Here is a 72,089-nt window from a genome sequence, read left to right on the forward strand (position 1 = left end):
ACATAAAGAAAAAAATGCAATCTATTATGAATTACAATAGTTACTCACAATATTTTTTTCTCTCTTTTATTTTTTTAATTTTTTTTGTCCTTTTATTTTTTTATTTTGAATTTAATCTTTTCATATTAAATGATTTAGAATTGACTTTGATGTTTTATTTTGGTTAGCTTTATAAGAGGTTATGCGATGTTAAAAATAAATTTTGATATTGAATTAATGCTTAATTTAAAAAAAAATTATTTTATTGATCCAAACCAATTAAAACTTTTGGAATCAAATTTAAAATGAAAATAAATATTTAATCTTTTTTTTTCTAAAAAATAACATTTTTATTTCAATTCTACGACTTAATTTTTAGTTATAATTAAAAAATTTAACTAACGCATATAATTCTTGATTTATTTTATTAAATGTATGTATAAATTTTTTAATTTGCAGTTAACATTATTTTATGATAAAAAAAACATTAACAACACCCATATTTTTTTTAATTGAGAAACAAATTGATACATTTTACAGCATATTGATATAAGATGTATTACAGTTTATTTAATAAATTTATTGATTGTACTATTAATGAGGATTAAGATCATGCAATATAATATCAAAACAAAATACGTCCTACGAATATTTTTCGCATAGCAATTAAAGGATCAGCATGCTAATTGCAACGTCAAGAAACATACGAATGATCCACTTATCACTATGTTATTTCCACTGATGTGATATGATGGTCAAAAAAAGAAATTTCACTCAGTCCAAGCTCGAATGGTCTCAACCAGCCTAAGTGTATATTGAGTTTTTAATTATTTTTTATTGCGTTTTAAAAATATGTTTATTTTAAGAAAAAATATTAAATTAATGTTTTTTTAGTATTTTTTTGATAATTTTGATATGTTAATATTAAAAATAATAAAAATTAATACATTTCCAAATAAAAACTATTTTTGAAAAGCATCTGCATAATAATCTCAAATAGACAATAAATGATTTGGTATCTTGGTTTTCAAACAGCAACATTTCATGGATTTTCTCGAACTTTATACATAGCCTAAAACTTTATCCTTAATTTTCATGATTTTAATGGCAAACTTACCTCCTAATTCAGTACAAAGATACATGTTAAAAAGAGCATTATTAAGCTCTTCTCCATAAATAATGAGAAAATAAGAACACTACCCCTTTTGCACAATTTAGCCCTTTTATGCTTAAATTAGCACCAAATTGCATGTTTTTTTTCCAAGAAGAATGATGAAATTGCAAGATACAGGATTGAAATGAAAAATATAGATAACATAGGTGATGACTTTGCAAGTTGTTTGAAAAGTATATTTTAGTCCCCCATCTTCATTTGCTATTAAGAGAATAGTTTCCTTTAATTTTAGAAAATTACATTTCAGTACAATTTCATTGTCGTCATTTTTCAAATTTTTTTCATCAAAGGACCCTTTAAATAAGAAAAAAAAAAAAGAGCCTAGACAGGCGGGTTTAAACTTTTCCTTTCTTGTTACTTTTTTTTTTCCGATTAATACCTTTTTTGTCTTTTTTTAATATTTTTTTAATGAATACCCCTCTTATGTTATTTTTTCTGGGATTATATAGCCTTTTTAAATAGCAATTATTTCTTAATTATAATGAATGTCTTTAATTTTTTATGAGGCTAATATGATTCATCTGTTATTTTTTTATATATACTTTTCATATAGATCAAATTTATTTTTAAAAACTAAAAATATTTATTTTTTATGATATTTTTAATTACATAATATTGCTTTTCTTTTATTTTATTCAATAAATTTTATGTGTCTGTCGATTTTTATTACAAATTAATTATAATAAATAAATTCATTAAACATTGTCGGTTAAATGACTTATGTTGCGCTTTTAAATATCTTGATATATATTTGTCTTTTAATTTTTTTTCAGTTTTGTTTTTATTTATTGTGAATTTTTTTTTATCAAGTTATTCTAACTTCATGATCTAGAACACACAATAGATACGTAATCTTGACATATCTCATGTCCAAGTCATGAATTTAATATGTTAACCCAACTTTGCCTAGAGTAATTTTTTTTTTTTGTTTTTATGGCCTTATTTTTTTATTTTATTGTCAAATTAATCAAAAAGTTCTTACTTATTTAAAAACTTAATTGTCTCCTAATTTTTTTATTTTGGTTAAGAAAAATTGATTCGGCCTGCTAGGTGGTGCAAGCCCCCAATCTAGTATAATCTTGTAATATAATTCAATAGGGAAAAAACTATATATTCATTTAGTTGTTACGAATTTGGGTTGTCTTTCCCATTCACGTTCTTTACCCTATTGTTTTTTCTTAAAATATATCATCCAGTTCTGTCTCTTTTTTTCCGTCCTTTTTAATCCTTTGCTTTTGCATTTATTACATACGTGACTTTTACAATGTTTTACGAGTCTATAATAAAAATTAATTTAAATTACTTGAGGATGCCGATGACTACACGCTAGTTGTATTCTCTTTTTTTTTTTTTTTTTTTCATTTAACACTTGTAGTTTTGTTTCTAAAATGTTTGAATTATAAATAGTGAATCATCTTAATTTTTTTTCATTTATATCCTTTTTTTATTGTGTTATTTTTTCATTCACGTCCTTCTTCTTTTTATTTTTATTAAGTCTTTTTATTTTTTATTTAGTAATTGTAATTTAGTTTTGTAAAATTAACACTCGATAAATTATGAAATGATATTTAAAATTATAAACACGCGGCACAATGCAAGATGAAAGAAAATTAAAAAAACATGATGAAAATGCATTATGAAAGAAAAACACAATTCAATGTGAGCTGCAATAGTTATCCATAATGTTAATGTTTTCTTTTTCATTAATTTCTCATTGTTACTTGACCTTTTTATTTTCAATTTAATTCTTTCATATTAAGTTGATCTAGGATTGGATTTGATATTTTATCTCGGTTGATTTTAAATAGACTCTTGCGATGTTAAAAAGAAGTTTTGAGATTTAGTTAATACTCTATTTGAAAAATAAAAAATTATTGATTCAAACCAATTAAAACTTTAAGAATCCAATCTCAAACTGAAACAAATATTCAACTTTTATTTTTATAAGAAATAATATATTTACCTCAACTTCTCAACTCAATTTTTGAACAAAATCAACATATTTATTACCATTTATTAATACATATAATTCTCAATTAAGCGCACTTAATTATGTATAAACTTTTTATTTTTGGGTTAAAACTTTTCTTGATTCACAAATAGCAGAAATTGAGCCACAAACGTATATACGATATCGCAAGGTCGGCTGCTTATCCTTGTTCTACTAGTACCATTTGCATGCCCACGTTCAAAATTAGAGGTATCTGCACAAAACTTTATTTCCCCGTTCACATCTCTTGTTCAACAAAACAAATTCTTTACTTTGCCATAAAAAGCCAGCTGAAATTCCAATACATAAACGTCGGTTGATCCCCTCAATTATTCCTTGGTGCCAATTCCACAACTTGACGTCAATTTCAGCTGGTATTCTTCACCTGTTCATAAGCTATCTTGCAAATTCTGCACATATAATGCCGGTGGGCTATTCTCTTCCCTTCTGGCTGTCGCTTTTTGTCTCTTCTTTTTCTCCTTTTATCGAATAACTTCGATTCACCACTCTTTTGGCAAGACACACGGTCTTGACGATGGCTTGCATCCTAGTTACAAATTAAGGGCATTGAACACTGATTTGCCCCATAAATTATTTTCATCAGTTTATGTTTTATGCTATGTTTGAGGATTGGAACCAGGGTTGATCAGTTATAACAATGAATTCCCTCATCTTTTAAGTTTAGTTGATAAAAAAAATATTGCATGTATCCAAGCATATATATTGAATATATATAGTCTGGGAGGATTAGTCTGATTGATATATGAATTTACTTTGTATAGTATTGTTTAGGATGCAAACATTAAAAGAATAAAAGAACATAATTTACGAGCTACCTTTTGTTTAAAAACATGATTCTGGGCATATTTGAGGTGAAATTAAATATAGAGAGTTGACTCACATTTTGGGTGAAGACTGTTATAAAGTGTTCATCAACACTTTAACATGGAATATTAATATATTGAAAACTAATTATGAATAATAAGAAATTAATCTCTAAAAACTTTAGATGAATAAAAAGTTTTCAAATTCATAAAGTATCAATTCCACGCTGAAAGTTTACAAGTTTTTTATTTGTTTTATATATAGCTCGGTTTGTTTTTGCGTTTAAAAAGTGTTTTTGAAAAATTTAAATTTTTATTTTATTTTTTTTAGTGTTTTATATTATTTAATGCACTGATATTAAAATTAATTTTTTAAAAATAAAAAAAAATATCTTTTTAATATATTTTTAAATAAAAAACACTTTAAAAAATAATCGTAACCACATTCCTAAATAAACTCATAATAGTAGCTTGAGAAGTTAAAATTAAACTTGTAAAAAACCAAATTTTTTGAGGATGGAGGCCCTAGACTATGTGCATTTTGTGCTTAAGCCACACATGCTTAGATAAGCTTGGGTATAAGTTTGAGTTAATTATAAAATAAAGTTTTAGTCTAAAAAATTATTTTTTGCCAGCAATGATTCCCCGTGTAAAGAGAGATTAGGGGAGGGGGGCTGTCCAAAACACAACAAAACAAGTATTTTCGCATTCTTCTCTAGTATTTTGCATTCTTGTGATGTCTTTCTCACTATTCTTACTTCCTATATGTAGAGCTATAGGTTCTTGTGTCGTAAAGGAAAATTCGAGCTCGTTTTTCTGGTTTGTAGACTTTGAAAGGTAGTCCAATATTTAAAAATGGAGTTTCGAATAAGATTGTTAAAAATATTTGTTTTAACATGACATTGAAAATACTATGTAAATTTAGATTGTAAAATTAGATTATAAAATTATAAAATTATAAGTAAATTTTTTTAACTAATAATATGTTGACAATTATAGCCAAGTAGTAAATAACATTATAATACAATTAAAAAAAAAATAAACAATATAAAAGTTCAAGCATTTTAAAATACATAGTTCAAATAAAAACTCATATATAATTTAAATAACTTAAAAATACAATATAATTATGTCCATAGAATTTTATTAACTAAAATTTAACCAACCTAAAACAAATAATTTTTGTTGTCTCATTTAAACTAAAATCAACATCATTATATTCATCTTTCTTGTTCTTTTTAAAATATTCATCAAGATCATTTTCATCTATAAAATTATTAATGCTAATACTAGTATCAATATCAATATTATAAATATTAGTAATACTACTAATTTCTGCAATAGAATACATCAACCCAGCTCTCATTAGATTATTAGCATTTTTTTTAATACTTGTCCAGAAATTCACGAAGTTTAAACTCATGTCAAGCTTTGTGTACATCAGTATAACTCACACTACAGTATTGGTTTTTTTTTCTTTTTCTGGTGGGGGGGGGGTTGATAAAGCTTAAATAAAACAGGATCCAGAATCTTTTTAATTATATTAGTAAGAAACAAATTAAAAATCCACTTTACCTAGGGTCTGACAAGACTGAAAATCCCTAAGGACACAAATTTACAAAAAAAATTCAAAACAAAATCAAATTCAAGAGAGTGAGTATCAAACTTATTTTAAAAAAATTATGGAAATCAAAATCAAAATATGTTGGAGATAACTCTGATACCATGAAGAATCTCAAACTTAGATTAATACAGAGAGAGATGCAGATGAATGAAAGATATTCCTTTTGTTTTCATTAATAGGTGGTATGTACGTTGTGTATATTTAAACACAAACGTATATAACTGCAACCTATACTTTAGCTATTCAAAACTTAAAAACATTATCACAATTGTAACAGAGTTGTTGCTGTAGTGTGAAGCTCGGATTCAACATCACAATCAAACCTTCTCTATTCCCATGGCTTAAGCCAAAATTGCCAGTCGCCAACAATATTATTCTGGAGGCAAGAATCGAAACAAATTCTCCGCTCCTCAATTTAGGGGGCGTCCTCAATTTATTGCTACTCGTGGAGGTTACCGTGGTAATAATAATATTTGCTGTCAATTATGTGATACACCTGGTCATATAGCTTCTCGTTGCTGGAAATGTTTTGATCCAAACTTTCAACCTCCACCACCACGTTCACGTCCTCAAGCAAACCTTGCCTCTCACAGGTCTCAGCAGCAATTCAATGAACAAGAGTGGCATCCTGACACTGGCACAACTCATCATCTGACTAACAATATGAGCAATTTGAATATCCAGAGTAATGATTTTTCTGGAAATGATCAAATTTGCATTGGAGACGGTTCAAGTTTGAAAATCACTCATACTGGAATTGCATCTCTATCTACCTCTTTTTCTTCTTTTGTTCTTAATAACATTCTTGTCGTCCCACAAATTACCAAAAATCTTTTATCTGTTCAAAAATTTATAATGTTTATTTTGAGTTTCATAGTTTGTTTGTTTTTTTTTTTATTAAGGATTACTCGGGGAACATCCTACATAAAGGTTTTATGTTTGATGGTCTCTATTCGTTCTCTCCAACACTTCAACACTGCCTTCCATCTGCATTTCTTGGTGTTCGAATCTCTATCAAAAATTGGCATCGCCGTCTTGGTCATGCCTCCTATAGTACTATCAAACATATTCTGCACAATAATAATTTACCTGTTAGCTCTACTATGAGACATAATATTTTTCCTGAGTGTGCAATGGCTAAAAGCCATAATTTACCCTTTTCTACTTCTATTTCATCTGTTTTTCAACCTTTTAAATTAATTTATTCTGATGTCTGGGGGCCTAGCTCGGTCGTTTCTACTTATGGATCTCGTTATTATGTTTGTTTTTTGGATGCTTTCACCAAATTTATTTTGATATTTCCTTTAAAATTAAAATCAGATGTTAAACCTATTTTTATTCAATTTCAAAAATATGTTGAACGACATTTTGATTTAAAAATTAAAGCAATTCAAACGGATTGGGGGGAGAGTATCGTAGTTTAAATAATTATTTCAAAACATGTGGGATTCAACATCGTATATCATGTCCTTATACACATGAACAAATGGGTTCTGTTGAACGTCGACATTGTCAAATTGTTGAGATGGGCTTAGCCTTACTAGCTCACTCAAATTTACCTCAACCTTATTGGGAAGATGCCTTTTTAACTGCCACGTATTTAATCAATCATCTTCCCTCTAAACTCATTAACAACAAATCACCTTTTGAAATGGCTTATAATAAAAAAAAAAAACCCAACTATTTGTTTCTACGTGTTTTTGGATGTGTCTGCTGGTCGAACTTACGTCCTTATAACAAACATAAAATTGATTTTGGTTCAAAAACTTGTATTTTTTTCTTGGCTACAATATTTCACACCAGGGCTATAAATGTCTCGATTTAGCTTCAGGTAAATTATATGTTTCCCGTCATGTTATTTTTGACGAGTCTTTGTTTTCCTATAAAAAAGGCTCCTCAATATCTACTCTTTCCACACAAACTTCTCATTTACCCTCCTCCTTAATTCAACCGAGTATTTCTAATGATCATTCAGGATCAAATTCATGTTTAAATACTTCACCAATTACTCATCTCATTCCACTGCATCAGGGTCCTTTCAATATTCAGTCTACTCTAAATTGTTCAGATGGTATTACTGTGCTGGTTAGGTAAACCTCTCCGCACTTCAATATTGTTACGGAATCTCCACTTTCCAGTGACAATCTGATGCCACACCGGATGATTACTAGATCACAGACACAATCTCTCAAGCCAAAGACCCCTTATATTGGTATAGCCCGATATCCACTCCCACAATGTTTCTTAACTAATCATGTTTCCTCTGATACAGAACCTTCTTGCTTCTCTAAAGCCAACAAACATCAACACTGGCGTGATGCCATGGACATTGAGTTCAATGCCCTTATAACCAATGGTACTTGGGATCTTGTCTCTCTTACACAAGATACAAATTTTATTGGAAGTAAATGGGTGTTTCGCGTAAAACGCAATGCAAACGACAGTCTTAAGCGTTTTAAAGCACAACTAGTGGCCAAAGGTTACCATCAACAACCAGGTTTAAACTTCACGGAAACTTTTAGTCCAGTGGTTAAAGCAAATACTATACGCTTGGTATTGTCTTTAGCAATCACACGACAGTGGACCATTCGTTAGATAGATATACAAAATGCATTCTTACATGGCCAACTTCAAGAGGAAGTTTATATGCAACAATCTCAAGGCTATGTTCATCCTGACTTTCCTCATCATGTGTGCCGCCTTAAAAAGAGCTTATATGGTCTTAAACAAGCACCGCAAGCCTGGTTTTCTTGCTTAACAGAAACATTACAACAGTTGGGATTTGTTGGTTCTAAAGTAGATACATCTTTATTCACACTTCATCAGCCCGCCTACTCTATCTTCATCCTTATATATGTTAATGATATCATCATCACTGGATCCTCTTCAACTAAAATTAATACCTTCATTCAGCGACTTGGTGATGTCTTCCCTGTCAAAGACTTAAGCATACTGTCATATTTTCTTGGTGTAGAAGCATTGTTTGAGGGGCCTGATCTCTTTCTCACTCAATGAAAGTATGTTGCCAATTTATTACAGAAAGTTAATATGCATGAAGCCAATCCATGTACAACTCCTATGAGTACAACTTGCCACTTATCTAAGTTTGAAGGTATAGATTTTTCTGATCCACAACTCTACAGAAGCACAGTTGGTGCTTTACACTACTTAGGTTTCACTCGCCCGGATATTGCTTTCGTAGTCCACCGTGTAAGCAAATTCATGCATCAATCTAAAGATCCACACTAGCAAGCTGTCAAAAAAATTCTTAGATATCTCAAACATACAGTGGATTATGGCCTTCATTTCACCAGTCTATCATATCATTCTCTCCATGCATATAGTGATGCCGACTGAGCTGTTGATAAAGATGACAGGCGTAGTATTAGGGCATATTGTATTTTCCATGGCTCTAATCTTATCAGCTGGAGTTGTAAACAGCAACAAATTGTTGCTCGCAGCAGTACTGAGTCGGAATACAAATCACTATCCAACACAACGGTTGAATTACATTGGATCCAATCCATTCTCCATGATCTACGGTTCCCTTTGCCAACCAGTCCACGGTTATGGTGTGATAATATTGGTGCAACATATTTGTCCTCTAATCCAATCTTCCATGCAAGAACTAAACATATTGAAATAGATTTTCACTATGTACGAGATCAAGTCTTGGCAAATAAACTCCAGGTCTCATTTCTCTCTACAAAGCAGCAACTTGTTGATTTATTGACCAAGTCTTTGTCCTCTGCTCGTTTTTAGCTTCTGCGCAACAACCTTCATGTTCAAGATTTGCCCATTCGGTTGAGGGGGCGTGTTGGAGATAACTCTGATCCTGTTGAAGATAAATCTAATCTTAAGATAAACTTAATCAAAACATGATGACTATCCCTAATATCCTGCAGCAACAACTCTATTACAATTGTGATAATGTTTTTAATTTTTGAATAGCTAAAGTATAGGATGCAGTTATATACGTTTGTGTTTAAATATACACAATGTACATACTACCTGTTAATGAAAATAAAAGGAATATCTTTCATTCATCTGCGTCTCTCTCTGTATTAATATAAGTTTGAGATTCTTCAAAATACACTATTTTAAAGCTCTCTTCAATTCGATGTGTTAACTTGTGACCTAGGAGACCTAGGACTTGGGTCAGACCGGGTTTCAAAAGAAATGAGAACAAAGCCTAAAAATATTTAATCGATCAATTTAATTTAACTCAAAAGCTTCTTTATAAAAAAACTAAATTGAACAAAGCCTAGAAAAAAAAAGTTTGTGGTAACCCTTGTATTTTTCAAAACAAATGGAAAAACGAGTAAGAAACAAATGAGGATAAAACCAAAAAATAAGCTAAGAAAAAAGGGAAAAACCCAAGTAAATTTGAGTGAACCTTCTAGACTCAGGTTAATCTCTAAAAGTCCCAACATGTTAAATTCCACACCTGAGCTCAACCAAAAAGCTCAATATATAAAAAAAAAAAAATTAATGTTGAAGTATGAGATAAATTAATTTATTTTTTTTTAATTCCTTTTAAAAGAGCAACACTTAACAAAGAAAAAAAATACACTAAGGTAAAACTTAGTTTACTGTCGAATGATGAGATAAATTAATTTAATTTAATTTAATTAAAAAACAACTCTTTTTAAAAGAGGTAGATCTAGTAAGAAAAAAAATTAAAAGAAAATAAAACCACTAGGGATGAAATTGAAAATATATTTTTTTTATAAATTATTTCAAATAAAAAATATAAATAAAAAGACCAGGAACCAAATCCAAAAACAAAACTAATTAAAAGGCTGCATTGAATTTTTTTTTTTAGGACAATGTGCTTTCCTAGGATGATAGAGAAGGAAAATTAAAAGAAATTATCAATGACAGCGAACCAAAGGAAAAGAAGAAACATGCACCGTCTTGTCTGGTAGGGGCCATGAGAGGATTTCATCGCCGTCTTGGAAAGCCACCATTTGACCATGTAAATTAACAACATGCACCGCCACAAATTTTCTTGAGTCCCCATCGTGCCTTCAAATTAATTATTTAAATAATATTATATAACTAGTAAAAGATGCAACAACCCCCTCTCTCAATTGGATAATTACCCAAAAAACCAAAAGAAAATATACACAAATGTTCTTGTACACCCGTCAATTTTTTCGTCTTCTAGGGGTAAGTTCATAATACCCTCAAAAGTAGTAATTTTTAATTTTGCTAAGGAGAGCATAGATGTCATAACATTATTCTAATATATAGTGTTATGAGTCTAAGGTAACAGTAAAATTCTGATTGCTTTAATTTTTTTTTTTTTTTTGTACTGATAAATAGGAAAGAAGCATAGAAAAAGTTAAGATAATTAAAAAGAAAACGAGAAAGCCAAAGTCAAAGTCAAATTATTGTATCACACCAAGTCGTACAGTGCATTTAACAAGAGCCATGTAACATGCAACAACCTCACCCTGAGCAAGTGAATTGCATCTACTACAACAGCATCACTAACTCCATGTACAGAAAGTCGACCCCAGAACAGGTGTTCAAAAACAGAGAAAAACTATAGACTCGTAAACTTGGGTGTTAAATCATGATTTTGCATGATTTAGATCAAATTTATCAATTTTACACAAATCAAGTTTGACTTTATTAATTTTTTAGTTTTTAGTTTGAATTTATACGTTAAATATATGTTAATTCATAAAATTATATGATTTTACAAATTAATTTATAATTTTGACAAAAATAATTAAAATCTTGGAGGCAATATGATAGTTTGCATCAAGTAATGGCCAATTTAGTCTTAAGAACAAAGAGTAAATCCTTTACAGGAAGGTTTATATTTCTTACTGTTCATTCAAATATTTTAAACAAGTCATATTTACTTTGTTATTATATTTATGTCATTTAGTTTAATACTTTATTGTTACTTTATATATATAGTTGATAAAGTTGAGAAAAATTGTTTTTATACATGAGTAATGGACACATTTGAGGCCTAATTAAAAATAGAATCTTTTTAGAGCTAAGACTATGTTGAAAATAAAAATTCCCCAACATGAGGACTGTAACATTGGATATTAAAATGTCTAGAATATGGGATCCTATGTATGATGAGTTGAATGAATATGCACACCATGTGTTTGTTAAAATGAACGACCAACATTAGTGAAGTAAAATAACTAAATGAGTGTTTGGATTGAATATGAGTCTTGGTCAGCTGAAATTGGCCTTATACTTGATAAAATAAATAGGTTTGGTAAGTGAGGCAAAGATGGCATAACACTTGTTTTCAATTGATGATTAGTGTCAATGAGACAAGCATGATAATTGTTTTGAATTAACAAATAATATTAATGAGCTAAGGATGACATAATACTTGTTTTTAAAATGATTAATAGTATTAATGAGCCAATGATAATAAAAAACTTTTATTGAATATATGGATGATGTTAATGAACCAAAGAAGGCATAATAATTGTTAAATGATTTTAATGAGCCAAAATTAGCATAATGAGAATGGAAAGATTTTCTAGTAGCTTATATAGTATAAAGTTGAAAAGTTAGAATTAGACTCGTAAAACATTAAAAACTTTTAAAAGAGAGGGACTCTTGGCTAAATAAGTTTTTAGCTTAAGTTACATGCTCATGCTCAGTTTAACTTAGCATAAAATAAGCTTAATTTGTTGTAAAATAATATTTTGGTTGATAAAATTTATTTTAGGCCAATCCTTAAATAACCTATCTAAATAATAATATTTCTCTAACTAAATTAATTTATTTTTAATGGGAAAACATTTGGTTTTAAGGAAAAACTATTAGGTTTTTGGTTTGGTTCATGGCAAGTAATTAAGGGTTAAAGTGGTGAGAATCAAATATAATACTTAACATAATTAATTATGCATCACCTTTAATCCTAAAACTCTTGTAAATATAAGGGGTTGAAGGGGGTTGTTAAGTGCGATTTGAGTGATTGTTATCTTCTATCCATAGCCATTTTCCTCCTATTTTCCCTTTTATTTTTTTTATTTTCTTTCTAGTCCACAATCTATTATAGAGCTTCATGTTTTTGTCATAGAGTGAAGTTGAGTTTTTTTTAAAAATAACTTGTAGGCCTTAATAAATAGTGTAATCTTTCGAGGTGATGGTGTTTGTGTCCTTGAAGGTTGCTTGCATTAAGAATGTTTATAATAGAAAATGAAGAGCAATTTAACCTTAAAGTTAAAGATAAAGGGTTGAATTCTTAACAACAACATAATATGTTTTTTTTTTTTTGTTTATACATAATTCGTTAACAAGTAAGTAAATCTATTTTGTTATTTATTTTAGTGCTCACTTCATGTTGGAGGTGTTAACATTATTTTTAATGAGATGGACTATAATTGATCAAGTTTGACAATAATTGATCAAGTATTATTAAATTATAAAAATAATTAAAAAAATTAATTAATGTGATAAATGACTTGTCATTCATTGGATATTTTTGTACTCATCTTTAGTGGTTAAAAAAAAATAATCAAGGTTCGAGATTCATTTTCTAATTTATATTCACTTGAAAATATCTAAAATAATTCTAGATACCTCAATAAACCCACTTCTAACCTCAAAACACAATCTAATTACTCTAAAAAACAAATAAAAAGAATTTTTAAACCCAACCTATATATATATATATATATATATTGCAGGTGGAATGTGACAAGCCAAACACTTTCTCTCTTCTTTATGAACATCCAAGAATTGAAAACAAAAAAAAAAAAATTTAAGAATAAAATGTAAAAACCAAAATCTTTAGGGGCTAAATTAAACCTTTTTTGTACCTTTTGAGCAATGAAAATGAAATATATGCTTGATGTTTTTTGTGTTAGTTATTTTGATCATTTTTCTTTCAATTATTTTTGTTAAATGCAACCAACAATTATGTTTTATAATTCTGGTCTTTAATTTAAAGTAAAATATTCTCATGCACTTTGCATATATAAGAGGATGTAAAGCAATAGAACTCATGACACATGAAACAAATGCTATTAAAATTGGCCTAACTTGGAGGATTATCCAAGTGACCCACTCACATGATACTTGAATTGTTTCAAATTAAATTAAAAAAGAGTTAGACAAGTTAAAATTTAGTTTGTTTTTGTTTTAATAAATTTTAAATTACATCATTTTAACTATTTAAAATCTTGAAACGATATTGATTTGATTAATTCATGTCAATATTAACTTGTTCACAACCCACTCCTCTTTTTTTTTTTCTTCTTCCTTTTGCTTTAACAGATAAGTTAGTTTATTTCAATCAACGTTAAATTAATTACAAAAACAGGTTTGGTGTCTCTATAGAAACACACTACAATGGAGGACAAAACTGTGTTCCTTCTTGATGTGCATGGAACTCCACATCAATGGAGGACAAGTGAACAGGGCTTTCCAGATTTGCCGGACAATATCATGATTCATGCATGTAAATGGTTGGATAACACTCGGTCATTTCTCCGAATTGCTTGACCGAATGAAAAATATTACTCGTTTCAAAATATGTCAAAATATCATAAGAGCATTCGGAGAATATAGATCGTTCAAATTAATTAATTGCTTCGAAAATCAACAGTATCTCTCTTGAAAAATGAAAAAGTCATTTAGCGACGTGCCGGTTCTTATAAAGGGCCCCCCATGCACATGCACTGTCATATCATTCGAGGAAAAAAAATGTTTATTAAAAAATAATATAAATTTTATTTTAAAATTTAAATTATTAAATTGAAGATTGTTTTTTGATATGATACTAGAAGTTTAATGACCAAGTAATCACGAATTTAAATTTTATTTTTTTCAATTTATTTGATAAAAATCAAGACAATATTATATAGACTTATACAAATTTAAAGTTTAAAAAACTTTTACTTGAGAGGGTATGTTATAAAATATTATAAATAATATCTTAAATTTTTTAAAAATATTTTAAGTTATTAAGTTAAAATAATTTTTTTTCATGTTTTATTTTTTAAAATAAAATTTTCTACATAGCTCACATGCAAGAGAGTGATGGCTCATGCCGACATGTCTCTGTTCGAGCAAGGGATCTCTGAGTTCATGCGACTTCAGAAACTGATTCTTCATCGTACCAATGGCCACTCGGTCAAAATATCATTCTCTTCAAAAAAAAGACGTCACTGGTGATTGTCTCGACCACAGAGCATCAGGCAAGGCTCAATGGATCATAGAATGCCCCGAGAGCCAATGCCTAAATAAAAATTACACAATGTTGAGTCCAGACTGATCACCACGCTCTAGAATAATATAAAATTGTTATTTTTTATCTTAACATGGATTTATATTTTTTTAGTTAAGATAGTTATATGATTTGATTTCATCGTTTTGTCATCATGTTTTATTTTAATTAAAACTAATTAACATGAAAATCATGAGTTTGTGTAAATTTTAAATACATGAAATTTTCATTTAAAAAAAAATATGTTAGAAACTTTTATAAATTTATTTGTAGAAGGTGACCAATAACATAACTTCTTAAATTGAAATGTTATATTTATTAAACATGGTAATAAATTATGAAAATAATAAAATTCTTTCGAGAATTATATGTAGAATTAATACACCAAACAATTAATATTTGACAATCAATTTCCGTCACTGTTATATATAGAAGATAGTCAAACAATAATGGCTCAACAGAAAATAAAGCCTCGAAACCACCAAATGAACCAGTGGTTAATTCTAGAGGCGAGAAAAAAACCAAAAATCTAATTAAACTGGAAATAAAATTAATCGAAAAAAATCGAACCGTGAAAAAAAAACCAATTAAACCAGTTAAAATTTTTAAAAAAAAACGACCGGTTCGGTTTGATTTCGATTTTATAAGCTTAAAACCAAAAAAAACCAAGTCAAAATCGAAAAAAAAATGGAGCCAAAACGAGCTAAATTGGTTTGAACTGGTTTTTATCATTAAAAACCAAATCGAACCAAATTGAAACTAGTAGGTTTGAATTCGGTTTTGTTTTTTTTTTTTAAAAAAAAAAAATGATTTGGTTATTTACATATATCAAGCTTTCCAGAAACATATTATGGGTAGAAATCCCAGTTCATCTGGATCTCTAATCAGATCTATAAAATCGGGCTAAAATCCTACTTGTAACAGGAATCTCTACTTTCACAATACAAATTCAAGTAGGCATATCTAGAGCCTCAAATATTGAAATTATGTGATTCAAAAGTTTAAAATCATCTACACATCCAGGACTACAACTTTTATGAAGGATTTTAGATTAGATAATATTCACGGGGGTATTATGGCCAAGAGTTTGACATAGAAATGATGGGCTTTAAGACTAAAAAAACATGCAAATCAAACCTCTAACATGTAATGAATAAAAAATACAGCTGAGATTGTCGGATATTGCTAGAAACCAAGTTAATAACAAAATTTAAGTTGTAGCAAAATTGGAATTACAGCAAAGTTGTTAGAGCAACAAAGTTTATTTTCAGCACAAATTTTAAGAGATTTAACAAACCTTAAGGATTGTATAAACAAGGAAGGAATGAACTTACATTAAGGACTCCTAATAAAAAAAAGAATCCTAACAAAAGACAAAAGCTAAGCATCGCCAAGTGGAAAGTTTGATTATTACATGTAATGGTTATTCGATTTAACAGAAATAAAGAGGAATATATATACTATTGGAAGAAATGATCGATATATTGAATTGATGATTACAACTTGTATAATGATAGGTATTAATCTATCTGTTCAATTTGAAGCACTAAGCTATGCCTATCCGAAGCTAGATGTACACATCAACAGAGAGTTCTTAGCTTTTCGAGATACTTGAGTATATATATAGTTGGTTGCTGCCGAACTATCTCCAACTGAAGCAATGTTTTAGGGCTTCTCTGTTCTATCTCCTGGACAGAAAATATGTTCCAATATAGATAGATGTCATTGCTATATATTTACCCTCTACCTACCTGTTTTGGGCACCATGAAATCATATCTAGAATTAATAATGGTTACATCAATGGACTAATTAGTACGATTCAGTCGCTAATCTTAGGTTAAACTTCAATCTTGCCCTATAGATTCATCAGTGTCCCGCACCTACAACGGTTTCAGATTTGTTAATATTATCTTTCTAGTTTCATTGTTTCTCCAAACCTTTAAACAGCGCCAGCTTATCTAAATTTCCTAGGTTTTTTTTTTTTTTTAATGTTTTATGAGATACTAGAACATAAATGATGATATCTTTAAGTGGAAAGAATGAGAGAAAAGTAAGAGAAATAATGAAAATAAATTACACATTTCTTAGTTACTTGATGCTAAAGGGATAATTTGAAACTTTTTTTAAATTTAACAGAGTAACATTTTGAAAATATTGATGAATCTACAAGTATAAAAGTACATTTCACCTCTAATTTTAAATATCCTTTTGCATACTAAGCAATTAAGCATGCCAACTTGAGTGTCCCTTTGACATTGCTAAAAGGAAAAATGTTATCAACTTCATGAATTTGGATGGTCAATACTGCCTCAAAGTGTATTCCTATATGTCGAGCATTGCAGTGAATGTTGATAGCCATGACATGTGGACTCCATATAAACTTGTGGAAGCTGACGGAACTTGGTAGTATATAGTTGAGTCAGAATCCCATGAAGCCGAAATTGCGGTGCAAAATCTTTAGGGGGGAGGAGGAGAGGGGGGGCGCCACTTGAACGAGAGGTGGTTCGTTTGTCAAAAAAATTGAACACAATGGTATAGCAATCATTCTTTTTTGGCGGAATACGGCTCATTTTAATGGTCTCATGATAATTGCTGTGCCTACAAAAGTAGATGAAACACCTAGACAAAACTTTGATGTATGTATTACTTTGAAGTTCAAAAGGAAATTAAAGTATATAGATCGTGGATCGGTCAGTCAAACATTTTTAAGTGTATATGAACAGCAGTTCGAGCAAGGAATCGTGGATCATTTGAAATTACGATGGAGGAGCAAGAAGTCTCAACATTATTAAAGGAGTTTCAACTTACTACCAACACAATCATAATACCACATTCTAACATAAACGACAAACTTGAAACTAATGATGCATTTTTTCAGAGGTAAATTCCAGGTTTAGAGACTTTTTATTCTTGTTTAGAGGACGATTTGGTCATCGAAACCTCTTTTGCATTGTTTTTTTAGGGATTTCCCTCTTTGTTGGGCAAGTAATTGTCCATGGTCAAGGATACAACGTGTTTGTAATTGCTTTTGGGTGCTTTTTATTGAAAAAAAAATATTAAATTCATACTTTTTTAGTATTATATAATAATTTTGATATGATAATATCAAAAATAAAATAAAAAATAAAAAAATATTCTAATTAAACTACATTACTAAACACGCAAACAATTATGCGCGGTGCATGGAGATTTGTTCCAATGGTAATATGATTACACAAGGAAACACCAATCTAACCCACAAGGTGAGGTCAAAAATACTTACTTTAAATCATTGTTTTCAAAATTTCAAGAAATTTATTGGAATGCTTAACTTCCAATGAGGATTCAACAAGGTGATCTGTCAGCTTCTTACCAATAATAATAAATAAACAAGTGATCTGTTAGCTCATGATTATTTATTTACGACTGATGTGAAACTATACTTGCTAATGTTTTAATATTTCCTAAAACCCTAGAAACTAACTAACTAAAACCAGGCCACTAGTAAAAGCGGGTCAATGAGCAAGACCACACCAAAAGAAAGAACCAGCGGTATGACAATGGCGTTGGGACTGAAAATCGTTGGGGTCCAATTTTGTTTTCCCTTTAATGGTGATGTCCCTCTTTTGGAGGTAATTTCATCTATTTTACCCATCAATGGTGTCAAGCACCCTTTCCTTTCTAATATCAAGTGGCATCCTTTCTCTCTTTCAAGCCAATATCAGAAACCCTTTTATCCTACATGCTTTTACTTTATCTACTCACTCTCGTTTCATATTATCTCTTTCTTTCTCCAAGGAACCAGCAGACCCCGTTTTATAATTACTCATCCTCGTGTGAAAACTATTGAATTTTGAGGAGTTGAACAAGTTAATTCAGAACCATAAGGGAACAATAACCCAAACATATTAATTAATACAGGGATAGATGTATGAATTTATCTTAATTTTCTGACAGGCCAGGAGAATATAGAGGCTTGGTTGAGAGGCTAAGAATATATGCTCCATAGATTGCTTTAATGTCATTTTCTTGGAAAGGAAATTGCTGTCTTTCAAGTTGGAGGTGTCAGCAAAGACCTTGGACAGATTATAGACAAAAAAAAAAGCTAAGGAGGATTGTCCTCGGAAAATTACAACAACGAAACATGCAAACAAAACTTGTTTCTTCAAAGCTACATGTCTGGTCAAAAATTATAGGCTCCGAAAGTTTGCCTTCAGTTCACCTTTTTTTTGCCTTTTTTTTTGGTTTATCAGAACCACTTTTACACTCTTGTAATCTTTACGAGTTTCAAATTTTATTGCTCGTCATGAGAACTACTAAACGTTAAAATTGAGAAGCATGCATCAGCATGGCTTTGATTTTGTCAAAGGTGTCAACCCTTTTACACTTTCTGTTTGAATGAGCACCGTTTTCGTCTATGATCTTGATGTCCCTCTATTTTACTACATTCACTTTTCCCATGCCGGGTTTTAAAGGATTAGATCTGACAATATGGACATAAATTCTGGTTGACCATTACCAATTTACCATAGATATTCAAACTTGAGTGCAAAATAACGAAATATAAAGTTCCAAATCCATATGCTAGTGTAAGCTCACGACAAGTTATGAGCTGGGCCTTTCATTTCAGATTCAAAACTGGGCCTTTTATATATATATCTAACCTAATTATCTACACATACATCTTCGCTAAAGAGGGCAACCTCGAGTATGGTCGAACATTTACATCTTCTCCCATTTCATGAGAGAAATAAACCCAATGATGAAATTCATGATAAAATAGAAAGTTTATTGCCTTATGATTTTTTATGGGCAATTAAAGAATGATATAATAGAATATGTTGAAAACAATCCCTTCTCTATGTTGCCTAAAATTACAAATTAATGTACACAAACTACTAATCCATACATCCAATGAAGCATGGGAGTCTTGTAATATTCATTCTCATCTACTGAAAAATCTTGGTTCGTATTCAGCTCACAACACTTGAATCTGAACTAGAATACTCACCTGGAGATTGTATTTATCCGAAACTGTATCAGAAAATAAAGAATTTGAAATCAATCCATGGAAAATTAGAGAAAGACCTTGGACATCACTTGGAGAATGGGAGATCCCATATCAATCTTCGACGATATGGTAGGTGTTGGCCTTGGCTGCCTGTATGAAACAAGCAGCCGATGTTCTCCATTGGTACAAGTAGAACTGTAACCTATGTCCGAGTTGCTTACTGTGTAATCTTCTAAACTGTGATCCTACAACCTTCAAGTCTTCTGCTCCGAGGGAAGATGACTCTACTTCTAATTAAAATAGTTTTAAATGAGTGAATAGATGATGGATGTTGACATTTGAGCTTGGGTAGCTAGTGCTCATGTGAATAATTCCTCACCACAAAAGTCACCGAGACCAATGCGGCAGGAATTGAAAAATCCAGTGCGGCCACCATTGGTAGTGTAGGAATCAAGGGTGCCGTGAATTATGAAGAGCATCTCATAATCATAATATCTTCAAACTTAGATATCACTTGTCCCCCTTGAGTCACTGCATAAATAAGCATATAAAGACATTTCAGCTTTCTGAACGAGGTATAGCTGGAATTAAACTGCTTTTCATTGTTGCAGTAATCGTTTCAATTGTCTATTAAAGTGTTGCAGCATAATTTATTCTGCCTACCAATGCAATTACAAATTTTCAACCACATCATCCATGTCTAGTTCGAGAAACGGATTATAAAGCGCCTATATTGAGTTGAAGCGTGGGTGTGCCTAAAAGAGTGGGTACTTACTCTCCGAACTAAATCAAGGCAGAGATTTTGTTCAATGTCTCTTCCCAAATCCATACGCATGCCTTTGAGGAGAGCTTCTTCACCAACAACCCTAGTGGCCACCCACTTCTATTAATCGTATTTCCAAACATATTGGCTTAACTCTTGTGATAGTTTCCTGAGACACATCCATTTTGTTGAGTTTTCACACGAATCGCTGATGAGAAATTTCATAAACACTTTTAGATGAGATGGATTGTTATACATTTGAATGCTAGCTCTTTTCTTTTATGTTTTGGGTGTTATGGTAACTAAATTAGCTATTATGTGTTGTTTATTCAAAAAACAAGAGGCATAATATTCTATTTATAGAAAAACATGAAAATTCTATAAATAATAAAATATCAATTTGTTCCTTAAATAATATAATGTATATTATTTTAGGATAATTTTAAAAATTTATCCAATCAAGTCCTTACTTGATTTTTTCTAAGTCTAGAATTGTAATCTCATATATTAATTACATTATAATCTTCAATTTTTAAAACTTATTTACAATCAAGTTACACTTTATTAATCATTCTATTTTAATTTCTAACCAATCGTTCTTATATGTGTAACCCATTAAATTTCCTAATATGTTGGGCCAAATATAAATTATAATATTAATAAAAATAGGATTCAATCAATTAAACAATTTAATTTATTATCAATTAAATAATTTTTATACGGGTCAATTCAGTGTACATGTCATTTAAAAAGCATATATATATTAGTTTCAGGTATCCCTCATATCTCAACTTATAAGAGCAATCATTTACTTTCATAAAAAAAAAAAATAAACATAATATACATTGGTTTCAACAGCTCTAATTAATGTTCAGTTCTTAATAGAATACTGACTAGGTACATTTAGGAACAATACTTTAATAAAATAGAAATCTTATAATTATAATAATTTTATTTGCAAAGCATTTTTGTCTCACATACTTTATCTGTACTCTAGATTTATTAGTCAAATATTAGATTTATTAATAAAATATAAATGATTATTAAAGATAAAAAAAAAAAAAAAAGTTTTTATTAATAATTAACTTGTTTTATATTAATAAAATCAATGTTATATGTAATCAATCGATATTTAGCTACAGAACATACTAGATTGTTGGCGCCCACTACACTATGATTATATCAATTTTTTATGTAAAAAGAAACATTCAGGTGTAGCTAATGTTTCTCTTACAAAAAAAAAAAAAAAAAGGAGTTGACCTGATGTGACTAGATCAACTCAGTGAGTCCAAAAACAACTTGAATAAATGGTAAAAATATAGTTTGATTTAAAAAACTTTAAATGACATTATTTAAAAAAAAAAAAAACATATTGAGATAGCAACATATTGGATCGACATAGGTCAACCTAAGTTATGAAACCATAATAACACTATATTAAAAAAAATCAAAATAAATTAAAAAGCTCAATTCCAAATCAACTCAATATTAAAGGATGAAATTTAAAAAAAAAAATTTAAAAAGGTCCCAAAAAACGATCCAAGTCAATGCAAGTTAACCCACCAAACTAATGACTTGGGTCATGGGACCATAATAATCTTTTAGAAAGTAAACTAAAAAAATGACTCAAGTCAACTTGAGTTATAAAACTAAAATAACCCCATAGAAAACAAAACGAACAAATTATGCAGCTTAATTCATAATAAACTCGTTGTTGAATATATAATGAAATTAAAAAAAAAATCAATCTAAGAAAATGACATGAATCTACCCGAGTTGATTCGCAAAACCCACGACCTGAACCATGTGATCATGACAATCTCACAGAAAACAAATTGAAACAAATGACAAAGCCTAATTCCTAATCAACTCAATGTTAAAGATCTTGAAGAATGAAACTAAAAAAAAAAAAACCTTAAATCAATTATGTTAACCCGTCAAACTTGTGGCATGAATCATGAAATTGAGATAACTATATAGAAAACAAACCGCAATAAATTATGAAGCTCGGTCTCTAATAAATAAAATATTGAAAAATAAAATTAAAGAGAAATATGTGTGTACACACACAATGCAAAAAAAAAAAAAAATTACAATTAATAGTGTTTTATGAAATAATACACAGTAAAAACATTATATATTTTAGTTTTTTTATTATTATTATTCTCTAACATGTTTTTATAAACATGTTAATTGATTTTAGGTATCTCTGCAAGTGGAATCTGTATCAGTAGTGAATAACTTTGATACATAGAATAGCAGCCCAAAGATTAATTAAGCGAATTTAAAGAAGTGGTTCAAAGAATGAAACCAACTCAAAAGGACTACAAGTGTATTTTGTGGAGTTCATGTGAAAGCAGTCTTGAAAAAAACAAGAAAACGGGGGCAACCCCTTGTGCACCTTCAAGTAATATTGGTGCGCATGGGGAGAGCCCAAAGACAGTAAAAGTAATTTTTGAAGAACAATGCAGCCGTAACATTAAATTCTTAAAAATTATTTTTAATATCGGTGTATTAAATCATCCAAATATATATATATATATATATATATAAACCTAAAATGATGATGAACCGAAGAAGATTTTTAATGGTGGTCATCGTCGAACCACTAAGATGGGGGATTACAATCCAAATTAACATCTGTAACGCAGATAAAGCAACAAAACGGCCCTGAATTAACCTGTGAAATCCTTTGTCTGCCTGTTGAAATTATGACAGAGAAGAATATGCATGCATACCTGAGGAAGAGGCGAGGCAGCAGTAAGGCCAAACATCCAGAAATTCTTCTACCTTAACGCAATCTTTTTAGAATCTTTAACAAGTTCTTCTCTCCCAAAAACACGGGAGGAAGGCGCTTCGAAAACGAATGAAAATTTGAATCACGTAAAAGACATCAGCTATTGATCTGACAATTGAGGACGGCTTCAATGGCCGTTTTGCTTGCCTCAAGTAGACGAATAGAGGATCAACAAACAAAGAAACTAAGCATGCTACCAAAAAGATCTGAGTCCATCTCCGTACTGATGGTCCTCGAGGATCCAATATCTTTTTCTTCACTTTCTCATAATCCTCGGAGGAAACTCTACACGGTTTTTTAGACTTGAATGATTAGTGACGTCGGCTGTAATCTTAATTCAACATCATCTGTAAACCTGAAACATTGTTACATGCAAGTCTCAGATTTAGGAGGTGATCAACAATCCCACTTATTCAGTAAGCTAACCTTGGACAACGAAATTAGTCGTGAACATGAAACTATATAGCTACCACTCGTGGACTAATGGATGAATGAGGGAGACGAATTAGAAATCTAATGATCATAGATTATGATAAGAATTAAAGAAATAGAAAGGTGATTAAGGTATACCTTACAGATCCTGAGTTCCCAAAACCCATTTTGCTCCACTGAGAGTAAAGCTGTGGCCTAAATTAATGGATTTGATCTGCAATACAAGAAAGATAGGGGTGTGCTGCAAATATAAGGGTATAAATCATCTATTTGTGGGCACATGCAGCACGGAATCAACAGAAACTGACAAGACATTTGTTTAAAGCCACAAGAGGAAAACAAAAAGTTAGCAAACCTATGGCCTCTTCTTAAGCGATGTATCATGCGAACAAAAGACACGAAGATCTGTAGTAACTTGGACATCAAGCTGGCTAGAGAAGGACTATCCCACCTTTTTCAGGAAAAATGCAAGTTAAACACGAGAACAAATTTCTTCTAATACTACCTTAAATCTGCAAAAAGTTAAGACACAACACGATTTAAAAGGATTTTCCTCAAATTCAATATATGTTGAATCAGAAACACTTGATAACCCTAAAGAACGTTTATTATATATGTACTGAATTATGACAAATTTGAATAGAGTCTAAGATTACGGCACGCAACATAGCTTGTGCTCAGAAACCGGCAAACGCATCATCATCTATCATGTAAATAATTGAAACCAGACCCAAGAAAGCACAATTTGTTATTTCTTGCCTAATAAACAAAGCCCAGATGAATGTATTTTTAGGGTATTTCTTCGACATTAAGTATAGATGCATAGATTCAACAAAAAAACGGTATCTTATCCGGCATTAAAATGACAGAAGATTCACAAAGCACTGTATTTTATTCTGTAAACATTATTCATCTGCTTAGAAACTGGTAATCGTCACACAGAAAAAACAATATTATTAACACTCAACAAAGATAGAGGGAGAGCTCTTACATTACAAATTAGTCATTTCATTGACCCCAAATCCTTCTGCTATGCTTCATTTGCTAACTAATGGGGTCTGATGAACATTTTCCACTCTTCTAATTCAATCTCCTCGTGTGTCAACAATGGTCATGGCTATATATGAGCATGTATTAAATAGTTTATATACGTTGTAATATTGTTTGTAACAGCTTTAAAAATCTAATTCAATCTCCTTGGTCTCGCCCACGCCAGCCACGCCAGCTCCCCTTCCCTTCCTTCTTCCTGAACGAATAGATGTTTTTCCTCTGCTTCTATTAGCTTTTTAAGGGTGTATTGGATTATTAGTTGTTTTTTAATGTGTTTTTTATTTTAAAATATATTAAAATAATATTTTTTATTTTAAAAAAATTATTTTTATATTTACACACCCAAATAATCTAAGAACATAAAAAAAAATTAAAAGAAATAAATAAATTTAACAAAACAGTAGTTACACTACTACGCTAAACGGTGCCTAAGCCTATCTCAGGATGGTAGTACACCAGGATTAGTCATTGATCTCTTTGTTTTCATATTGCCTTGCAATGACTTCAGCAATGCCTTCAACTCAATTTTACTGCAGAAGATTCCTTTTGCTGTTAATGTATTTATTTTTGTTTAGATATTCTTAAAATTCATCTTGGATGGAGATTCTACTAGCATTTTAATGCTAGATCCATCATAAATAATAAAAAAGCAACCCAAATGATATTGCTAACACGAGAAAAAATGCAACAGTTACGCCATAATTACAGCAACCTTAAGATGCGACTAAAAGCAATAAATCCATCTATAAACAAAGAATATTATACAGGAATCCAACATCACTCTGCAGTCTGCTTTGTAGTGTAAGAAGCTGGCTAGAGAAATATACTGGTAGCTGCGAAAAGAAGGAAAAATGCAGAGACAGGTAAGCATTGATAAGGAAAATTGAAAGTTCTCACAAAATTGTATAAATTATGTGTTGTTTAAAGAGGGAAAGGAAGAGAGGGTAAAAACAGCTAAAAGGTGATCATCTGTATTATGCTAGCAAAATCACTACAAGGAGGTTCTTTCTAATCTTTTGAAGGTGAAGCAGCGTCTTTCAAACAGGACCTCATTATCTTTGCCAGCTTTGAGCAAGCATCCAAGCAAAGCTGCATTGCCTGTTTGTGAAAAGCAAAATCAGTCCAGCTAAACTTCACACACCTTAGATTGCTTACTGCTATGTATAGGGTATAATTTCTCCTGTAGTTTAACAAACGACGTTAGCAGTTTAGACGGCGAACCTCATTCAGATTTGCAGTTGACCATTCCCCTGTAATGGTAAGCTGCGTGACCTCATAATGAGAAGGCATGCAAGTGATCATCAGGCTTCCGTCTTGAAAACTTTCCTCTTCCAAAATTGGATCAATGATGAGGTTTCTGCCAAGACAAGACTGCAAAACAAAGAAGCTAATTTACAAAACATGGAAGAAACAAATGTGAATTAAACAAATGAGTTGAAGTCATTAAAGCAGCTGGATATATCTCGGATGAAGTATAGAACTGCACAACATTTTAAAGACATGAAAGCTTCTTGAGCCAATCATTACACTAACATGTTTCTACTGAATCACAATCAACTTACTTAGAAATGGCCTCAGAATGATTTCGACAGAGTCAGAGCGTAGCAATACCAGACAAAGGAAAAAACAGTCCAGTAAGGCAACAAATATTAACGTGACCACCTAAATTCCCGGATCCCCATCTATATTCATAAAGAGCCATGTCATAGCACAATCACACCATCAAATGAGTAGTTATTTAGCATAGTGTAATAGTTAAGATGTCTCATAAAGAGCCATGTCATAGCACAATCCCCACCTAAATATTTTTGGTGAAGGAGAACGCATATAAGCATATAAGCAAAATTAGGGGAGAAAAGGAAAGAAAGGAAGCAGGGAAGGAGGGAAGAAAGAAAGAAACAAAAATAAATTACTTGAATGAAAGACCACATTTGAATATAGAACTCAACTCATAAAGGGTGGATTTAAGATTCCCAAGCATTCTCATCCCTAAGTGACCAGCAAAAGAAGTTGGCAGGTCAAATTATTGGCAATAGAATGATGATCGATAATTACATTGAGCATAACTCTTTGTAAGCTCTGAAACTTGCAGTTGTGTCCAATGATTAGAGTTGGTTTATACACATCAACAACAATCAAGCAGACTAACTAAAATTAAAATAAATACTAGAAGATATTTAACTAATTTGCATTGGATAATTGTGTAAATGCATATAATGTATAAACTTCATGTCAGATAACAGCTAGAACAGTGTCAGGAAACCTCAAGTCTATACATGAAGCGTACCACAGAAACTCCAGCAACAAGGTCATACATCATAATCCCAGCATCTGCCAAGGCAAGGCTTGCACAAGATATTACAACAGGAAGATCACCTGCAAAAATATAATCTTGTTAATGAGTTTAAAGAAAATATTTCTGAATAGCCACTAAAATTTTATCGGAAAACCAGGCTGCAGAAACAAGAAAACTTAAGAGCATGAAAAAGCTTTACAGTTTTTTATTGTAAACAGAAAAACAGTATTCCCGGTGCAAGTTTTGCATAGTAGTCATAAAGATGGTTGTGCTATCCTGCAAACTAGACATAACATTCTTTTCCAATAGACCGAGATTTAGAGGTTAGTATGAAGCTGTAACTCACTGCCACCAGATTCTAACACCAATGCAAACACATCTACAGTTGTTTTGGGAAAAGTTTCCAGCATTACTGCCCCTTCCAATGCCTTATGAAGCATGGTGGAAAACTCTTTGTTGTCTGATCCCTGACAAAAAGGGGCATCGTATATTAGCTACAATAACTTCAAAAGGATAATAGGTGTTTGAAGACGAGTATCATAAAATATTGTAGATGCTGTTGCTTCACATACCTGTCCATGAACAGTGGTGGCGAAAGTGGTATAGCTAACATTGCAATTAAGCCTGCCCTTGTCACTATACATAATTGCTTTCTTACTCTCTCTGGGCCCAAACCTGAAAAGGGAAGTACGATGTAAAACTAGGTTTATATATGATGGTTGCTGTAATAATTACATCTCCTATCATGGTTCCATCATGCTAATATAACCTATAAATTTAAACCCAAAACAAAAAAACTAGAAATATTGCGATGAGATACAAATATAGAAAAGGCAATACTCACACAGAAACAATGACCTTTGTATTTCCAAACTCAGCATAAGCAGATCCTGCAGCAGAGTTGACAGCACCAGTCCGGAAAACTGCAAACGAAAAACATTTCAGTTCAAGTAAATTAAACAAAAAAATATCATTCCTGCATAATCCCTGGATGATAATAGATTACTTATGTGAATGGTACATGCAAACAGATAAATAAAATAGAAATATGAGCCACATGCTCTCTATTAACAATCAAAATTTAAAAAGTCGAAATAAAATTTTCATTTCAGTGGTAACGAATCACATTCATATTTAAGATGAGGGCAATCCATATAAAGTAGAAATTGGTGAGTTTTAGCATCTAGGACATAAAGACTCTGCTAATAGAATATGAGAATCAATTCCATCCATGGATGTGCTCAACCCAACACCGAAAAGTTGGTACAATGGTACCCCATAACAAAAGGAGACAGAGACTGACAGGCAGTTATAAGGAATGTCCACACCACGAGAATCCTTAGAGAGGATGTAAATATATCATTCCATGCAAAGGAAACCAGATTTCTAAACACAGAGACAGAAACCTCAAATTCCGAAATTCCATGCCCCTAGTATGAGAATTCGACATCGGGAAAATAAATGAAGAACCAGAGGGAACCAATTCATTCATTTATTTATTTTCTTAGCATAACACCATTCCACAATAAAAATGCAGCATCTTTCACAGAACATAAAGATGTAAGATAATAAAATCAACGATAATTAATGGAAATCATTTCGATGAACAACAGAAAGAAACAAAAAAAAAAACGTAAATTTACAGATTTTCATAATCATTGACACCCTAAAGCACATATTACAGTGAAACATTGAGATAGCACAGCCCTTCATGTTCTATAGAAAAGGGAAAAAGAAGAGAAAGAAGAACAAGAATGCCTAAACATGTCAGCATAAGTTAAAGAATCAGAAGTCAACACTCAAGAAGGTAAAAAGGAAAAAAAAAAAAAGTAAACCCACCTGCAAAAACTGATCATTCCTTCAGTGTAATCATAGAAGATTATTAAAGGCTAATTACTATTAAGCAAGTTTTTTTTATTAAAAAAAAAAAAAAAAAACAATGATAAACAGTAAAAAGGGAAAGATATATTACAGGCAGATCGGCACTGGTGGAAACCACGGCCATCGGAACGTGTCCAGTCGACGTCAGAGTCAGTGAAGAATGGAGGACGTTGGGCTTTGTTGGTGGGAGTGCGAGCGGGAGTGTAAGTGCTTGGCGCTGCACCACCTTTGGAGGCCATTGTGAGAGAGAAAGAAAGAGAGCGAGGTTTAGCTTATTTTGCTTTGCTGTGGTTTTTACTTGCTCTGATTATTAATAGGATAAAAAATTAACTTATATCATATGAATTTTTTATGTATAGTTTGAGATATTCTTGTACCAGCAATAATATTTTTCATGTATTATCTAATTTTTATTTATTTTTAAAAACAATAGGATATGATTATTTCTTAGACCCTGTTTGTTTGTTAAAAAATAGTTTTTTTTTTCGGAAAATAAATTATTTTTCGATGTTTAGTGGTGCAATGAAAAATAAATTGAAAAATAGTTTTCAGTGTTTGGTTATGTCATGAAAAATGATCTGGAAAATAACTTATAAATGTTTTATTTTTTTCAAATTTATTAAAATAATAAGGAACAAATCTTATAAATTAAAAAGTTGAATGAAAATGACATTGAAAAAAAAATATAATTTCATAAATTATCTCAAATAAAATAAATAATAATCAAAATAATAGAGATCAACTCTAAAAAATAAAAAAATTGAAAGATGAAGAAATTAAAATAATAATAATTAATATTTTATAAATTATTTCAAATAAAATAAGTAACAATCAAAATAATGAGGACCAAATTTGATAGATAAAAAATTTCAATTAAAAAATGATAAGGGAAAAGCAAATAACAATTATAAAAAAGATGATCAAAATTAATATAAAAATTAAATTCTAGGGAATAAAATTGAAAAAAAAAATATTTAAAACAAAATATATATAGCAATCAAAAATTTAGGGACCAAATTTAATATAATTAACAAATAATATAACATTTATATCATATTTTAAAATAGAAAAAGACCACACACACTATTTAAAATTAATGGCACCAATTCATACTTTGACTCTTGTTTTGCACGTGCCAACCTTTTTTAAAAGGCTTTCACCTCTAATTTGATAATAGCTCTTCAATTAAGCCATGAATCTCATTTAACCCGTTCAATTTAATCTCTAATTCGCTAATAATTCTCCAATTAAGAATTGATTTTCATTTGATTTAATCTTTAATTCAATAATAACTTTTTAATTAGGGCATGAATCTCATCCTCCCCGGTTGACCCCTCTTCTTTCAATCTAACCTCTTATTCTCTAATAAATCTTCAATTTAAGATTTATTTTCATCTGATCCAAGCTTACATAAGATCCAAGCTATGCTTGAATAAGAAAAGGGAAGGAAAATCGGTAGATACTCGATTGAGTTGGTCATATTTATTATCTAAGTTACATATTTGATGTTTATCTCAATTAATTTAGTGTGATTTAATGGCATCATCTTAATAATAAAATGTCGGCCTCTATTTTTTCTAATATTCTGAGTTGGTTTTGGACTTGTTAAATTAATTGGCTCAAATCATAGCAATTCCCATATATTTAATTTCACTATTGACTTAGGCGAGCAATCAAGTTAGAGTTTTCAATATTAGATCATTGGCCTTTATTTAATTTCACTGTGTCCATTTTTAACTTAGAATTTTCATAATAAATGGAGTTTCACACTTATAGTTTTTTTAATTGTACAGGGTTTTTATGAGGTGAACATTATATGTTATGGGTTTGCATTATTTATCTACAAAAAAAAAATCAGGAGTATATTTATCACACTCAGAGCGCAGGCAACAGAACTACAAGTACATACTAAGTCTTAATTAACTCCACAAATACAAATTCCCACAAATTATACCAAATACGAATCCCAGAAGCTATTTCTGGCCGGCTCGCGACTCAAAATTCAGCAGCTAAACATAGACATAGAACCACACAACACCCGGAAAAAAAAAAAAAAAAATTGGATCAACACAAAAGAAAATCTTGTTATCACAACATTTTTCGTAAAAAAATCAGAAGATAAAAGTGTCAATGAACTATGTATTCTGGTTTCTTCTGACGAACCAAAGAATTATATCTAAAGAAACGCAGCTTTAGGGAGGAGGAGGCACAGGCTCAAACAGTGGAGGGCAGCAGCATGAAAATAGGCCACAGCAGCACAGAAACCACAAACTGCAGAAGGTTAACATTATTCCCAGTCAGCAATTAATAAAATAGTATAATGTCAAGATCTAGCGACTGATGTTGCATGTTCCTCAAGAAGTAGCAAATGTACAAGTAAAAGGAACAGCTTACCATGAATCCCAGCATCCTCCACCATGGTTTTCTGGACCGAGGAGTGGAGCTGTGGGTGGTGGTGGTGGTGGTGGTGGTGGTGGTGGATCCATTGGTGACATACGATGGAGGGAGAATACTTCCGGAGGGTGATGGTACGTATCCTCTATGTGGAAGTTGGATTGTTGATATTAATTGGTAGAGCACTATTCAACATCCTCTCTTCAGGTCACACCTTCAACTACCATTCAAAAGTTGCGCAAAATATAGGATTTGCAAACTGGACGACCCAACTAATTATCACACTTGAACATGGACACCTACTTCATATGGACACCTACTTCATATGGACACCTACTTCAACTGCCGCGGCTTAGACTTGCCAAAACAAATACCAAAAGGCATATCTAAGAACCAAGTTAGAAGATTTTATATTAAAAGATTTTATCTGATGTAAGGTAGTAAAGATTTGTTAGAAAATTGTTTAAAAAACATGGTTAATTGGCACAGTTTAGAGAAAATTAAAACTAGGATTTACTTGTTTTAAGAATTAAGATTTTATTAAAAATTATTCTCCAACAAAAGCACGTTAACATGGAATGTTATCTTATTTAAAATAAATTATGAGTGAATAAAAAATTAATTTAAAAAAAATATTTGTTGATTTTTTTATTAACTAAAAAACCATCAATCCCACTTTAAAAAAATTGTGCCCATAATATCACCAATTTTCTTAAGAATTAAATTATTTGCTTATGTTGTTTTTGAGCTTTATTGTCAAATCTAGTTAAATTATCCATTTGTTTAGTTTATTTAGATTTGTGATAACATTATTTAGTGTGGCCCTCGAAGAAAACACTTTTTAACAAGTGGCAAAGATGTGAAATAAAAACTTAGGCCATGTTTGTTTCTCGGAAACTAGTTTTTGGGAAACCATTTTTAAAACTTTCCTGTGTTTGTTTGTCATTAGAAAAGTTGGTCAACGGAAAACACTTTCCGGTCAATCGGAAAATACTTTCCAGTCAACAAAAAATATTTCAGTCAAAGAAAAATTTGACTTGATTTCAGGAAAGTGTTTTCCTTTAGCTGTGTTTGTTTTCCGGAAAGTGGTTTCCGGGAAATCACTTTCCAAACTTTCTTTTGTTTGTTTACCATTAGGAAAGTTGGTCAACGAAAAACATTTTCCAGCAAAAGGAAAATTTGGCTTGGTTTTCAGGAAAGTGTTTTCCTGGAAAATTTGGGCGGAAAACACTTTCCGGAAGTTATGAAAAATTTAGAAATGTCATTATTTGTTAAATTATATCAAATTTAATCCTCAAACTTTTAATTGCTATATATATATATATATATATATATATATATATATATATATATTGTTTTGAATATTTATTTTTCAATTTCATCTCTTAAAATTTTATTTTTATATTAACTTTGGTCCTTATTTTTATAATTGCTATTTGCTTTTTCCTTGTTATTTTTTTATTGAAATTTTTTATCTATCAAATTTGGTCCTCATTCTTTTGATTGTTACTTATTTTATTTGAAATAATTTATAAAATGTTGATTATTATTATTTTAATTTCTTCATCTTTTATTTTTTTTATTTTTTTAAATTTGATCTCTATTATTTTAATTATTATTTATTTTATTTGAGATAATTTATGAAATTATATTTTATTTCAATTTCATTCTTATTTAACTTTTTAATTTGTAAGATTTGTTCCTCATTATTTTAATAAACTTGAGAAAAATAAAATATTAATAAGTCATTTTCCAGCTCATTTTCCATGACATAACCAAACACTGGAAAGTGTTTTCCAACTTATTTTTCATTACACTACCAAACATCGGAAAATACTTTCCCGGAATTCACTTTCCTCGGAATTCATTTTCCAAAAGGAAACTACTTTCCAGCAAACAAACGGGGCGTTAAAGAAAAAGATTGTTACGAAGGGGGAGGGAATTGCCAAGAAATTTCAATAATAACTGCTTTATCTTTAATAAGATTGGACATAAGCCAAGGATTATGGAAAAAGAAATCAACAAGAAAACTAAAAAAAAATAAAAATTGCTTGTGAATTCATCAGCCTTTCAAGTACTAGCATTGTGAAGCCATGCTAAATATGATTTTCAAAAAAAAAAAAAATCATCCTCAACAATATACCTCATGTTGCTGATATTAAAAAAGACTTAATATTTAGCTCATTATTGAGTAAAAATAATTTTAAAGAGCGGTAAATTCATATTCAGAATGATAAAAATAATTCTAAAATAAATATAATAATCATTGTAATTAAGGATGAGATGAATAATGATTATGATCATGATCATGATGTCTCTTCTTTTTATTGGCTTGAGTCTTATGATATGTGGCATAATAGTTTTAGACGGGTGCATTATAACTATGTACAAAGGTTAGATAATCTTAAATCTTAAATTATTACTAAATATGGTTTGTTAAAAAAATCATAAGTGTAGATTTATGTAGAATCCAAAAATATTCAAACAATTAAAAGAAGTATAGAACTTTTATATTTAATTTACTCGGATATTAGTGATTTAGAATTCATGCAAACTAGAGATGAGAAAAGTTATTATATTACTTTTATAGATGATTTCTCATGGTATTATTATATTTATTTGCTTAGAAAAACATATAAAACTCATGAAATGTTGGCATACAACTTAATAAAAAGATAAAATTAATATGCAGTGATAAAGGTGAAGAGTATGAAGCATCTTTTAATGAATTTTGTTTTTGAAATAGTATTATCCATTAAACTTCACTTTTTATTCACCTCAATAAAATGGCATTGCTAAATAAAAAAAATGAACATTAAAAAAAATAAATTTCATGTTGATAAATTCAAAAGCACCTTAAAACTTATAGGAGAGGCAATTTTAATTATTTATTATTCACTTAACATAGTACATCACAAATGTTAGAGAAGATACCATACGAACTATGAAAAGATAAAAGACCTTCCTACAAATATCTTAAATCCTTTCAACAAACGTCTATTACAAGATCCATGAAGAAATCCTAGTTTATTGCTCTTGATAAAGCTAAAAAAAACCCAAATGGATTTAAAATTTCTTGGAAGACATTCCATGTTGGCCTAAACCTATACTAGCAATTTGTATATATTGCAACAATTAGTCAGCAAATAGAAAAGCACAAAGTAATATATAAAATGATGAGTCCAGACATATACCCAATAGGCATAAGATTGTTTAACACTTACTCTTAAATGAAATTAGCTCTATTAACTATGTAAAGTCATAATAAAATATTATGGATCCACTCATTAAAGGTTTAATAAGAGAGTTCGTGTTAATTCATTGAGAGGAATGAGCTTAAAGTCTATGCGTAATTCCATCCTATTTTAATTTTTTTTTTCTATCAAATTTGATCCTTATTTTTTTAATTGTTAATTTTTTATCTTGAATTTTTTTAGATTGATTTTTTGTTTACTATTTCATCTTTCAATATTAAATTTGTTAACTGTTAAGCTTCTTGATTGAACTCAAGTCTAGAGTATAATGGATTTCAGGTTGGAAAGATTAATCCAGGTTTAGAAGATTCACCCGAGTTTGCTATGTTTTTTTTTTTTATATAATTTTTTTTCAATTTCATCATTCAACGTTTTTTTTTCTCTTTCTATGAGATTTTTCCGTCGTTTTAAGAATAACACAAGTTGCCTCAAAACACAATTTATCAATCTTTATTAGATCTAGCTTTTTTTAAAAGAAATTTTGTTTTTTAATTTAATTAAAATAATTTATTTCACCCTTTAATATTAAATTGATTGGGTATTGCCCTGGTTTTTTTTTTTTTTTTGTCTTTGTCAAATCTATCTTTTTTAAAAAGAAATTTATTTTTTAATTAAATTAGTTTAAATTATTTCATCTTTCATCATTAAATTGGTTTGGTTATTGAGATTCTTGATTGAGCTTGAATTTGAAATTTAATAAATTACAGATTTGAGAGATTAATTTATCTTTTTTAATAGAATTTTGTTTTTGAGGTAAATTATATCAATTTATTAAATATAAGCATAAGATATTTGCTTTATGGTTTTTTTTTATCTGCTTTACATGTCATCATTCTGATAGCATGAGTGGTCTCTTTCAATTACTTGAATCTTAATTTTTTTTTTCTTGCTTCTTTAAAGACCTTAATATTGCATGAATATCCTTTTTTTCATTCTTCCACATTTTAGTTATTGAAAATTGATCTTCGTATTGTTTTTCTTTTCTTTTCTTTTTATTAGGTTATCTCGATCTCGTGTCCATAATCACGGGGTTAGCAGATTAAATTAGGTTTACTCATATATTTTCTGTTGCTTTTTTTTTTAATTAATTTTTTTTCATCTTTCAACATTGAGTTGTTTAGTAATTGAACTTCATAATTTTATTCATTTTGCTTTCAAACACGATTACCTTGGTATCATGACTGACCTAAAGATTTTGCATCTTAATGTGGGTAGGATTGGATCGAGTTTTTTCAACCTTTTTTTTTTATATAGAGTTATCATATTCTTATTTTATTTACTGTGAATTGGTCTTACTTTTTCTCTTATTTTTCTTTCTATAAAATCATTTCAATATTTTATCTATGAGCACAAAGTCTAAAAAGTTAATATGATTTAATTGGAATGTTTTTGTTGCCTTTTTAATTTTATCTTTTAATATTAAATTTTTATAGCTTAGATCAAGTTTTTTATATCTTTTTAATTATTATTTTAAAAAAAAATTTATTATTGTTTTAATTTTTTAACTCTTTTTCATAACACATTTTTATATATATAAAAAAAAATTGTTGACGGGTTGAGTGCAAGCCACAAATCTACAAATCTAGTGATTTTCTATCACGTCATATCATGTACCCACTAGTTATATAGCCCCTTTTCACCAACAAGAGATTAAGGAAGCTTAAACATAAGCTCGACATCATAGCCAAATCCTAACTTAAGAACTTGCATTCAATAAGGTGCCACATTATTATTTTTTTCTTTTGTGGTTTTATTTATTTATTTATTATTGTTTAAAGTAGTCAAAAAACTATCTCAATCTAATAGCTTAAGCTGTTAAGTGAAGTCTTAAGATATAATTTATATTATTATCTAACATATGCCCTCAAGTAAAAACCTTTTTAGCTTGAAACTTGCACAGACCCACATTACCTTGTGCTTAATTTTTATAAAATAAATTGAAATTATGATATTCAAACTCATGACCATCTGGTTATCAAGATTCTAATATCATATCAAAAAACCATCTTAATCCAATGGTTTAAACTGTTAAATAAAATCTCAAAATAATAATTTATATTATTCTTTACCAAAAACATTCTTTTCACTACAATTGAATCTGACATATCTCATATGTTCCTGATCAGCACTATTTCACATGCATAAAACTATATCAACTTTTGATAGTGAGATATATCACATTATAAACACAAAACGAGCTTTCTATGACATTTTTTTTTTTTTGTACACGAACAATTAAATACAAATATAAAGATATGAGCAAGATTCCCTTTTCATTTTCAAACTAAATGAATAAAAAAATCATCATTAGAAAGGGTACCTCCTCTAAAACTTGCATGCTTCTCCTCTGTGTAAGAAACCAAAAGAGTCTGTACCGGAACAAAGTATTTTTTGCCTTCAATGGGAGGGATCAGCTTTCAAGCAGATTCAACATTTTCAACGCAGAAAGATTCTAACCGAGGCTCAGTTAAATCTACGGCCTCATCATCTGCGGCACCCCAACTGTGAGGTTTTGAAGTCGAGATGATTAACCTCTCCATATACTTGGTTGAAATATTATCTGCCCCTTCAATGCAGCTTCCAACAAAAAGGTTGCGGTCTACATCAACAGGATCTTCAGCTCGACTGTCAGGTTTTTCTTTGTATGGATCAGTTGTCACACTCTGGATTGAAGACATCTGCGTCAGACATAAGCGGTGACATTTATAACATGAATCAAAAGGATAAATGTGCATGTCAGCGGGAGGCATTTTAGGAAATTTCAGACAATAAAATTGGCGAGTGGGGACGACTTCACTCAATCACTGGCATATATAAGCATGATTTGCCTGCATCTATGTTCTCAGAATCTATTAATGCAGCACTGCGCTTACCTCACCGCGGTAGAGAATAACTAAACAAATAAACGAGGCAACCAGATTTGATACATAATCAAGAAATATAGATAAGTAATAGTTTTCCAGCAATTCCAGTTCCAAAAGGCACACAAAACTCGAGCAATTAAACACAGAATTCACATCAAAATTGTTCTCATTGTTTACCAAGAATAGTAAGAAAAAACCATCATAGATAGTTGTAGCCTTCAAAGAACGAGTAAATTAAAAGGCTTGACTTGCTATTATTACATTACCTGAAAAAGACTCACGGGAATGTTTCTCCTTTTGGATTTTTCTGGTGCTATAGTTGAGAGGATTTGTACAACCTCACTCATGCTTGGTCGAGAATCAGGATCCATCAGCAGGCACTCCTTTGCCAGGTAAGCCATTATTTGCAACTCTTCTTCTGGGAAATTCCCTTTCAAGCGTGGGTCAGGCAACTCTGATATTACTCGCCTGCTATCCTGGAGACGAGGGGTAGCCTACAAAAACAAAAGAAGAGGATTATAAACTACATATGAGTAATATTACTCTGCAGGCACAATTTGCTTAGTATACTACTCGAGACAGTTTTCTATGTTTCCATAACATCAATGATGATTCATCTGCTAAAGACATCATCTTTAGCATAATCAAGGAATATCACAATTTGGGATAGTCAGCAGAAATAATTAATTGGGAAAAGATGTAGTTTCGTGAGCTACCCAAACCAGAGGATATAAAATATAAATACATACAACAAAATCAAGATGCTTTTTACCCATGAGACAAGGCTTTCTTCTACTTTGTTGGTTGTTTTATGGATTGGTTGCCGACCAGTGATAACCTCAAGTAGAACTACACCAAAACTGAAAACATCTGACATAAGAGAGGCTCTTCCAATCATTGCATACTCTGGTGCAAAGTATCCAAATGTGCCCTGCATTCTTGCTGGAGAACTGGAACTGCTGGGAACTCCATCAGCTCTTAAACGTTTAGCCATACCAAGATCAGTTATCTGCGTATTTTAGATGAATTTTAGCTGTCATCGTAAGATTATAAATGTTTGATTGCATTTATGGTTTCATTGTTCAACTTAGTTATTTTGAATAAGAACCTACCCATTCTAATGAATATTTGACAGCTGTCTCAAAAAAAGTTGCAGTAGGAAAAAAATTTCTCCTTGAAAAAGGGGAAAAGGGGCTAGGATTGAAGTTCGAGTCTGCCCTTGCTAAAATAAGTTGTCTTTCTAATTGGAGTCAATATTTTTAATAGAGACCCAAGAAACAGATTCTTACTTTTGCCCTCCATAATTCATCCATAAGGATATTGGTTGATTTGACATCTCTATGCAAAATTCTTGGAGCAGCAGCTTCATGGAGATATTCTAAGCCCCTTGCAGCTCCTATTGCAATGGTAACACGAGTTTGCCAGTTCATGTTTTCCCCCATAATTCCATCCAAACAATCCCTCAGGTTACCATTAGGCATGTATTCAAATACCAGCAACCTCTCAGAAAGCTTCCCTTGGAACTCCGAGCAGTAGCCAAGCAAAGGCACAACATGACAGTGGTGGAGTTTTGCTAACAGCTCAACCTGTGCATAACAACATGACAAGGTTCCACGTTATTTGTGAGGCACAAACAGTTTGTTTACACTTCAAGAAATAACTAAATACAGATGCTGTTGTTTAGCAAATAAGGAAAAAGTGGTATCAAGCTGAGGTGCTACCTCTCTTGAAAAAAGGAGGTCTGCATCAGTTCCACCTTGAGCTGTCAGTCGCTTAACTGCCACAGTTGTACCATCCTTGAGCTGGCCACGATATACATAACTACTTCCCCCAAGTCCTATAAGATTTGAATGGGAGAACTTATCGGTGGCATGTTCCAATTCAGAGTATGCAAAACAGATTAAAGTTCCATGTATAATCTCTGTTTTGCTCCTACACAAGAAAGAAGCCTTGCGAAAACACCCTGAGAAAATGGAAAACATTTGTATGATGAATCATGACAAGGAATGGACAATTGATAGGATTGACGGGGGATTAACAAATGACATCTACCTGATATAGGATTAATGGGGGAATCAACATGGATTTTAGTTTCCGACACTGAAGATGCCCTATGACTAATTAAGTTAGTAGCACTATTGCAACTTGTTTCTCTGTCTGACGAGAATGTTGGTGACTGGATAGGGCACTTGTCCTCTCTGCAGAGATACCATGTTGTTGAAGCAAGGAATGCAAGAGTTGTGAGTATGACACATGATAGGATGACAACTATTTTGCTAGAAATATGTTTTCTTGTAGCTTGAACATCAGTAAGAGATCCTGTTAAGAAGCAAGCATACGAGAACAGGTCAGGCAATGAATGACTCACCTCACCACTGGCCAGTGGCTTTAAACACTCTTAAGCATCTAGAAAGTCATAATAAAAACATATAAATATGTCATTGGGATAAATACAAAATACAATAACATTTTGTTCTTATTATATTGTATCTGGATATCCTAGTTGATTGTTCTATATGGTTATTGTTATTCCTTCCAGTTTCAATAAAAAATTGAGAAAGAACAAGGTTTTTAAGTGTTTGGATCAGTATGATATTCATCAAATTTGTCCCTGTTACAAGAACACGGAGAGAAAAAGAAATAAGATACTATGATAATGTATATATGAGCATCTACAAGCACATTATCTGCGTATGGTTTGATCCATCTCACTTAACCTTTGTTCTTAAAATGCAAAGTTGAGATGAACAAAATAAATCAAATCATAAAGATGTGAATTGTCCATCAATGATATATTTTCTTAACCAGCAAAGTTTCACTTCATTGATGACAAAAAAAAAATAATCACATGGCTCTTAGTTCCACTGTCCTATCAGCTTCATTATCCCATTTAATCGCTGCAAAATCCAATGTTGAAACAGAAACATAGATAATTGTAAAACTGGCTAGACCCATGATTGAAACAGAAACATGTTTCAAAGCTAATGCAGGTATTTGGAGAGATCATTTAGTTAGATGTTAAACTTTGCTTCACATCCTTTCTTCCTCGTAACATCAAACAAGTTATGCAGCCAAAAATCTTATCCAAAAGAAACTAGCGGAGATATACCATGAAAAATCATTTTTTAAAATATTAACTGAGCAGCATCCAAGGGACTGAATTATGCAGAAGAAAAACATTATTTCAGGAGTTAAAAGGAAAGAAGTACCAGAGGTACAGTTGCAAGCTGTAAAACAGGTAGTATCTTGACTGCCAGCAGCAACTTTTGGTAACCCATCAGTAGAACATGTACATGTCCAAGTACCTCTGCTTTTTCCACCGCCTACTTCATACGAGGTTTCATACATCAGAAGCAGACAATTATCATGGACACCAACTATAAGACAATATAACCAATAATTTTCATGCAGGAAATCATAACACACTCAGAAATGTATGGTAAAAAGTGGACATGTTCATAAAAAGCCTGGGTCCAAAAGTCACTCACGGTATTATGTTTCTAAAGTGTGTGGATCCAAATAAAATTAGTCTTTCACCAATCATAAAACCACTTGTTCTGAGAACAATTAGTTGGAGCATATTAGAGCAATACAGTGCCTTATGAATCTGCCAGTGGAGGTTACACAGTAAATAACTTGAACAAACCCAACTAATCTATAAGGAAAACTCTGTGCTTCTTTTAGTTGTCGAACACTGTTACCAGGAAAAAAAAACTGAAGTTATTTATATTTCAATAGTAGCATATCAGCTTTGGATATAATTTGATAAATACTACAGTAATTTATTCATTTCTTCCTTGCTTCCTAGGTTAACATAATGTTCTAATTAAGAATCAGACTGAAAAAGTCATGAAACATTTGGTATACACAGCGTACATTTTGTGTTTTCTTTCTTTCTTTCTTTTTGGGAGATGATAGGCAAATTATCCTAAGAACTACAAGGAGAGATTTCTAATGGCTAATATTTATTAGTGTAAGAAAGAGAGTCAGAAGCATGCTTTGTCAATTGTTGAGCAACAGCTATTACAGATCAAGCAAGTTGTAGAACTCCTGGATGATTATAGCATAATGAAGCGGCATACCTGGACTGCAATCACAGGATGTAGAACAATTAGATGTAGTATAGCTCTGATTTCCTTGATATGATGCTGAACATGTACATGTCCAATTGTTGATGCCTGATTTAGTGGAAAGTTCATCTGCACCATCCGATTAACTAGAAATGAAACATGCTGCATTTATGCAGATGAAAAAGTATGTGCAGCACCATCCATCAGGCATTTTGAAATTAACAAATGCAGTAAATTGCAGCCAAAAAAACATCTTATGTAGCCTCCATATGTTTCAATATATTTCCTAGTAGGAGAGTAATAGAGGTAGCCTTGTGTGCCTAGGCATCTTTGAGCAAACACCTTCAAGCAATGGGTTCAGTTTTGATACATGTGTAGTAGCAATGGTTGTCACACCTAATGCAATGTAACCTTAACTCAAACATGTTTGACGAGAGATGCCTAGCCTTCCCAGGATTATAGATATACAAAAGAAACTTGTAAATGGGATTGTCAGTTTTAATTGTAGTAAAAGATAGAAAATCAAATGTTACAGATGGAACAGATTTTATTACTGACCACAAAAGCCTTGCTGGATCCAGACTACGCCAACGAGACAAGCAAACGCAACTTTCAGTTGAAGCTTCATCTACTCAAACACTAGCATAAAACAAAAGTGCCAGTCAACTCAATGTCCTGATTTAGAACGAAAATTTTCTACTTGTTCAGCATACTAACAGTTAGCTTTAGCAATAATGCTAATATTTAGTGGCCTTCCAAAAAAAAATTCTAAAGTTTATGAAGACAAAATGGCAAATACTTGCTGAATAGAAGACAGAGAACAAGCTCAAAGACTAAAACATCAGATTACAAAGTTTAGTTTCTAGGAAGTCGCAGAGCATCTGAATCATTTTAACTAACAACAGTAGACTGATCTTGCAAACTTTGAAGGAAGTTATTCTGCCTATCAGTAACAATAGAAATAACATACTATTAAAAAAACAAAACAAAATTTCAGTATTCCAGTTGAATATCATACTAAAATTATGTAGCGCCCGGGTGTGTTTGTGCTGGTTTAGGCTAAAAGTCTGACTAGTAAATGAAAAAAAAAGAGAGAGAGAAACTCGTGGTGGAAAACAGAAACCTTCATTTGCTCATTCAACTTCCTTAATCATAACAGGTCCAATCTGCACCAAACAAGAGATTGCAAAAGCTTAAGAGTACATATGAGCGGAGTAGAAAACTCAAAAACATGAATTATAAAAATCCAGGCTAAACGAGAGTGATTGGAACTTCTATAGAATGAGTACACAAAAGCTTAAACATACGGATAGATGGCATGCTTCATACATACAAATTCACACATTCCAAGATGATCTGGTCATCAATACAGCCCCCAGGTTTCTCAATGTATTAGCATATATAGCAAAGCACCGACAGTAACTAGAAATTGGTTGTTAGGAATTGGTAAATTCATAGTTGGTCAACAAACACTTGAAGGTTCCAATAATTTTACACATGCTATGCCAATTATACTACTTACACTATGCTAGATTGCACTCAATTACGGTGCTAACAGCAAAATACAGTGATAACTGTTCCACGGAAATTATTAATTGAGCAGTCATCTACAGTTCTAAGATAAATTTCCAGTAAGATGATGAAACATTTCAATACATCGGCCTTCAAAATGGAAGTGTCCAAAGAAACGAAGAAATGTAGAGCATTCATTAAAAGAGGAGCCCCGGTACGGTTACACGTCAAATGCATAGTATAAGCACTTTTAGAGTAGAGGCAACACGGAGTTAGCTCCCCCAATCAACCATAGGAAGAGAAAGGAAGAGCCCAACTTAGCCAACCAAAAATGCTTTAAATGAATACAATCCAAACTGGTCCTCAAATCTCAAACATCAATTGGCAATGAATTAAAGCTAAGTGGAAACAAACCTATAAGAAGCTGAGAGAAGGAGAACGGATGATTCTAAAGTAGAGGGCAAACTAATCACAATTTATGAAGAGCCGGTGGGAATACAAGGTCCGCAAAAGGGAAGAGAAACAGACATTTGACAGCAAGATGGATACTGATCAGTAGTAGTATTTCAATTGGTCAAATGCTTATCAAGATTTTAATTATATTACATACAAAAAGAGGAAAATGGGATGGAATACACAAACCACCTCTTTGAAAGCTACTTAATTGCAAACATGAAAGTGACTCCTCAACCTTTTTTAGTTAAGAGTTTCACTAAATAATTTTAAACAGAAAACAATCATTTTTTGTGATGTGGGTTTTGTTTAAAAGTGGAAACTTTACATAATTTTATGTTTCTGTTTTATAATTATTACAAAACATCCCATAAGATCATCTTCTTTTGTAAGATCCCATGATTTTGTAATATCTTAGATAGCACCAAGGACTGACCCTGCTGACAAATCATTTTAGGGACGTCCCTCCTAATCCGGGTCGATCCTCCGACCTCTAGTTTAGATTTGTCGTGACTCGAGTTGGATTTGGGTTTTAAAATTATTATTTAAATGCTAAAACTTTAATTTAACTCCGGTCCTGGACGTGATTGCTAGAGTTGAAAATTGTGGCAGCTCCTTTATTAAAAAAAACCCGTAGTCGTCCTGTAGCACAAGGGTTGTCCTTATGAGTAATCAAGTATATTTAATTATTTACTTAATGAATTCAGATTTTATTAGAAGAGTTGGTTAAAAAAATAATGTAATAAATTATACAGATGACACTTTAAATTATCGGAAAAAATAATTTAGCCTCAATGTAACGGTTACAATTTCTAAATTTAAAAAAAAAAAAAAAAAAAAGACTTGCCTTCAAAGACAGATTTGTCATATAATATTATATACAAATATATATACAGACACTGACACACACCACCACCTTTTATATTGCGAGTTGGCTGTCACTACTAGGCCCCACCTAGATGGTGACCGTTTGATCAAATTATAATCACGCCAAACGCATTCAAATTTCAACTAATCAAACGGCCGGAGATACGTTGATTAAGAAAAAGTGGGAGGGAGAATGTGGCCAAAAACACACATACACACTACCATTGGGATTGTATAGAGCTGTCATGGTGCCGACACAATAGCAAGAGATTTTCGATTTAATTCACGAATATTGCTGGTACTAGCTAATTTATACAAAAAGAAACTAAGAAATTCGAATTAGAGTAAAAGGAAAGGAAGGTGCGAGAGATTAGGATTATGCTAGCTCTCGTTTTCAGAAAGAAAGAAGCAAGGTGGAGACTGACCTGTGTTTATCGTTGCTGCTGCGGCGTCTGCGTACCGGAGAAATGCAAATGCGGATCTTTATGTATGTGTGGTGTAGTGTATTAGCAAGTGAGGAGCAGCGGAACGAGGGAAGTGAAGGCAAGACCAGGGAGGTTATTAATGGTCAAAAAGGGTCAGTCATATCAATCCTGAACACTCAAAACGAGGTGGCGCCATCTTTCAGCATTTGCAGATTATCACGTGCCACTTCAGTGCAATAGTTATACTTTGAAACGCGGCCCGATCCAAAGTGGAGGATCAGCCAACCCAAAACTAAAATTAAACCGAGTTAAAAAAAAAATTAAAAAATATAAAAATTTAGTGCAACTTGGTTGATTCAGCGACCTGGTTAATCCAACAAAATTTATTCAAAATCTAGTTGTAACCTGTTAATTTTTTTTATTAAAATAATATCATTTTGATTTTTTTAAAAAAAAATAACCTAAGCAACCCGGTAAAAACCCGGAACCTGAGCCTTAGACCTAGGTCAATCACTGAACTGCGTCTAAAAACTATGGCCCTAGTAATGCTCATCATGAATATCAAACTTGGCTCACATGTCGGGTTGACTTGGTGACCCGTTGATGGAAGCCTGATCCATATTGATATTTTTACCTGGTTGACTTGAATAAAGGTCGGGCAATTAACACATTGTTTGTTTAAAATTTAAAAAGAAAACTTTGCTTAATTATTTTTAATATTTTTAAATTATTTTAATTATACTAATATCAAAAATAAATTTTAAAAATATAAAAATTATTTTAATTCATTTATATGTATAAAAAAAACATTTTAAAATACATCTCTACCACATTCTTACACATGCCTTAAAACTCCATCAAGTTAATTCTAATGAATTTCTTATATATATACAAAACAATATCATTTATTTTTTTAATTAACAAGATATATTTAATTTTTTTAATTCAAATATTTGGGTTGGTATTTTAAAAATTTATTAAATATTAAACGAATATAGAGAAATTAAACATGCTTTGTACAAGAAAGAGATTATTTTGATTAATAAGTAAACTGAGAAAATCCTTTTTCTCATCAATTAAAAAACAAATATGTTGAAAAAAGATTCAAAATATGAATACATTATAATCCTTGCAGAGTAACAAGTCTGGACCTTGATATTCTTTGGAGGACAAATCATTAACTTTTGACTCTAAAGTATATTGCTTCAAACTTCAAGACAAAAGTAGACATTCCCATTGAAACTTGTCTATTAGTTCGACAATTGCTCGTTAAACATTACCTTTTTACAGTCTATTTTTTCCTATTTTTTCTCCTTACACAATCAAATCTTTCAATTGTGGAAGTTGTTAAATTTCTCAACACCAAAATTTTCATTTATTAAAAATTAAAATAAAAACTAAAATGCATTAGTCTTTTAGTTTTTATTTTGGACGTACACAATGAAAATTTTCCGGTCCCTAAATTTCTCTTCACTTTATTTCTCAATTTTTTAAAAAAATTTAGTTCTTGAACATAGTTTTGATTTGGAATTGATCATGATGATTTGTTTTTATGCTTGTGTATAGGGAACTTGTAATTTCAAAGGAGTATTACATCACTCAATTGATGCTCGGTTTGACAAAATAAAATTTAATTTCATTGATTTAAAAGAATTATAGCTTCGAAAATTGGATTTGAAGCTTAAACAAATATCCCTTTTTTTTTGTTAATATCAAGAACTACTTTGTAAGGTTAAAGAAAGAGTTTATGTTTTTATTGGTCACTCAACTTTTTATATAATTTAATCCATGCGTATTGAATTTATTTGGAATTTAGACTTTGTAGTTTATTCTAGTTAGTTAGATATGAGATTCACACAATATCAAGAAAACAATCTGATACTCAGTTGATGATCAGTTTAATAAAATAAAATAAAATAATGTTGATGTAAAATAATTAAGTTCTAAATGACCAAAATTGAATCTAAAACAAATATAGTAGACTAAGGTAGATGAGTACGACAACATGGTTGGCTCTTCATTCATACGTTCCAGCATGTGGAGGAAGACTAGCGTGTTCAAGTGGTGGACTGGTGGCCAAACATAATTGTTCGCAAGTGCATTTTTTTCTTCTCCACCCTTGTTTCTCTCTCATCTCCTCTAAATTCATGTTAGTCTAACTAAAATTAAAAGATGTCATGGCACTTTATTTTTGTATTAAATTTGGTTTTTATTCTTTTGATTTCTCTTCCTTCTTCTTTTTAGCTTTAAGTCCCTTTTATTTTATTTTTTTTAATTTCATCCTAAAATATTAGGTTGATTTGAAATTAAGCTTTATGATTTTTTTTTTTTAATATGAGGTAATCTTAGTTTAATAACCTAGATCACAAGTTTGAAAGGTTAACCTGGGTTGATATCGATACTTTATAAAAATTTTTTTTTTACATTGATTTTATTTTTCAATTTCATCATTTAGCATTAGGTTTATTGAAAATTAGGCTTTCATGATTTTTTTTTAATTTCTTTCATGTAAAGGTATCCTTAGTCTCATGATCTAGGTCTTTAATTTAACGAGTTGGCCTGAGTTGACTCTGAATTTTTTTTTCTTTTTTAATTTTATTTTTTTCAGTTTCTTCTTTCAACACTTGGTTGAATTGTGAATTGGAATTCATTTGTTTATTTTTTTTGTCTTGCCTTCTATTAGGTTATCTTATTCATATGATCAAGCTCATAATATGTGGCAAACTTGTTCAATTTTGCTAATGTTTTTTTTTTTTTTCTGTTTTGTTAATTAATTTTTTTTCTTCTATGTTTGGATTGTTGGAAATTGCGCATCATTATTTTTCTTATTTGTTTTTTTACAGGGTTGTCTCAACCTCACAACCCAGATCGCACGTGCGCGTGCGCACACACTTAAATTTTAAACTTTATACTTTAATTAAAAGTTAACATTTTTACTTTTTTTTTTTATGGATATGAACTTATATTAAAAATTATTTTAAATAATTTTTTTTATCAAACATACTTATATCTTACTCATTTGTAGTTCATAAGTTATATTTGAAAACAACTATTAAATTTGATTTATAATTTATGAATTATGTTTTTATAAATTACTTGTGACAAAATGAGTTAAGCTAGAAGTATGACCAGTAAAAATTTACACAAAATATTGTTTTTTTAAAAAATAATTTAAGTTAAAATTTATAAATGAACCGTTTATTTTATTTTTTTAATTAAAGCAAAATTTTGACTTCGATTTATAATAAACTTCCAACTCAAGCCAAAAAGTCATCAAACTAGTTTTTATCACTTTTATTTTAATTAGAATTTTTTTTTTTTTTAAAAAAAAAAACAGATCAATTTTTTTTAAAAAAAAAATCATACTAAATTTAACCATCATATTAATTTTCACAAAAATACATGGCAAAAGTTTCTGCATGGCATCTAAGATCCAACAAACAAACAGTTTGCATAGGTTACTATCTCGTGCTATGCTACGAGTCTTACCATTTTTTTTTTAAAAAAAAAAAAACACAAAAAAAGCCTAGATGACAAAAAAAAAATCCAAGAACATGGATTCAAAAGATAAATTGATATGGTGATGTATTAGATCGATTTGGGTCAATCCTGATTAGCATATTAAACCTGTCACCCGGGTTTTAAGACCATAATAACCTTTTAAAAAGCAAATTGAAACCAATTAATCCTACAAAAATCAAAAAGAAACATGTAAAACCCTAGTTAAAATTTTCTAAATAGTAAAATATTAACCTGGAGATGGAATGAGTTAAATTAAATCAAAGATATAGAGTTAAATGAAAAGGAATGAAATTAAAAAAAAAAAAAAGAATATATAACACAAGTGCTAGAAAAGATAAAAGATAGGGACAAAAAAAAAGCTAAGGGGTCAATGTGTAATTACCTGAAAATATGACTATAAACCCCTAAAATTCTCTCTTTTAGCCATCTACAAAGAGAAGGAAAAAAAAAGGAGGGTTTTCAAATCTTTTATCACCAAAAATTAAGAGAAAATACAACAAAAGTAAAGGGATTTGAGTAAGAGTTAGGTTAAATAGTGAGGGAACAACATCTAGACAAGGATTAAAAGAGAAAAAGTGAAAGAAATTAGGAAAATTTGGATGGTGAAGGGCTGACTAAGAGGAGTAAAGAGATAGTATTAGAAATTTTTTAACTGGTTAAGAATTGAAGCTCACTTTATTACAAAGGGTTTTAAACTTGACTACAAAAGTTAGATTGATTGCAATTAGAAATTGATGTGTAAATTGCAAATTTTAGGTTAGGGTTCATGAATAAAAGTTGGGGGGGGATGAGAAATTGGCTTTGTTTAATGTAATTGAGATGAAAATGGATGAAAGCAACTCAAAATAATGAATAATTGAAGAAACAATCCTAGAGTTTTGAAGGGTATTAGTGTCGGCCATAAAAGGACCAAATTGAAAAAAATTCAAATCAATGCAAATGTTGTTTGATTATGTCTACTTTAGCAAGCGTTAAATATAAAGAATGCATGAAAAAAAAATGAAAAATATTGTGTTTTGAATTATAATGGAAAGTTAGTTAAACTTTGTGTAAAGAACATTTCAAATATTTAGGAATTATAGAGATTTTTATATTATGTTGAAATATTATAAATGAAGGAATGTAGAGAAAATTAATGTGTTTTTAATAAGAGAATTTTGATTATTTTAAAAAGAAAGTGTTAAAGAAATTAGTTGATTATTAAGACAATAAAGTAAATGATATCATAAATCACATATTTGAGAAACATTTGTATTCAATAAATTATTTTTTATTTTTATATTTAGCCCATGAGTCAAGGTTTGTTATGCAAACTAAGAGCACTAAAATTTACTAAGATTTAAAAGAGTTTTAAAAATGACTAAATATGAAAATAAAAAATAGTAGGATATGTGGCTAAATATAGTATTTGTCAACAGATAAAGTAAAACATTAGGGCTTTTATAACCACTAACAATAAAGAGACATCTTCATGGACTTTGTATTATGATTGTCTAAAGAGAAAAAAAAAAAAAAAGTAAAGACACCATTTGGTGATAGTATACAAATTAATTAAGTCTTGTTTTCTTTTTTCTATGAAGATGTCAAACTCAATCGATAAGTTGGCTAAATTGTATGTGAACGAAGTAATAACATTGCATGGGATACTTATGTGAATTGTTTTAGATCGTAACCCCAGGTTTATATCTTGTTTATAGTCAAATATACAATATGCCTTAGAAATGAGATTAAACTTTAGCACTACTTTTCACCCCTAAATGGATGGATAATTTGAAAGAACAATTCGGACCTTGGAGGATTTACCGCGAGCATATGTGTTACAGTTTGAAAGAAATTGAGAGAACAATTTGCCACTTATAGAATTCACCTACAATAACAATTATCAAATTATAATGGGAATGACTCCTTATAAGATTTTGTGTGGTCAGTGGTGTCGGAACACCTGTATATAAGGAAGAGGTAGGTGACAAGATGATATTTTAAAATGGTGAAAATTGCATTAGAAAAAGTGAGGATCATAAAAAATAGAATGAAAGCAACCTAGAATAGACAGAAGATTATACATAAATTAGAAGAAGACCTCTTGAGTTTAATGTCGAGGGTAAAGTGTTTTTAAAGGTCACTTCTTAAAAACACATTTTATGTTATGGCATAAAAGGAAAATTAGTACAAATATACATCAAACCTTAGCTTAAGGGTATTTTCTAAATATTAAAATATTAATCTAGAGATGAAATGGGTTAAATTAAATTAAAGATATAGATTTAAATGATAAGATATGAAATTAAAAGAAACAAAGGAGTGCATAGCAAGTGTTAGAAAAGAGAAAAGATTAGGAAAAAAAAAACTAAGGGTCAATGTGTAATCTAGAAAAAAAATAACTAACCTAGAAATATGACAATAAAAAGTCTAAAATTAACCGACAGTGTAATCCCCTTCTACAAATTCCTAACAACTTAGAGAAAAAATAAAAAGGCATTGGATTTTGGTTTGTTTTTCTCCCTGATAATGCAATGTTCAACAAACCTTAAGCTAACAAAATACCTCATGATGAAATTTAAGTCAATCAAGCAGAAAAGAAAAAGTAACTTCATTCATCAGGTGCAGTACAAATAATTCAAAACATCCCATTCAAACAACAATAACAATCCTACTCAGAACACCAACAAAGAAAGGAAAGTTCAAATATAACTTAGGCACCCTCAAACTTGCTTCCCTGAGCTTGAAAGGGCATATACTAAAGCCAACAACAGAACAGGTCCTGTAGGCTGAGCTGGACCACAAACAACTCTGGAAGCTGATGAAAAGAATAAAAAAAGAGAAAGTCAGCATTAGCCAAATTATTCCAAGCCATGCGAAGCCAATTACAATAAACAGACCAAAAGAAAGACACAAGGAAATAAAAGTTAGTCTGCAATCCCAGGTAAAAAAGCAAGGACTGCTCAACCAACAACACCAACAAAGGAAGAAAAGTTAAAATCAAACCTAGGCACCCTCAAGCCTGTTTCACTGCCCTTTAAAGGACGGTCCAAAGCCAACAAGCAGCACAGGTCCCGTAGGCTGAGCTGGACAATGAACAACACTGCAACCTGATGAATAGAAAAAAAGAAAAAAGAATATCAGGAGGAGCCAAATAATTTGAAGCCTTGCGAAGCCAATACCAATAGCAATAAACCAAACAAAGCAAGACACAAGGAAATAAAGGGTAAAAAACGATAGGCTGCTCGACAAACATTCTGATGAAAAAAGCTTAAAAAGAAAAAGCAAGAACATATTTTTAACCTAAGCTTTCTTTTAAACGTTAGACACAGAAAGCACCCAAAGCCAATGACTCTGAATCAGGACATAAGCCCTTATATATTGGTGACAAAGACGCAACTAGTATGGATGCTATGCCAAGATAAAAAATAATAATAATAAATAAATAAACAAAGCAAGACACTCTCGAACTGATTGAACAGGAACAGTCGAGTCCTGACATGCCAGAAAAGATTAATGTTAACTAAAGAAAAACTCTCCCCCCCGTAAAGGACAACACCAGAAGCATGCAGGCCTTAACGTGTATTAAATGGGTGTCTATTCACACAACTCAAAAACAATTAAATTCTCACTTTTTCTTGTCACAGTATAACGCCTCATTGACAACGCAGCAGCCAAGAGAATGGTTTTCAGGATTTTAGGCAGCTGCTATCCAACACACGCGTGCCAGGATTTAAGGATGAAAGTTATAGGCATTATGAAACTCTACTAACAAAAGCGTGGAGACAACTGCAATTCCTGTGACAGAAACAATGGCAGCCGAAACAATATTAAGCAGCTAAACCACAAGTTTAAGAAAAAAACAAACTGTGTTCCAAGCCCAACCAAACACAACAGAAGCTCTACCGATCAACATGTTCCCTAGCTCCAGCCCCAAAACACCTGAGTGATCCAACAACCCAGATAAAAAGCAATCGAAAACAACCGAAAAAGGCAATCCCACAGCTCAGCAAAACAGAGCTTCGAAGGCCTGAGAGTCCCTACAACCCAAAAAGGCAATCCCACAGCTCAGCAAAACAGAGCTTTGAAGGCCTGAAGAGTCCCTACAACCCAAAAAGGAAGTCACTGTTGTGGTGAACAGGAAATTGTCTCTACATCCCACCTTGATTCTCGAAGGCCCTTTAGTTTTTTTTCAATGTAATTTCGTAAAGGCCTAGCTTTCATCATTACGCAGCCGAAAAGATTATTCTCCACCACTCCGAAAGCAAAAATCAATTTTTCATAAACATTTCAGGTACAACTTTAGAAGCAGACCTGGTCAAGGCAGTGCACAGATGATAAAACTACAAGCGTAAAATACATCAGAAATTCAAACCGCATGAGAAACTACAAGATAAAAAACGAGCTTATACACGGATGATGCATTCAACTATTTACAAGATAAAATACATCAGAAATTCAAACCTCATGAGAAACTACAAGATAAAAAACGAGCTTATACACGGATGATGCATTCAACTATTTACAAGATAAAATACATCAGAAATTCAAACCGCATGAGAAACTACAAGATAAAAAACGAGCTTATACACAGATGATGCATTCAACTATTTACACCCGCAAATTCTGCAGCCAAAAAGTTAGCAACGCCCTGAGTTCTCATGAAAATAGTGTTCCAGAAAAGAAAAAAAAAAAAGGAACTATATACTACGGAAATGAAACTTAACGATATAAAGTACATAGATAAAACCACATGTCAATCATCATCTGATATACAGACCTCACTTGCTGGGTTTGTCAGCACACTATTCACACTATGTAGCATGCTAAGCTCTGGCTGGGTCAACTGGTTTGGGTTTGAAATCAAATTTGTTACTGGAGGAAAACTGCAGGGTTGAGTTGCAATTGTTTGATAACCTACATCCATTAACGAATCAAGTCCAGGGAGATGTGTGCTAGAAGGCGAGGCCCCCATGCTTTCACAACAATTTGTCGTAGTCTGAGGACCAGATTGTTGCACAGATGCTGGAGCTCGTGAAGGAATCTCAGAAAGCGTGGGAAAAGTTGAAGGTACTTGTTGACTTTGCATCCCATGTAGAAAGGAAGAAAGACCAGTTGTTGATATGGATGCTGAAGGTCTAAAAGGTTGCAGGTGTGGGGCAGGAGCTCGAATCCCACTACCAAGTTGGAGATTGTTTGTGATAGCAGAGATGGAACCAATATGTGGTGGTCTGGTAGGGGTGCCTGATAAAAGTGATGAGCAACGAACAACCTCTAGAGGTGGGGAGGGAGGGGAAAGTGAGGGACTTGTTTGATGACCATCTGCAGAAACACCAGATGAAGCAACAATAGGAGGCCTCTGAGCAGTGGGTTGAGATTGCCGAAGTAGCTGCTGCACAGCACTAGAGGTGATCTCTGCCAGGAAAGATAAGGTCAGGAGTTCACCAGCGATGACATAGTATACAAGCAAATATTGAAGGCAAACATTCATGCAATCGACAACTAAGTTTAGGTTCCCATCAATCAAGGATTAAATGCATTCCTAGTTATGTTTTCTTGACTCATCTTTTTCTTCAATTCCATATTTTCAATATAAGGAATATTACCCACCTTGCTGCTTGCCAAGGGTGCTAGATGCCCTACTATCCATGCACTTGGTCTTGAAAGCCTCAGCCAATATCTTGTTCATAAGAACTTTGTTTTGATTGTCATTCATCTCTTTCTTCTTACACTGGAAATCAGATTCTATCTCCTGAAGTTTAATATCATGTTTTTTATGAATTTGAGCTATAACCTCCACTATCTCCTTCTCGCAATCAGATTTCAACTGCAGCTTCTGCAAAATAGAAAATGATTTTTCATATAAAAGCAAAAACCCAAGGCATTTTTGAGCACCAAAATACAACTTGGAGAAAAGGAAACAAACTGTATCTTCATGGATCTTGATGATTTCTTCAGTTTCTTTGCTTAATCTATCCAACTCATTTTGAAGTGGCTCTTGAGACATAGATACAGGCATTCGCACAGCAAGTGTGGTTCCAGGACGATTGCTAATTCCAGGGGTAACAGGTGCAGCCCTCATGTTTGAAATATGCATCCCTGATCCACCAACAGCTATTGAGTCAATAGGTGAAAGTTGTGCAAATGAAGTTGCAGGATGTGAATCACTAGGAGTAGGAGAGCCAGTTGATAGTAACAATTCCAGCAGATGCTCAGTGACAAGTGCATCATTAGGAGATTGGCCAGAAGCTACAACAAGAGGTTGGGATGCTGAGGCATCAACTTGTTGAAAAGCAATCTGATTATCACAAACTTGTGCAACTCCATCTTGCAGTCTAGAGGATTCCGCTGGATGACTAGTATCTGAGGCTACAGCATGTATGCTGTCAATCTCTCGCTGAGTGCGGCTACCCTCCAATTCTGCACTAGTAGCAGTTTCAAACCCTCCTGATGGAAGCACTCCAGCCAGCTGATCAACTCCAGTACCGTTAGAAAAGGCTGTAACATAAACACCAGTGTTCTCTCCACCATTACTAGCACTCCCTTCTACAGGAGTTCCATGAACTCCTGATGGAACCTCCTCATCCTGCAGGCCAACTTCATTGGTTTGGGGCACTCCTAAAAGAACCTCTCCATTTTGCTGGTTGACTGCAATAATATTATCAGATTGAGAATCTTGATTAAGCATAGACACCAATCCATTCTGCTGATCTTCTTCAGTGGCATTATCAGATACCATAGCTGATTTTCCATCTTTCTCCATAACTCTGTTACCATGCTCAGCTTCCAAAGAAGCGGTTTCAGGCACATCCAACAGAACTTCTCTGCCATCCATGCATGAAGTTGTTCTGGCAGTACATCCTTCAGATGGTGAAGGATTTGCAGAAGCAGCATTCTCCAGGCCACCAGTGGAACTGACAATCTCAGTCACTCCCAAGGGAAATTCACTATCAGGCACCATTAATGCATCTCTATTAGGACTTTCAGATGATGATTTATGAATGGTATTCTCTGGGCCATCACTAGAGCTGATAGCCTCAAGGACTCTCACTGCAACCTGTGTAACAGGAATTTGTCCTTCACCTGAAGATGCATTCAAATAGACAATATTCTCTGAAACATTGCTCACACTTGCAGTCTGGGGCATTTCCAAAGGAACCTCTCTATCTAGCATGCTGGAACTAGCCCCGTCAAGCATTGGTTCAGATGCAGACAATACCCCAGAAAATACATCCTCATTCAAACTCACAGTTTCAAGAGCTTCCAATAGAACCTCTCCATCTGGCATGCTTTGGGCTCGTTCAGAAGTCTGTTCTTTGGAACAAGAATTCAAAGTTGCAGCGTTTTGTTGATCATATCTAGACTCATTTGCAAGTGGTTTATTTAATAATCCAGACAACTTCACTCCAATCCAATGAACCTTCCTCTCTTGCAACTTGTTCCTTGTAGCCAGTTGAAATTCCAAAACATTATTAAGTCGTATCTCCATCTTCCGTTTAAGCTCTCTGAACTCTTTTGCAAATACATTATCCAGTACCTTGAGTTTATCTGTTCTCATTGAACTATTACTGTGTAAATGAATAACAGCTGCCTCTGTTCTCTGTATAAGCTCAAGTTCTGCCTTTTCTTCCTCGTACTTTTTTTTTAACTCTTCCCTTTCTTCTCGTTGCCTCTGCAATAGCTTGTTCATCTGTTCATCACATTTCTCTTCAATGTTTTCTGAGTAATCTTTCTGTGTCAATCCTAGATGGGAAAGGGCCTGATCAAAGAAGAATTCTTGACTAGGTCTCAGGTTTTCAACCTCTATTCTAACCTTTTGCATGTTAGATTGTGTTGAGGGTGAAGGTCTTCCATTTGACTGATTTGTACTGAGATCTTTAGTTGAAAATTCTGCAGCTTTTGGAGAGCCGGCCAACTTAAAATTTCCTGTATGATAAAGAAATACTTTCTTCAGATATCGCAACTTTGAATAAACAAAATCTGCCTCATCCTTCGTGCAGCGAAAGTTCAAATGCTGTTTTGCCAGTGCAAGCGATTCTTTGCGATCAAGTTTGTACTTAATCATGGAAGCTGCAGTCCAACACTGCAATTTGAACAGCACAAAGTACAGTAGGCTGTTAGCAGAAGCACCAAATATAGAAATGCTCAGGCACAAAATATGTACGAATTAAAAAGCAGAGGCACCAGAAAGGGAGGCAGTACAGAAACATGGAGAGCGAGAGACCACTGGATTCAAGAATGTCAGAATCGAATTTCTTAAATCCAATTAGTAGGAAAAACAAAAAGAAAGCAATTCATCAACTATGTTCTTTCCTTCTCATGGAAAAAGTCCTACCAGTAGAATTTCAGTTTAATGTGTTTTAATTTTGTTCAAGGCCCTTTCAAAATGGAAAAGAATAATTTATCATCTGCATATTTTTCACTGACATTATTTTCATCTCTTTCCTGAAAGAAAAGATAGGAATTAAGAAACAAGACTGTACTTCCAAGTGCATTTTGAATTTCACATTTCTAATTGTCTTATTTCATGTTCATAATTCCTTTTATCTACGTCTTTCCTGGTAATCTTAAATAGAGGATGAAGAAGAATACAGAAGATTTTTTTATCTCCAAAATAATCAGATATGATAACTTCAATCCTTAATTCAGATCAAAAGCCCACACTATAATCCTTCACAAGTCATGGGCTTAGACCTAAAACAATCACCATATTCACAAAGAGAATGAACAGTGCATTCAGCAAAAGGCATACTAGCACATCAGGTTGGTTATCTAAAGATACAAATCCTTTCTGTTTCCTCAATATACGGATTAATATTTTAGGCTGCAAATCTTGTATCTGTTGCGACCCCTCCTCTTTGTAGTTCCTATGTACTACTGTTTTAGATCCAAGATGTCAATCTGACCCCAACAGGGGAAACAAAGCTTCAGCCCTGCTTGTTGACTTTTGAAACTCAGTTGATGTACACTTATAAAGACAACCATGGAAAATAAAGGAATGAACTGATTTGGCAAAGGCAGATAATTTAGAGATCTGTCAAATTCAAAACCAACTGTGAAGATATAAAAGTTATTGCAAATGGAATGAACATTTTAAAAACCTCCTCAACAAGACAGGCATGTTAAATATCTATGGTCCAAATTGATAAAGACATGGTAAGGCACAGTTTTTTAGTGGTGAATAACTGGTTAATCAGAGGGGAGGAATTTGCATCACAAGTAAATAAGTGATCAAACAGCAGGGAAATATCAGGAATAAAGGGCTCTAACCAAGGATATCAAAAATGCTTGCAATATGCTAGCTGGCTCTCTACTGACATGGTGATTATTCAGTACATATTCCAGAAATTGGTCAACCATGACCTTGACATCCTCCTGAAACAAAAGTGAAACATGTCAACATAATGACATTATAAAAGAAAGACCACAGCAAAAGCTTGAGATCAATGACCCAGAAACTTCCAACAAATTCGTAAGTCGAGAGTAGCAGAAAGCATACAAATATATCATTAAAGAAAAGGAACCCATCAAAAGCAGTGATTACTTGAAAGACAGAAATTTAATTTTCCCAGAAGTAAAGTGAGGTTAGAATTTGGTTGGTTGAATTCTGGTATGCAAAATAAAGCCAGAGATGGTTTTCTTTTATTCTTTCAAGTTTTCCTTTTTGCTTCTCACGTGTTACTTTGTCTTCTGGGAGGCAATCAAAAAGAGGAAGCAATGTTACAACATGGCCCGTGAGATTTGCCTCTCACAATCTGAAGGGAAACTTGAGGAGACAGGGCAAAGGTACCTGATCAATGTTATCAGAATTCTTAGATACATAAACTATAGGAAAAAAAAATCCATCTTCAAGGGAGGACAAGAGAGAAAATTTGTGATACCATTGAGACAAAAACCAATTTCAAGAACAATATTTTTGGAGATTATTCAATTTCAAATAGGAATTCAATGAAATTATAGTGTCCAACAACAATGCTCTCCAGGTTTTGGAAATTCATATTATCCTATTATGACCTCAAACACTTATTCGATATATTGACAGTTGTAAGGATCATTGCAAGGTTGATGCTTGCATGAACAAAAAGAAGTTAGTTTACAGGATTTTTTTCTTCTTTATTTGTATGCTTAAAATCAATTCTGAAAGCAACTCAAAGTACTAAGAATAGAGTGGATAGGCAGACCCAATATACCATATGGAAGACCCTGCTGCAAAATTCATTAACATGTGCTACATAAAGTAACTTCTTCAGAGGGATGAGATACATACTGGGAGTTGTAAAATTTCACTAAGTTTTTCTATCTCTGGCTTCAAAACGAGATGGAGACTCTTCCGAGAATAATGTAAATTCATTCTTTCATTATAATCAACCGCATTAGCTTTTGGTAGAAGTGATAATTTATTATTCAAATGGGTGAAGTTGGAAACATGATTTGCATCAGTTGTAGTAAGACAACCAGTTGAACTTGGCATGAATTGAGCCATGCTACACACTGGAGCTCCAGAAGTTCCTGCATGAATAGGAGACACTGTGAAAGTTGATTAAAGTAATTCAGCAATCCTCGCATTGTTAGGGCGGCAATATTCTGACAAGAGAACCAACCACCTGTGTATACAGGATAAGGAACAACACAAGTTGAATCAACAATGCAATTAGCCATTTACCTATTGGAGCAGCTTTTAGAGATGGTGAATTGGAGTTATCAATGGCCACTTTCTTGCGCTTCTTTACAACTTCATCAGCCTTGACTTCAGGGTTCTTCTGTATGTCATCAAAATATTGAACCCTTTTTCTGTTCCTCTGAAACAAACCAGAACTATATTTCCACTGTGGCTGTTTTCCCTTAAGTAACCTTTCCCAAAATACATGGGGCAGCTCTTCATCCAACAATTGAATTTTTGGCTCACCATGCAATGGAAGATTAGTAGTATAACTTCCTTGATTTTGTTTAACATTCAAAATTATAGAGTTAATTAGATTCTTGTCTTTTCCCTTCTGAGTTACTATGGTTAAGAACTCCTGCATAACATCTTTCATATGTGACTGCTCAAACAACATATTTCCACTGGAGGCAGGGTCATTGCCACAATTAAACTCTGACAATTTGTCAAACAGATATGAAACCCCCCACATCAGAAGCATGTGACAAGCACCCTGGTTTATCCTCTGTAAATTTCTATCAAGTGTCTTATCTTGCCTTGCAACAATTAAAACTCTTTCTTCCACAGTACAAGAAGAGTATAGACGAAATATATTTATCTGTTCAGACTCTGAATAAAGCGTTATTTTTTGCAGGTTCCTTATATCAGTATGTGGCTTCCAATCGCTGGCAAATATGATAACAGTATCCACAGATGAAAGTTTTATGCTGGGACTACAAGCACGGGTTTCTAATAAGAACACAAACCTCCCTTCCTGAAGATTGTTGAAGTTTTTCAAAGCTGCTTGCTTCCTTGAAGGGAGTACATGCCCATCAACACGTTCATAACAACCCTTGCCAAATCTTTGACTTATAAAGTCATCTAAAATATCTCCAACATTATCCTTTCCAGAACCTCCACTAGACTGTAAATCAAAACAAGTGAGTTATGTAAGAAAAATACGCACAGAATAATTTGACTAAGAACAAAAATATATCAGGCAAGAACAAACATCGAAAAGAGAGGAATAGTAAAACAAATAACAGGCTGTTCACAAAGGTAAGCAAGATCACTAATCATAGGAATCTTTCCAGATATCATAATGATCATGTGCAAGGACTTGAAATCATTCTCAATATCCAAAAATTTAGCAAACATTTCATATTTAATTAAGATCAGTGAAAATGGAGCCCTTTTGACATGACTTTTTTGTTTAAACTATACTTGATAGTTTAGATAGAGGAATCAGTGAAAAATGGTCTTTACAGGAGATTCAGTGCATGCATTAGATTTGCATCCTGATTCTTTATGTCGAGGAATTCAATGTTTACCTCATATTGCAAGGCTCAACAATGCTTGACTCAGGCAGGCCTTATTCAAATCTTCCAAGGGATGATCATCGAAAAACTAATTTAGATTTGCATCATAGCTCAGCAAGAGTAATGAAATAGATTTATGATCTGCTATTAAAACACAACAAATGATCTATTACATGATATTTTGAACCATCTATTCTATCCATTCAAATGTTGAAAACTTTACAGTAGACACGGTTTACAAGTATGCATTGAGGATATTGCATGTATATTCATGAGAATCTATGATATTTATAGATAATTAAAAAAATTAAGAAAGGACTTCATTAAACATAAATCTGAAAATATTATTCATAAAGCTTCTAATACATTAATTCCAAAATAAATTAAAAAGTTGAACAAATTAAATTAAGATTACATGACCCATGAGTCATGACTAATAAAAGGATACGGACAAAAAGTTGAAGCTCAATTTAACATTAATTTGAAAAAACTAATCACAAAAACTTATTAAAAATCCTGTACAGAATAAATAAATAATTTCTCAAACTCAGGATTAGGCATGCACCAATCTAACAGATTACAACTACAGAATATGCAACATAATCTTGCTAATTCTAAGTTTCTTAAAAAATATTGTGGGGGAAATGTAAAGATGTTGAGATTTATTACCTTCATCTTCAAATAAACAGTTGGTTCTTATTAGTAGAAGCAAAATTTGAAGACTGAAGCTTGATCTAGTTGAAAATACTTAAAAGAAATGAGTGTGTGTGTGTGTGTGTGGAAATGTAAACGGTTGAAGATGATTGTCAGTCACCAAAAGAAAAAATTTGGACAAAAAACTAGGTTTTTATAGCATAACAGCTGATATCATTATGTAACACAGCGAAAGAGTTGTAATGGAGTGAAATGAAAAATAAACATAGCTGGCCAAAAAACCACTTGTGAAAACCGTAACAGTTTTTCATGACATTTAGAATTTATTTGGTTAGTGTCATAGAACAAAAAAGATAGAAACAAAAGGGACAAAAAAAAATTGGTTGGAGGGACAAAGACATATAATAAATGTCTCTATGATAATTTTGGAGTGAATTTATGTCCTTTTAAAACTGGAGGCACATGGGAAAATGCCCCCTCTCCACTGTTCTCTCCATTGTCTTCATCATAACCAAATGCTACCTTAGAGATGACAATTTAACCCAAACCTGATAAATAAAAACTTGAACCAATCCGAGTGGGTGGGTTTGTTTTGGATAGTTTTTTTTATTCAATAGGTAATGAATAAGATATGAAAATTGTCAAACCCAACCCGAAACCTAATCCAAGTCTGATCCAAAATATATACATTAATATTATGTAGAACATTAATAGTTTTTTAATCTAAAATAATATATAAGTATACCCGATATTAACATTATACAAATATATATGTATGACATTTATAATTTCATCTTTTGAGTACTATATATCTAATAAATAGCACTCGCAACAAGATAAATAGGAGGATATAGATATCTAAATTTCTTACTTGATGGGTAAGTAATAGGCATTATATAGATATAGAATAAACCCGATCCATGGATACCAATGATATTCTGTTTTGAAAGACCAGTTCAAGTAATTTCCATAAAGCAATCAGCATGGTTATTTGCATACTCTCTCTCAAAGAAATTATGGAACATAATGAGAAACTGAAAGCCCGTTTCTTGGAGGAAAGTCAATGTAAGAACCTTGTCTGGTACTCCAATACAGAAAATAACACTGTCCCAAACCAATGGACATAAATATTCAAAGCAATCATAAAAGCAACTAACAATGATTTTGAGCGTGTATAATTGAGACTTTAAAGAAAAAACTTGTGCAAAAAAAGATATTTTGCAAACAAAAATGATATCAGATCATGAATCATGTACCTGAAAAAGAACTAGCACTCTTAATCCCCTCTCTTTTATGTTGAAAAGCATTGCATCCAGGAGTTGTAGCTTGCCACTAGCTTTTATTCCAATATCTAAAATGTCAGCTTCTTTACTGTCTTTTGTTAATGAAATTTGTAGCGATGGATCCATGATGTAGGGATGATCACAGCACTGTCCACAATTACCATGCATACATCACTTGCTATTGGAAAAGCACAAGTACAACATCTACCTTATATCTCGTTAGCAACTGGTAAACATATCAAAATTCTAACAGATACAAAAATCCTATTGATCCAATCAATGAGCAACAAATCTCCATGATTAAAGATATTGTCAGAGTCCCAATCCACAAGTTTACCCAAAAATATTTATTAATCATGGTTTGTGGTAATTCCTAATGAAGAAACTGGATATACCAGATTATGATTATGAATTTTAATGCCAAGGCCTTCACAGATGTAAAACAAAATCATATGAATGAATGCAGTCGGAGGTGAAACAAATAATAGATTTCACATTGTTAAAGAGTCAAAAAATCACCAAATGAAGTTGATATAAAAGGCATATCAGTCCTACCTTTCGAACAGAAATAAGAATATCATGTAGGGAACCAGCAAGATCATTCTTTGAGGATGAGCAAAGTAATAGGGAGTTCGAAAGTAGAATGGCACAATACTGCTCAAGCTGCATGATGGATAACTGTACAGGAACCCAGTACTCTTTAAGTCTTGAGGAATCTGGTTTGCAACCATTTGCAATGTATTGGGACAGCCTTTCCTTAAAAATGCCAGTCTTATGGCTGGAATCAATCACCAAGCATTCACTACCATCCGGATCACTCTGATGAACAAGCAGAGACAGCAAGTGCTCAGTGATGCCAACCTGCAAATCCAGTGCATGAATGACTGTGAAAGCAAGAATAAAGCATATGGGGAACACAAAGAGAAAAACAAATGCACCCACCTTAAGCTGACCATTTACAAGGAGAAGCCGCATAGCGGTGCTTAGCAGCTTAATTTGTTTAAAATGTGAATATATTCTGGAGCGTTGACACTCATCAACTATTATGGCTTCCCATTTCATAGATTCAAGCATATTTAGATCCTGCAGATCCATATAGAGGTCAATATAAATGCCTCAGCAAATCAACAAATAAGAATCTGCATATGTGGCAATAGTTTTTTCATAAGCAAGTAGAGTAGCATAGAACTCTCTTTCCTGTTTTCTTTTCTTTCTCTATCACAACAGATTCCATGAATAAATCCTCTTGCATGTCAAACTATAGAAGCAGCATGCACTATGATAATCAAATCCACGCAAATCAGTTGGTTATTTTATCCCAAGGACGACTTAATAAGCAATCAAAATCAACATGAGAACTGATATCCCACATAATCATGCATTCTGACCTCGATAATAACTTCTGGTGAGGTTATCAGTATTTGAAACATAATGCAACCTCCTTCACTGTAAAACTCCAGTGTCCTAATACTTTTCCGTATGTCTTTGTTTCCATGATAAACCACAGCATATAGAGATGGCGCCAAACGAAATAGCCCTTCTTCCCATGAATGAAGTGCAGCAGAAGTCGTGATGATAAGAAATGGCCAAGTGGCATTGGATGATATTGACAAAATAAAATAAATCACCTTTGCAATTTGTTCCTGCAAAAAACACATCATAGCCATTTACATTAATTCCTAAGACAGATCTTGAACAACTATTATGTTAGTTCAACCACAAACAAAGGTTAATCAACAACCTAATGATCATCCAGACCTTGTATGATAGAGTGTGGAACCACAATAGCATGGCAAAATTGAAAGGTGCCAATAAAAGGGGTTAGGTGCAAATCATAAAGAATAGAAACTTCTAACATGCTAAATCTTTAAGTTACAGACAAAGGAATATGACAAAGTTCATTTATATAAAAACATACATAGTATAGACAACAATATCATTAGACTGCATTTTCACAATGTCTTTTAACTAACAGTTGATCATTTGATCACCATCAAGGTTGCACCATCCATTCATTGGTCCGTTACAGATATGAAGTAAAAGATTCACTGGCAAGCCTAGAACAAAGAGTAACTGATCACACACCTGATCATCAATAAGAACAGCATTCTCTCCCCTGTGCCAGCACTCTAAAAGATAGTTAACAAAGTCCAGATGATTATTATCAAACTCAGGTGAACCTCCAGCTGACAACTGCAACAATTTAACCAATGAAACCTTTTTCATCTCGAGTTTCTGCTGGCAACTAATTTCAAACCAACATAACAGGATTTATAGACATATAAGAGAATTAACAGCACATGCCATGAACTAAAGATTTATCAGAACAGAAAATTATTTTCCAACGTCTCTTTCACAGGTTCACCTACAACGGAATTTCCTAACATTTTTTTCTCAGAATCTTTCAAAATGCACTCTTCAATCAATTCATCTACCTCCCTCTGACTGCAGTCACCACCCCCATCAATGTTCTCAGAAGCACCAGCTCTGAGATTGCTGCAATATCCTTGAGATGACTTAGCCTTCTTGTTCTTCGTCTCCTCACAAAAACCTAGCAAGTCCAGCAGAAAAGTACAAGAATGATTAAAGAAATAACTTGATTGACGCTGGATTGAAAGAATAAAAGCCTGCTTGCACTGTTCATGACATCATTAAATGCTGCAGATTTTGCAATAAATTTACTAGTCATGAAAAAGGATTTGAAACAACTTATGAATGGAAAGTAAGATAGAATGAAGAAAAATTACTAGGCTACCTTCCAGATTAGCTTTCTTCTGTTGCTGTTTGAACAATGACCTGTAAACACGAGCATCAGTTATCTTTGTTTCAACCTGAACAGCTTTGATAATATGTTTCTCACTGTGGCCGATTTCATTAGTTTCAAGAGTCAACAGTTTCACACTCTTCTCTTTCCTGTGCTTTTTTTTCATAACTGATGAGCCCAAGCTTTTACCAGACTTCTTTGAACCAAAAGAACTGGTTGATGACTGATTCTTACCCCTCTTAGACCTTCTCAAAAGACTCGACATGCTTTGCTTCTCAACGCTCCCGGATTTCCTCATGACTGCAGGAGTTGTAGGGGTCCGATTCTCAAGACGTTCAGACTTCCTGGTACTTGAAGGGCTTGGAGCCATGCTTTTCTTTGATGATGTTTCTCTGGCTGACCTTCTCAGAGCCGATGTATCAGGCGCACTACCTCAACTAGATGATGATCTGCTGACAATGTTTTTCCCTTTTTGAACCATTGGTTTCCTCATCCTTAGCTTTGCAACTAGCTTTAGTATCATTTGCCATCCTTCAAGCTGTAAACCACAGAAAATTATATAAGATTCTATTGAACCAGGCGATGCTTAATAATGATGTTTCAACAAGCAACCAAGAAAAATAAATTCGAGCATCCCTACATGGCTAAGAAGTCCTATCTTTCCTTGTGTTATTCAAAACTTTACTAGAATTCCAAGCAATCTTATAAAGGGCACACCTGTTCGCCGCAATATCTCGTATCACTCCAATAGGCCGGATCCTTTAAGCTGCCTCACTCATCCTGTGCAACACATGAAGGCACGAAAATGTTACAAAACGAAAATATTATACCAACTTCTGAGAATTTCAAAACACAATATCTTTAATTAACCAAAAAAACACAATCAAAATCAATCAAAGGATCAGAAAATATCTAATGCTGTAAATTTAAAAATTTCGCAAAGTATGTGTGTGTGTGTGTGTGTTCTGCTTCAGACCCCTCATCAAGAACCAAAAGGCATGTGTGTGTAATGCTAAAACAAAAGAGAAAACCTAATTCAACAAATTAAAAAACTTAGTGCAAATAACCACATTGCAAGTCAGTACAATGCCATTCAGAATCATTAAACCATATGCCCTAATTTACTGCACGAAGGAAAACAAAAGAAAAAGGGCAGTACCAAAATCTTCAGCAATCACACCAACGTTACCTAAACGAAACCCTATTGCACTGAAAATATTACGTTCTTTTGAAGTTAGATTATGAAACTTAAGAGGAGGAGTAGAAGAAGAAGGGATTAGTGAGATTAGAATTCCAATTTATCCTTGTGAGAATCTTGAGAGTGAGGTTTTTAGTGTCCTGACAGTGAAAAATATAGAGTGTGAAAAATATAGAGAGTGAGGTTTTTTAAAATTTAATTAAAAAAACTCATTTTAGTTAAAAAAAACAAATAATTTTTTACTTTTTTTAAGTAAAAAAAAAAAACATGAACAAATACAATTTTTTTTTCTTTATATACGAACATCTTCTTAAAAATGTTAAATATTAAATACTTTTATACATTTTTAAAATTTATCATAAACTTAATTTTTATTATAAATTTAATATAAAAGATTCCTTTTTTAAAGTTAACAAGATGATTTTTTTTATTGTTCTTAATTTGAATTAAATAAAATTAATATTCTAAAATTAGATTATCATAAATACAAAATATAATAAAATAATTATTACAAATTTTTATTTTGATTTTTTTTTTATAAAATAGTTGTAAATTCAATAAATGAACATGTTTTAAATTTTTTCAAGAAAAAATTAAAAATTAAAAAATAAAAAATATATTTTTTTAGTGAATCCACACTTTGATTTGATAAATGGTGAGTAAAGTTAAAATTTAAATAATAGTTAATACTTATTCAAATAAAAAATATATATTTTAATTTAGTAAATATAAATTTAAACAACGTAAAATAGAAAAATATTACATTGAGCTAGAAAAAATTTTATTTTTATGTATTTTTTTTATATCCATTTCTTTTTTTTTTAAAATTCCTCAAATTGATATCATAAAAAATAAAGTTTAATGTTAAAGAATAAATACTAATTTGATATTTTAAATTTTTTTATTTTTTTTTCCTTTTACAATTTTTTATCTTCATTTAAAGATATTTATTTCATTTTAATATTATAAAATTAGTATATATTAATCTTGTAATAAAATAAATAAATAAATTCGTTTTTGTTTTATGTCTGGTTATACTTAAACTCTTACCTCTTATGACAATTATTTTTTTGATAATTTTTTTATTTTTATAATCTAATAATTTCTCGAAATTAAAAAAAAAAAGAATACAAAATATTTTATTAAAAGAAAAATAGCTACGATTAAGATCCCTTTAGCATCGTAAGCTCAGCTAGTACGACTCGAAATAATTAAATTATTCTTGATGAGAATTACGAATTCTTTTTAGACAAAAATGCAAATTTGATATTTGACATTTAATTTATTTAATATTACAGTGCGGAACTCTTAATTTTATGTATTTAAGTTACTACTCTTTGATTTTATTTTTTTTCCTAACATGATGGTACCGCGTGAATTACATAAATTAAGTGGTGATATGTCTACTAACGTAATCTTTAATTAAAGTTCTATTTGACTACCATATCTTCAATTTTATCTATTTAACTATTTAGCTTTTATCGTGGCCCGTGCCCTAAGCTAGACCTTACCTTTTCTAACATAAATAAAAGATGTTCAAGTAATATTAGTGTTTTTAAATAAATAAGAAAAAAAAAGTCAAATCATTAATATAAATAGATGTAATAAATTCAATTAATTTCATAGCTAATAAAAAAAATAGATAACAATTTTATATAAATTAAACAAATAAATTGGTTTGAGTCAAACTGAATTAGCCTATAAAACCTACAACCCAACACATAAGATCAAGAGAATTTCATAAAAAAAAACAATGAATTCTAATACCCAATAAATCTAATATTTAAAAATGAAATTAATCCTAAAGGATATAACTCAACTAATCAAATCTTGGATTTACTTCATAGAAGTCACTAATTTGAGTCTTACAAACCTCAAGACCCATTGATGATTACATGATCATTAACTTACTGTAAGTTGGTCCAGATATTCATATTAAAATTTTTTTAAAAAAAAAAAAATTAAACTGTTGAAAAATAGAAAAAAAAAAACACAAAATGTTATATTATACTAAATAATGTTTTGTGAATGTTGCAATAGTGATTTAACTATATTTTGAGTGTTTTGTTTATTCACAAAGCATAATTTTTAAAAACAACACATGATGAATTTTTTTTTTAAAAAAAAAAATATTGAGTTGCTAAATAAAAAAAAAAAACACATTTTTAATGTCTTGTTAATTTTAATTGTTATTGCAGCGGTATTATCTTTCCTTCTAAAGTCATGGCAGGAGTGTTGGTTAGAAAATGACACCTAATGGTGACTTTTCTCGTAGAAGTTTCTGGCATTATATTCATATTTTCGAGGAAAAAAAACTAGGAGGGTTGACTGGGTTTAACCTGCCTTCGGGTCCTCCTTGTATCCCTAGACAATAACACAGCTCTGTCGCCTGGTCAGCTAACAAGTAAAGAAAAGCAGGCGAGAAAGGGTAGGGCAATTACTCCTTCGAACATGTGAATTTTGCAATGTTGAAAGCCAGAGCAGGAGGATCATTAGGTGAGACACGTTGATGGTTTTTTGCTCCTTAGCAAATATCAGTAGAGACACGTTGATGGTATTCATGATTGAATTTGGTGACTTCAGGAGAGTTCGCAAGGCTCTCAAAGATGAACCATTTTTTGCTCCAAGAAGCTATACATGATTGATTTTAAGTGCTCTAATTATATTTGTTCATCTGGAAATTCTGTTGATTAATTAGCTTCTCAAAGGTTTAATTCCTTGCACTACTGATTGCAGTGCTCTTGTAGCAGGTAGAACTATATATATATATATATATAAAGACCCACAAAATTGAAATTTATGAAGATAAATAAGTAAATTTAATGTATAATACATAATTATTGGCAATAAATGAATGAGGAAATAATAAGAAATAGGAACTTAGAATAGCTAAACCATATGTGACTGAATAATTACGTGCAAGGTTATATTATCCTAGTGCGAAAAACTCCCTGCTGCTCATCCAAACTTTCATTTATTCTATATATATTCTATCCTGTAATCAGTAATGCCAGGACAAATAGTTTATTCAGTCATCTTTGTCTTCCGGTCTAAAAAGTTTCACCGGTCGACTATTTAATGGTTGCAGAGGTCTTGCATTTGTGTCCGAGTCCTGCAAAATATTTATCAAACGATATCAGCAGATTAAACAGCAGCAGCTAATGAACAAACAAAGAATTAAAACTTGAAACAATCAATAATCAGGGAATTCATGATTAGGCCTGGGAACTCACATCATGAACAGCTACACGAAGCAACCTGACTTGTTCTCTTGTGGCAGTCCTCACCTGTCATGGTAGATTGTAATATTTAGAACAAGATATAGCTGCATCTTGAAGGAAAACACATGTTTTTTTTGTAAGGGCAGATCAAAACCTTTTTCACAATGGTCCACTGAACATTTTCAGTGCAAGGAGGAATCGTGAGGGAGCCGAAGTATCTATAGTACTTTCTGCTGCCTATCTTAATGTTCCTTGGATCGACTACGCCAACCACGGTGTCTCGTTCATTTGTGCCGGCAACGGATTGTAATTGTTTTGTCAGCTAATTAACGAACACACAGAACAAGCACATGATTAGAGAAAATTAAAGATAGAGATGGTTACAGAGAGACATCTAAATACACTACTCACAGATGACAGGAAGGAGTCTGGTCTTCCTATCTTGTACAGAATCCCAACAACAGCAACCTTTCCATCGAGGCTCTCATGAACCATGTGCACCTCTAAAGGAAGCCTATATTCATATATAGAGAGAGTTATAGACGTGAAAGATTTTGTGTCAGCAATTATATATGGCTATAAATATATTTATACATAGCGATAGAGAGAGAGAGAGGAAATGGAAAATTGATATCAGATATATACCTCTTGCCATTGATTGTATGTTCAGAAGGTGAATGCCAGTGACACTGGTTGAGTACATATTCAGTTCCATTTATTTCAATAGTTCCTGCACCACTTTCCCATTTCAGCTGCATCAAAAGACAAAAATATTAAAATTAAACAAAGAAAACACAGCAGATTGTTATATAGAGAGAGCGAGAGATCATAGGGGTGGGGCAGATGCCTATATATACACATTTGCCTATTTCAATGCTACCTAGCTATTGCTTGTACATGGGTAGATAAACACATCTCACCAAACACCATTTTTTCAAGATGACAAGGTTTCTGAAAACAATCTTGCAACTAATAAGGTGTAGCTGCGAGCCAAAATGCCTTTTGTCTTAATTTTAACTGGATAAACTGGAGCAGGTTATTGATAGTTATGCTGTAATTCTTCCTAGTTATTTTCTAACATTATAGGTTCAATCCTCCCTTAATTTCTTACCATCATATCATGTCCCCTATTCCTAAGAGTGGCATTGCCAGGCTTGTAACTTCTATTGAGTCTCCCCAAATGGGAGACTATATCAACTCTTTCGTTCAACAGATCGATAGGGGACTGCATAGATCCATTGCTACATGCACCCCATTCAGGGTGAATCCTTCCCCATTGAGCCGGTCCCTTCTCACCATTTGGATTGTAATCAAATTCCTTTTCATCCTCTGCACCATAACATATGGAAAAAGAAAAGAAAAGAAACAATTAACCCCAAGAAAAAAAAGTACTTGCATATGATACTAATCTGAAATGCAGTTGCTAGCTAAGAAACAACATGCTAGTTTATGTATGGAGAAGTTGAACAAAAATGCTTAAAAATTCAAGGCCGTGCATGTCTGTTGCCTACTGCATGTTTCATGTCATTGATCTCATAATTTTGTGTATGTGCATCTATCTAAACGTGTGTGGCAAACAAAATTAATATGAACAAGTGATGCGCCATGATAACCGGCCTCAGCCTGCTCACCAACTTCTTGAGATGTTATCGGGAGGATATGGGAAACAAGAACGAGGAAGAAAGTGATCAAAAAGAGGAGCTGGATTGCTAGCTTTCCCATGTCTCAGAGGCTAAATTACTACGCAGTATTTTCTTCTTCTTTCTTGCTTCGGTATGCGACTTTGAAGTTGTTGTTCGACGAGAGGCATGTGATCTGCTTATTAATTTATAGCTTCCATGTGCAGTATGAACACCGGAAAAGCCAACTGCGACACGTTGACAGACGTTCTAAATTGCTGGAGCCCAAGTTTAGGTACCTGACAAGTTTGAATTTTGAACATGGCAAGACAGAGAGAAAGTTGCTAGTCAACGATAGAATTATTTTTAGGAGCCATATAATAACAGTGATAGAACTTCCACTATAAATTCATGCGGTATTCTCGATGTATCCAAATTTAATAATTTCCTCAAATTTTAAACGTCTGAGATGACGAACCTTGGTTTGAAAAAATAAGGTTACTTGCTCGTTTTTTTCTGTTTATAATAATTGATAACTGGTTGCTGTCTGATGCCTAATGGCTACGGTGGTGGGTGGGAGTCGGCAGCTTGGAGCTCATGTAGGAAGAAGAAATGTCTTTGCTTAAGAGGTGCTTTGCGTGGTGTATATTTTATGAAAAAAACATGCATTTCATTAAAAAAAAAAAAAAAACATGTATATGTTTTTCATTAAATATGCTGCACTGTTTAGTACAATTGTAGTTATTTTTTGAAGTATTTTTCATTTAAAAAATAAATTAAAATAATATTTTTTATTTTTTAAAAATTATTTTTGATATAAGTGTATTTAAATGATCTAAAACTATCAAAAAAATATTAATTTGAAATATAAAAAATATAAAATTTTTTAATTTTTTAAAATATAAAAACAAACAGAAACAATCTCTTGTTAATTAAAAGTCATTGATGTATAATAGTATATGAATCTTCCTACAGTTGACACTCCTTTCTTAATTTATTATAATTACTTTTAATTTTCTATATTCTACCCA

At 31.9% G+C, this 72,089-nt stretch overlaps 4 protein-coding genes and 2 long non-coding RNA genes across 15 annotated transcripts; all 6 read right to left on the reverse strand.

The window, feature by feature from the left end:
- Positions 1–19,563: 19,563 nt before the first annotated feature.
- On the reverse strand, positions 19,564–24,018 carry LOC140955469 (uncharacterized). The gene is made up of 3 exons (XR_012169551.1): positions 23,933–24,018; positions 23,304–23,717; positions 19,564–20,333 (listed from the first exon to the last, which is right to left on the reverse strand). It is a non-coding gene; the product is annotated as an uncharacterized lncRNA (long non-coding RNA).
- Positions 24,019–25,569: 1,551 nt separating this feature from the next.
- Positions 25,570–29,313, reverse strand: LOC118038838 (exosome complex component RRP41-like). Its single transcript, XM_035045285.1, has 7 exons — positions 29,113–29,313; positions 27,985–28,063; positions 27,713–27,815; positions 27,487–27,607; positions 27,132–27,220; positions 26,066–26,215; positions 25,570–25,942 (listed from the first exon to the last, which is right to left on the reverse strand). The coding sequence occupies exons 1-7, from the start codon at positions 29,258–29,260 to the stop codon at positions 25,853–25,855; spliced, it is 780 nt and encodes a 259-aa protein (XP_034901176.1). The 5' UTR covers positions 29,261–29,313; the 3' UTR covers positions 25,570–25,852.
- Positions 29,314–30,906: 1,593 nt separating this feature from the next.
- Positions 30,907–31,733, reverse strand: LOC118038763 (uncharacterized). The gene is made up of 2 exons (XR_004685823.2): positions 31,416–31,733; positions 30,907–31,292 (listed from the first exon to the last, which is right to left on the reverse strand). It is a non-coding gene; the product is annotated as an uncharacterized lncRNA (long non-coding RNA).
- A 4,390-nt stretch (positions 31,734–36,123) lies between these two features.
- Positions 36,124–45,036, reverse strand: LOC118038806 (receptor-like serine/threonine-protein kinase NCRK). Of its 5 annotated transcripts, none has more exons than XM_035045235.2 (11): positions 43,530–44,378; positions 42,727–42,769; positions 42,162–42,242; positions 41,616–41,732; positions 40,743–40,859; positions 39,586–39,852; positions 39,255–39,496; positions 38,823–39,119; positions 38,306–38,542; positions 37,800–38,027; positions 36,124–37,332 (listed from the first exon to the last, which is right to left on the reverse strand). In XM_035045235.2, the coding sequence occupies exons 3-11, from the start codon at positions 42,229–42,231 to the stop codon at positions 37,087–37,089; spliced, it is 1,821 nt and encodes a 606-aa protein (XP_034901126.1). In that variant the 5' UTR covers positions 42,232–42,242; positions 42,727–42,769; positions 43,530–44,378; the 3' UTR covers positions 36,124–37,086. The 5 variants fall into 5 exon arrangements, with proteins under 5 accessions (XP_034901126.1, XP_034901123.1, XP_073264573.1 ...); XM_035045232.2 differs by lacking the exon at positions 43,530–44,378 and adding an exon at positions 44,861–45,036 and having other exon boundaries at positions 36,474–37,347; XM_073408472.1 differs by lacking the exon at positions 43,530–44,378 and adding an exon at positions 43,126–43,510 and having other exon boundaries at positions 36,474–37,347.
- A 7,895-nt stretch (positions 45,037–52,931) lies between these two features.
- LOC118038753 (uncharacterized) lies at positions 52,932–66,366 on the reverse strand. 6 transcript variants are annotated; one of them, XM_035045161.2, is made up of 15 exons: positions 66,180–66,366; positions 65,738–65,800; positions 65,012–65,558; positions 64,626–64,807; positions 64,342–64,449; positions 63,645–63,899; positions 63,199–63,339; positions 62,812–63,117; positions 62,230–62,403; positions 59,025–59,925; positions 58,629–58,870; positions 57,632–57,736; positions 54,288–56,444; positions 53,972–54,197; positions 52,932–53,776 (listed from the first exon to the last, which is right to left on the reverse strand). In XM_035045161.2, the coding sequence occupies exons 3-15, from the start codon at positions 65,388–65,390 to the stop codon at positions 53,118–53,120; spliced, it is 5,835 nt and encodes a 1,944-aa protein (XP_034901052.1). In that variant the 5' UTR covers positions 65,391–65,558; positions 65,738–65,800; positions 66,180–66,366; the 3' UTR covers positions 52,932–53,117. The 6 variants fall into 6 exon arrangements, with proteins under 6 accessions (XP_034901052.1, XP_073264634.1, XP_073264631.1 ...); XM_073408533.1 differs by having other exon boundaries at positions 53,972–56,444; positions 64,692–64,807; XM_073408530.1 differs by having other exon boundaries at positions 53,972–56,444.
- Positions 66,367–69,008: 2,642 nt separating this feature from the next.
- On the reverse strand, positions 69,009–71,368 carry LOC118038764 (alpha carbonic anhydrase 7-like). Its single transcript, XM_035045176.2, has 7 exons — positions 71,071–71,368; positions 70,551–70,768; positions 70,085–70,191; positions 69,851–69,953; positions 69,594–69,761; positions 69,452–69,505; positions 69,009–69,330 (listed from the first exon to the last, which is right to left on the reverse strand). Exons 1-7 carry the CDS (start codon positions 71,159–71,161, stop codon positions 69,247–69,249), a joined length of 825 nt encoding a protein of 274 aa, XP_034901067.1. The 5' UTR covers positions 71,162–71,368; the 3' UTR covers positions 69,009–69,246.
- Positions 71,369–72,089: the final 721 nt, after the last annotated feature.

Source organism: Populus alba, chromosome 4, assembly GCF_005239225.2.
Source record: "Populus alba chromosome 4, ASM523922v2, whole genome shotgun sequence".
Lineage (NCBI taxonomy): Eukaryota > Viridiplantae > Streptophyta > Magnoliopsida > Malpighiales > Salicaceae > Populus > Populus alba.

What these genes read in the sequence shown, in the direction of transcription:
- LOC118038838 (XM_035045285.1), bottom strand. Translation starts at nt 29,260, where the DNA reads ATGGCCTCCAAAGGTGGTGCAGCGCCAAGCACTTACACTCCCGCTCGC. An exon ending in ACAAAGGTCATTGTTTCTGT is followed by an intron (nt 27,816 to 27,984) that starts GTGAGTATTGCC and finishes TTCCCTTTTCAG; the next exon opens with GTTTGGGCCCAGAGAGAGTA. An exon ending in CCACCACTGTTCATGGACAG is followed by an intron (nt 27,608 to 27,712) that starts GTATGTGAAGCA and finishes CCTTTTTGTCAG; the next exon opens with GGATCAGACAACAAAGAGTT.
- LOC118038806 (XM_035045232.2), bottom strand. Translation starts at nt 42,231, where the DNA reads ATGAAGCTTCAACTGAAAGTTGCGTTTGCTTGTCTCGTTGGCGTAGTC. An exon ending in AGCTTGCAACTGTACCTCTG is followed by an intron (nt 39,853 to 40,742) that starts GTACTTCTTTCC and finishes GCTTCTTAACAG; the next exon opens with GATCTCTTACTGATGTTCAA. An exon ending in TTCCCGTGAGTCTTTTTCAG is followed by an intron (nt 37,348 to 37,799) that starts GTAATGTAATAA and finishes TGTCTGACGCAG; the next exon opens with ATGTCTTCAATCCAGAGTGT.
- LOC118038753 (XM_073408530.1), bottom strand. Translation starts at nt 65,390, where the DNA reads ATGGCTCCAAGCCCTTCAAGTACCAGGAAGTCTGAACGTCTTGAGAAT. An exon ending in TTCTTATTTCTGTTCGAAAG is followed by an intron (nt 62,404 to 62,811) that starts GTAGGACTGATA and finishes AATTGTGGACAG; the next exon opens with TGCTGTGATCATCCCTACAT. An exon ending in TCTAAAAGCTGCTCCAATAG is followed by an intron (nt 58,871 to 59,024) that starts GTAAATGGCTAA and finishes CTATTCATGCAG; the next exon opens with GAACTTCTGGAGCTCCAGTG.
- LOC118038764 (XM_035045176.2), bottom strand. Translation starts at nt 71,161, where the DNA reads ATGGGAAAGCTAGCAATCCAGCTCCTCTTTTTGATCACTTTCTTCCTC. An exon ending in AGTGGACCATTGTGAAAAAG is followed by an intron (nt 69,506 to 69,593) that starts GTTTTGATCTGC and finishes CTACCATGACAG; the next exon opens with GTGAGGACTGCCACAAGAGA. An exon ending in TTCGTGTAGCTGTTCATGAT is followed by an intron (nt 69,331 to 69,451) that starts GTGAGTTCCCAG and finishes AATATTTTGCAG; the next exon opens with GACTCGGACACAAATGCAAG.